The 63,289-nt window shown below is 47.9% G+C and overlaps 1 protein-coding gene across 1 annotated transcript; it reads right to left on the minus strand.

Moving 5' to 3' along the window:
* Positions 1 to 15,941: 15,941 nt before the first annotated feature.
* On the minus strand, positions 15,942 to 18,229 carry sike1 (suppressor of IKBKE 1). Its single transcript, XM_056274380.1, has 5 exons — positions 17,820 to 18,229; positions 17,598 to 17,703; positions 17,346 to 17,488; positions 17,072 to 17,185; positions 15,942 to 16,957 (listed from the first exon to the last, which is right to left on the minus strand). The coding sequence occupies exons 1-5, from the start codon at positions 18,057 to 18,059 to the stop codon at positions 16,832 to 16,834; spliced, it is 729 nt and encodes a 242-aa protein (XP_056130355.1). The 5' UTR covers positions 18,060 to 18,229; the 3' UTR covers positions 15,942 to 16,831.
* Between the last annotated feature and the right edge of the window lie 45,060 nt (positions 18,230 to 63,289).

The following is a 63,289-nucleotide window of genomic DNA, read 5'->3' on the forward strand; positions in this document are numbered from 1 at the left end:
AAGTTTTATTAATGGTTTATTTACTTTGATTGCATTTACACATCTACATTTCATATGCAACTCATGGTATTAATACGTCACTTTCAGTGTGATCTGTTTTAATGTTTATGCTCATAAGTGTTATTTGTTTTGTTTTGTTTTGTTTTGTTTTGTTTGGTCTGATGGCTGGGACGCCATCAATTAAAGAAGGGGTAGATGTAAGGTAGCAATGTAAATCCGCCACAGGGTGGCACTGTTACGCTGTATGTTCCCCTGGGAATGCCGCAAATGGCGATGTTTGTCCCTCTTGCAACACCGTACCCCTAAGTCTTGTCCCGGGCAAAAGGCTACGTTGATCACATGGTTTTTTGTTTGTCTGCCGGAAGCTGTGAGTATGATGAGGCCAGCGGCCAGCTGATTGATGAGAGGTGAAGTGTAAGCGAGTGCCAGTAAAGTGTCCAGGTCTCAGCCACGATCCCACGCCTCCGCCTCCTTACTTTTCCACGCAAACATCATACTACAACAAACACAACGCAGAGTCCCAGGGCGTGTAGGGAGACGACGGCCGAACGCAAAGTGCGGGTTCCACAACCATCAACATTATTCAGATTACATAGTGAGTTTCAGTGGAGGTTTAGACAGCCGTCCAACCCTTGTGTAAGTGTGTCCATCCAAACGCGGAGCGCCAGCAGGAATAGATGGCGCCTTGGGCATGGACCTGATGGGGCTCGGCTCGAACACAGCCTGAGGGGTCTCAATGACAGTTTCTGTAGCTGGATCCCCGTCCGGTGTGTGTGCCGCAGCGGGTTCAACAGGATCGTGCGCGGCTCGTGCAGCTGGCTCAGCCACTCTGAGATCGATCCTGTTACGACGGTACAGGGAGCCATCAATGTCCACAAGATAAGACTTCGGCGCAACCCTGCGGAGACAAGTTCCGACTCTCCAGCGGCCAGTGTTATCACCTGGCAGGGGCTTCATCCGTACGACTTCCCCAATTTCAAGTACCGGCAATTCACGGGCAGATCTGTCATAGAAGGATTTGGCGAGTTGCTTCCTGTGGCGCAGCTTTTCAGTGACGCCCACGACAACAGCTGGTTCCAGGAGATTGCTTGCCGCCGGGATGGACGTCTTCAACCGGCGGGACATGAGGCGTTGTGCTGGGCTGCTGCCCATGTTTTCCGTAGGTGTATTCCTCCAGTGAAGCACGGCTTTCCAGGGGTCTTCACCATCATGCGCGGCCTTACGCAGAAGATTTTTTACAATCTTCACGGCCGACTCGGCCTTGCCATTCGCTTTCGGGTGTCTGGGAGAGGAGGTCACGTGCTCAAATTCCCACTCAGAAGCGAACCGTGTGAACTGAGCTGTGAGCTGAGGGCCGTTGTCTGTAATAACCTTCTCTGGCTGACCATGCCGGGCGAACTGTGCCTTACATCGCTTGATGACTGTCTCTGCAGACATGTCGGGTAGAAGCTCAATCTCCCAAAAATCGGAATAGTGGTCGACTATTAGGAGATAGCCTTTCTGACTGAAGCTGAATAGGTCCATGCTCAAGACCTGCCATGGCCTGGTTGGTACTTCGTGAGAGAGCATGGTCTCCTTTTGCTGATTGTGGGCGTACACATTGCAGGTCGAGCAGCTGCTTACAAAGTCCTTTATCTCTGACTGCATGTTGGGCCAGTACAATGTCTCTTGAGCGTGTCGGTAGCATGCATCACCCCCTATGTGACTTGAGTGTATGCGCGTCAACATTTCTGGGCGGAGTGACTTTGGGATGATGACTTTTTGCCCCCGGAACAGAACTCCGTTCTGCACACTGACTTCATCCCTGAAGTGCCAGTACTCCCTAGCGATGAGGGGCGCTTCCTCCTTTACATCTGGCCAGCCCACGAGAACAGTGTTCTTCAGTGCCTGTAAGCATTCATCTCTGTCGGTGTGTCGTCTGATCTGTTCCAGCCGCTGGTTAGTCACATTCAGGTACTCTGCCTGGTTCACGTGCTGTATGTCTTCCTGCTCTTGTTGCAGAGAGCAGATAGCGTGTCGCTGATATGCAGTCCCTCTGCCGGAGCATCCAGCCGTAGCTCTGCTGTCGCTTATGAACATCTCTGGGCCTGGTTTGTAGATTACCCTCAGGTCGTAGTTCTGCAGAGTCATGAGCATGCTCTGGAGTCTCTTGGGCGCATTGAGAAGTGGCTTGCTGAAAATAGAGATCAGAGGCTTATGGTCCGTCTCTGCTGTGATTGGGTCGCGGCCATATAGGTAATGGTGAAACCTCTGGCAGGCGAAGACGATACTGAGACACTCCTTCTCAATTTGTGCATAGTTTTTTTCGGTGGGGGTAAGAGCCCTCGAGGCAAATGCGATGGGCTGACTGTAATGATCTGTGCCCTCTGGCTATGTTAACTTATAACATTAATAAAGCAAGGACGACTTCTCTCGTGCTGGGTGTTTATTCACCGACCGGATTCCGACTGCCGTTGTTACGTACATCACGTGACTTTGTTGTGGCGCTACGGAAAGCCGTAAGGGACATTAGCAAATCAAATATTACTAGCAAAATTACATCTCCCTTTTTCTGAAAAGTGCTGCTTTCTCTGCAGAGATACAGACCACGTTGAGCAAGTTTATAAGCGAATACAATCTTAATAAGAAAGAATGTGAAAGTGGAACTCTTATATAACTGGACTGCAACAAAGTAGTGTAAAACATTTCCTTCACTGTCTAAATGTGACACCGTAATAACATTTCATCTTTTTTTTTCATTTCATTACTGGTAACTGCAAACAGCAGGTAGGTACACAAGGTAAGTGAACGCTGTAAATATTTCTTTTCAAAACATAGCAGGTATAGTACAGGTTGGTGTAAAATTATCTCTTTTTTTAACATTCATAAGTCAAGGATTTGTCTTGGTTTGATCGTGCGACCTGACCTCGTGGTGTAACCAGGCTGTGTGTCTGGTTGTCGCTGATTGTTCGTGTCTGGAGGTTCAGCATGCTCTTGCTGATGGGCTTGTGTGTTGTTGTTAGCGCTGGTAACAGTCTGCTGTGAAGTGTGTGTGTGTGTGTGTAGTGTGAGTGTTCACTCTGCTTTGTCGCAGGTGTTGACGGTTGCGTCGGTAGATCTGACCTTCTTTGGTTTGGATGTGGTAGCTCCTGTCTGTGTTCGCTGGTCTTTCCACAGTTGCAGGTCTCCAGGATCCATCCTCCTGCCGGAAGCGGATTGGTGTGCCTACGGGCAGGTGGGGCAGAGGTTTGGCTGTTTGGTTGTAGTACGCCTGCTGGCGCTGTTGACATACCTCTCTCCTTTTGTGAACATCATCCTGACTGGCGATCTGTGGCTGCAGGTGTTTTGCTGTTGATGGGAGAATGGACCGCAGCCTCCGACTCATCAGTAGCTGTGCCGGTGATTTCAGGTTGTCCACCGGTGTGTTGCGATACTCCAGTAAGCTCATGTAGGGGTCTTTGTTCTCAGCTTTGGCTTTATCCAGGATGCGTTTGGCCGTCTGGACAGTCTTCTCGGAGAGGCCGTTGCTCTGTGGGTAGTGGGGGCTTGTGGTGGTGTGTGAGAAACCCCATGTCTGTGAGAAGTTGCGGAACTCACCAGAGCTGTAGCACGGACCGTTGTCGCTGATGATAGTCTCGGGGATTCCGTGTCGAGCCATTGCTGCTTTCAGCTTCATGATGACGGCAGATGAGGTGCAGCTGTAAAGTCTCTCTAGCTCGAAGAATCTGGAGTAGTAGTCCACAGTGACTATGAAGTCCTGTGAGTTCCATGTGAATAGGTCTGTGCCTATCACTTGCCATGGCTGCTCGGGTATGGCGTGCGACATCATTGGTTCCTTTGCATTTGCGCTGCGCCGTTCTTGGCATATGCTGCAGTCTGCTACCGCATCCTCGATCTGTTTCCCCATGCCAGGCCAGAACAGTAAGTCTCTTGCTCGGCATTTGCTTTTTTCCACGCCAAGGTGGCTGGCATGGATGCGCTGTATCATGTCCTTGCGAAGCTTTTGGGGGACAATGATTCTCTCACCTTTGAACAGGATACCGTCCATTTCTGAGATTTCTGCTCTGTGGTTCCAGTATTCCTGGATGCTGGGCGGGCACTTTTTCTTTGTGTCTGGCCAGACAGTGAGTGTGGCTCGTCTGAGTGCGGTGAGCTGTGGATCTTGCGCTGTTTCCTGCTTGATTTCTGTGAGTCTTGTGTCGCTCACAGGGATGTTGCTGAGGACTGTGTGCACTTGGGCCTCCGTCCCTTCCTGTAGGTCACTGTCGTGGTGTGCTATTGACTTGCGTGACAGTGTGTCGGCCACCGGTATGTCCTTACCGGGGCGGTGGATGATTTGGATGTCGTATTTTTGGAGCGCCAGGATCATCCGTTGCAGCCGGGGTGGTGCTGCTGCCAGTGGCTTTTTTAGTATTGCCTCCAGAGGCTTGTGGTCTGACTCCACAATCACTTTTCGTCCGTACATGTACTCGTGGAACCTCTTGCAGCCGAAGACCACAGCGTAGAGCTCCTTCTCTATCTGTGCGTAGTTTTCTTCAGTGCTGTTGAGTGACTTGGACGCATAGGCAATTGGTTTGCCATCTTGGAGCATGACAGCCCCAAGGCCACTTTTGGATGCATCCACTTGGAGTCGCAGCTCTTTCTGCGGGTCGAAATATGAGAGTACTGGACCTGGGTGCGGTGTAATGAGATTCTTCATCTCTTGGAACGCCTTGTCGTGGACTGCATCCCACACAAACTCACTGTCCTGTTTCAGAAGCTGTCTGAGGGGTGAGTTTATCTGTGAGAGGTGTGGAGCGAATCTGGCGAGGTAGTTGATCATGCCGAGGACTGTCTCCAGCTCTGCTTTGTTGCATGCTTTGTGGGGTTGCATGTCCTTGACCGCCTTCACCTTGTGTGGGTCTGGTTTGATGCCTTCGTGTGAGAGCGTGTGGCCGAAGTAGCTTACCTCGGACACGCATATGTGACACTTGTCGGGGTTGTGCCTCACCCCTCGCTCCCTTGTGCGCTTCAGCATCGCTCTGAGACGCTGGTCATGTTCCTCTTTAGTCTTGCCGAACACTAGTATGTCATCCACTATGGCCGTCACACCGTCCAATCCTTCATATGTTTCATCCACGCGGCTCTGGAACTCGTCTTGAGCGGACACGATTCCGAATGGCAGTCTGAGGAAACGATACCTGCCAAACACTGTGTTAAATGTCGTCAACATTGAGGATTCAGTGCTCAGTTTGATGGCCCAATATCCTGACCGCGCGTCTAACACGCTAAAGTACTCAGCTCCAGCGAGCTTTGTGGTGGCGTCCTCCAGCGTGGGGAGGGGGTAGTGAGGTCGTTGTATCACTTTGTTAAGAGCTCTGGGGTCTAAACACACTCTAAGTTTGCCTGTCTTTGGCTTCTCAACAATGACGAGTGCGTTCACCCATTCTGTGGGTTCTGTTACCTTACAGATTATGCCGCCTTTCTCCATGCTGTCAAGCTCGTCCCTCAGTTTGCTGCGTAGGGCGATGGGGATTCTGCGTGGCGGGCAGACGACCGGCGTTGCATCTGGTGTGACGCGGAAGGTGCACTCGCCTGGGAACTGTCCTATTCCCTGGAAAACATCTGCATACTCATCCATTATGCTCTGTGATGTAACATTGTTTTCCTCGCTCACAGCCATCATTATTTTTACCAAGTTTAGGTCACGGCATGTTTTCATTGCCATGACTGGTGGGGCGTTTGTGTCAATGACGTAAAAGTCCAGCATCATTGCATTGTCTCTGCACTTACATTTGAGTTTGCATGTGCCTTTCACGCTCAGCGCGCCTCCTCCATATTCAGTGAGTCTGTGTATTGCTGGTTTCAGTGTCACATTTTTGAACAGCGCCTGGAACAGGTTGGTGGGAATAGTATTGGCCTGTGCCCCAGTGTCTAGTTTAAACTTTACCTTCTGTGGAGGTGTGCCAATTCCAACCTCTACGTAAGCCTGCTCGTTGCTTTTTCCGTTGTTCTCTATTGAGATGCAGTCTATGTACAGCTCTGTCTGTTCTCCCACAGCTCTGTCTGTTCTCCCACAGCGGTGCTCTCCACTGTAATGTTGTCGAAGTACAGTTCTTCCTGCTCTCTGTCAGTGGTGTACGCTTCTGGGTTCTCTCCGACGGCATGTACTGTGCCGCGGTAGTACTTTGTCTGTCCCTGGGAGCTAGACTTGCATACTTTAGCAAAATGATTGAGCTTCTTGCATTTAATGCATTGTTTACCCTTAGCTGGGCAAGTGGCTTTAGCGCCGTGTAGCCCTCCACAATAGCTACACGCCCTGGCGGCGGTGCTAACGTTACCCTCCCTTTGTCTGAAGTTAGCGTTAGCTGCTTTGGGTGCGTTCGGTTTGTAAGTCTTTCTGCCTATTGCGTGCACCGTTTCATGTGTGCTGCCCTGGCCCATAAACTTTTGCTGTTGCTTTGCTAGCTCGTGTGAGCGGGCTACATCTATGGCTTTTTCTAGCGTTAGCTCAGCTCCCTGGCTAAGTAGCTTTTCTCTCACTCTGGGTGAGTTGGTGGCAAACACGATGCGGTCCCTGACCATCTCGTCGGCATTTGGGTAGCCACAGTCTTTGACTAGAAGCTTTAGCCCAGTTACAAATTGTTCGAAGGATTCACTCTCTCCCTGCATCTTTTCATGAAATTTATATCTGGCATAAATCGGGTTTGCTTTGGGGGTGATGTACTCAGTGTAAATATCGTAGTACGTGTCTAGCTTCTTGGCTTGTTCTCCGCTGAGTGTCCAAGTGTTGTGCACATCGCGCCCTTTTTCCCCTATCCAGAGCAGGAGGTAGCTGCATTTCTCCTCTTCGTTCTTCCCGCGCAGGGGGCCCTTGAACATTAGCTCCGTTGTTTGTCGAAATCGTCTCCATGCTTCAGGTAAGTTTGCCGATTCCCAGTCCATCCGTGGAGCTGGAACGCCGTACGAATCCATATTGGGTATTTAAACTCCGCTACTCTGACACCATGTAATGTTCTGTGCCCTCTGGCTATGTTAACTTATAACATTAATAAAGCAAGGACGACTTCTCTCGTGCTGGGTGTTTATTCACCGACCGGATTCCGACTGCCGTTGTTACGTACATCACGTGACTTTGTTGTGGCGCTACGGAAAGCCGTAAGGGACATTAGCAAATCAAATATTACTAGCAAATATTACACTGACCTTCCTGCATGAGACAACATCCGAGACCGCTCTGGCTGGCGTCGCTCTGGATTGCGATTGGCTTAGTTACATCATAGTAGCGCAGGACGGGCATGGCTGTCGCCAGCGCCTTAAGCTCATGAACCGCCGCCTCGTGCTTAGGCAGCCAGTGCCAGGGTGTGTCCTTGTCCAACAGGCGTCGCAACGGCTCGCAGACAGTAGATAGATGAGGCATGAACTTGGCTAAATAGTTAGCGAAGCCAATGAGACGCTGCACGCCCTTGGCATCTGTTGGGTTCGGCATGTCAATAATGGCTCTCACCTTCTCTGGATCGGGCTTCAGTCCAGCAGATGAGAGAATGTGGCCATGAAACTGCACCTCAGCCACCTTGAACTGCAACTTCTTCAGGCCGAGGCGAAGCTTGACCTCGCGGCAGCGTTCCATCAACGCCGCAAGCTTGACGTCGTGGTCGTCCCCAGCCTCCTTGTCTGTGTCCCCGCAGCCGACGACCAGGATATCGTCTGCAATGGGCTCAACGCCCTTCAGACCGGCGAGGAGCTCGTGCTGCTTGCGCTGATATACCTCGGGCGCCACCGATACTCCAAATGGTAACTTGAGCCACCGTTTCCTCCCCCAGGGGGTCCAGAACGTGGTCATGAGGCTACTCTCATAGTCCAGTTTGCATTGCAGGAATGCATCCCGAGCGTCCACTAACGTGAAGACTCTGGCCTTGGGCAATTTATACAAAATGTCCTCCAAGGTAGGCATGATGTAGTGAGAGCGCTTTAGGGCTTTGTTCAATGGTTTAGGGTCAATGCATATTCTCAGCTTCTCCGGTTTTTTAACAATCACCATGTTGCTGATCCAATCTGTAGGATCTGTGACAAGCGCAAGGTGGCCGTCAGCCTCGTACTTGTCCAGCTGGGCTTTGACTGCTGCTTTCATTGCGATTGGGACATTGCGAGGGGCACTCTGTACTGCAGCAACACTAGGATCAAGGTCAAAATGGACCTCCCCAGGCACGGATTCCACAGGGGAGTTGAACACGTCACTGTATCTGTTGATAAGCTGTTCTTTAGTTAGGGCTCCTGGTTGTGTGTGTTCCATTTTGAGCACATCCTCTGGAATTGTGAAATGCATGAGCCCTAAGCGTTCACAGTTGGAGCCTGACAGAAGAGGATGTTGGCTGGTCCTCACTATTTCGAATGAGAGCTTGTGTGTTTGGCCTCTCACAGTACAGTCAGTCTCAAAGGTGCCCATAGAGCTCAGTGTTTCCCCCGAATACAGCTTCAGTCTGGTGTCACTCGGGCGGAGAGGTGTGTTTGGGGCCAGCCTTTTCTTGTCTTGAAAGCCCATTACATTGCAGGTGGCTCCAGAGTCCAGCTGACATTGTTGTGGCTTGTCGTGGAGTTTCAGAGTCACAAACCACTTCTTTCCTTTGGTGTGCACTGCGCCGATTGACTCAAACATGTACAGATCATCTGCATCATTACTATGCTCTGGGGGTTCTTCTGTGTATTCCACACAGTTTACCTTGCCCTCAGCATGCCCCTTTTTGCTCTTTAAGCACACTTTAGAAAAGGGATTAAGTGTCCCACATTACCTACATTGTTTCCCGAAGGCCGGGCAATGCTCTCTGCCCCTTGAATGCGAGCTGCCACAATATTTGCAATTGCCTGCATCTCCTGCTGTTCTGGGTGGATTGCTCTGTTTCCATTGGTTTTGTCTGGGTTGCCTAGCAACGGCATGCAGTGCCTCCGGCTGCGGTGTTGTTGCAAACTCCATTGCTCTCATATGGATGTCAGTTTGCTCTGCTGCGCGACACATGTCAACAGCTGTGACCATGTTCAAATCCTTCTCTCTCAACAGCCTGCGCCTAACGGCCTCGCTTGCAACTCCCAGGACTATCTTATCACGGATCATTTCATCTTTCAACTGTCCATACTCACAGGTTGCTGCCCTCTCTCTCAGTCTCGTCACAAAGGTATCAAACGATTCTCCTTCCTCCTGCTTGCAACTCCCGAAAATGTACCTCTCGTATATTGTGTTTTTTGCTGGCTTGAAGTATTTCCCCAACTCTCTCAGTATGGCGTCAGGATCCCCTTGATCATCTTCTGAGAGGTTCAGATTGTGGCGGTAAATATGCCTGCATTCACTTCCCATCACACTCCTTAGAGTAGCCGCTTGTATTTTCTTGTCCTTGCCAAGTATGCCCGTGACGAGGACGTAGTCTTCATATTCGGCCCGAAAAATGTCCCAATTGACACTCCAATCGCCTGTGAAGCTCATCGGGGACGATGGTGGAATATTCACGTTAGCTGCCATTGTATGTGATGTTAGCTCCTCTGTGACAACGTCTTCAGCAGAAGTACTTTGATCTGAATCGGAATCCTCCGACATGTGACCTACTCAGGCCTACAAACTTAAACGTGCGAGCTAGTAAAATAAGAAATAAGTTCTCCGACTTCTGGCACCATGTTTCAGTAGGCTATCTTATAAAGAATGACACAAACACGAGTTGCTCAGTGCAGCCAAGTATAATCAAAAATGTTGTAACATGTTCCTGAGCGCGGGTCATGTGTATCTAAGGTAAACTAGTGGATAGCCGATGGCATCGATCTATCTAGACCCGTAACATTCTCCTCCAGGTGTCATCACACTACATCATCTACCCACCTCCTCACTGCCACTTCCTTAACCAAACACCCACCAGCCTGTACCTTTTAACAAAACTTTATTAAAATCCAATTCAAAAACGTTACAAAGACAAAATACACACACACACACACACACACACACACACACACACACACACACACACACACACATATATATATATATATATATATATATATATATATATATATATATATACATACGTGTGTATGTATGTGTGTATATATATATATATGTATATACAGTGCATCCGGAAAGTATTCACAGCACTTCACTTTCCCCACATGTTGTTATGTTACAGCCTTATTCCAAAATGGATTAAATTCCCTTTTTTTCTCATCAATCTACACACAATACCCCATAATGACAAAGTGAAAAAGGTTTTGTAGACATTTTTGCAAATTTATTAAAAATAAAAACTGAAATATTGCATGTACATAAGTATTCACACCCTTTGCTATGACACTCAAAATTGAGCTCAGGTTCATCCTGTTTCCACTGATGTTTCTACATCTTGATTGGAGTCCACCTGTAGTAAATTCAATTGATCGGACATGATTTGGAAAGGCACACACCTGTCTATATAAGGTCCCACTGTTGACAGTGCATGTTAGAGCAGAAACCAAGCCATGAAGTCAAAGGAATTGTCTGTGGACCTCCGAGACAGGATTGTATCGAGGCACAGATCTGGGGAAGGGTACAAAATAATTTCTACAGCTTTGAAGGTCCCGAAGAGCACAGTGGTCTCCATCATTCGTCAATGGAAGAAGTTTGGATCCACCAGGACTCTTCCTAGAGCTGGCCATCCAGCTAAACTGAGCAATCGGGGGAGAAGGGCCTTGGTCAGGGAGGTGACCAAGAACCCGATGGTCACTCTGACAGAGCTCCAGCGTTCCTCTGTGGAGATGGGAGAACCTTCCAGAAGGACAACCATCTCTGCAGCACTCCACCAATCAGGCCTTTATGGTAGAGTGGCCAGACGGAAGCCTCTGCTCAGTGAAAGGCACATGACAGCCCGCTTGGAGTTTGCCAGAAAGCACCTAAAGGACTCTCAGACCATGAGAAACAAGATTCTCTGGTCTGATGAAACCAAGATTGAACTCTTTGGCCTGAATGCCAAACGTCACGTCTGGAGGAAACCAGGCACCTCTCATCACCTTGCTAATACCATTCCTACAGTGAAGCATGGTGGTGGCAGCATCATGCTGTGGGGATGTTCTTCAGTGGCAGGAACTGGGAGACTAGTCAGGATCGAGGGAAAGATGAATGGAGCAAAGTACAGAGAGATCTTTGATGAAAACCTGCTCCAGAGCGCTCAGGACCTCAGACTGGGGCGAAGGTTTACCTTTCAACACCACAACGACCCTAAGCACACAGCCAAGACAACAAAGGAGTGGCTTCGGGACAAGTCTGTGAATGTCCTTGAGTGGCCCAGCCAGAGACCAGACTTGAACCCCATTGAACATCTCTGGAAAGACCTGAAAATAGCTGTGCAGCGACGCTCCCCATCTAACCTTACAGAGCTCGAGAGGATCTGCAGAGAAGAATGGGAGAAATACCCCAAATATAGGTGTGCCAAGCTTGTAGCTTCATACCCAAGAAGACTTGAGGCTGTAATCGCTGCCAAGGGTGCCTCAACCAAGTACTGAGTAAAGGGTGTGAATACTTATGTACATGCAATATTTCAGTTTTTTATTTTTAATAAATCTGCAAAAATTTCTACGAAACCTTTTTCACTTTGTCATTATGGGGTATTGTGTGTAGATTGATGAGGGAAAAAAGGAATTTAATCCATTTTGGGATAAGACTGTAACATAACAAAATGTGGGGAAAGTGAAGGGGTGTGAATACTTTCTGGATGCACTGTAGATACATACACACACACATACATAAACCAGTTATAAACAATACAGAACAATACAGCAGGGGACATGAAGAAAATAAATATAAGTTCAAAACAGCATATATTTTCAAAGTTTGAAGGTCACAACGAACTCCTTTTAGCTACGTGTAACACTTTCTTATATAATTAAAATTTCTTCAAGTGAAAATGGAAAAAGGCAGATAATCAATTAAATATGCAAAGTAAACAATTAACAAATATAAAGTATCTAAACATGATAAACATAAACAATAACCTAAATAAAGTCAATGAAACTTGATCAGAGGCTACAGAAAATAGTTCCTTATAACATGACAGTGTGCGTCCACTTGTTTTATTCGTCTTAAGGGCCGATGTGTGTAAATACATCCTGAACTCACCCAGGAAAGCACCAAGAGGTTTGGGAGGACCCAGAGAACCTCGCTTCATGTATGTGACATTTACCAAGCGCAATTATAAGATCCCTCATGTAACTTCAAGCTTTATTTTCCCATTCAAATGTACTAATAATGTCTGTAGGCATCATTATTATACACTGTCCAGTCTTGTTAAGTATACAGTCCTCTACGTCACCCCAAAACACCGATGAGGAGGGGCAGATGAGGAGGGGCAGATGAGGAGGGGCCGTGACAAAACAAATGCAGAACCGTTTCTGGCTCAGCACTGCAAAAGGCACAATGAAGATCTGTGTCAGGAAATCTGGATGTGAATGTGCTGCATGGACAGATGTTGTGTAAGAGTTTAAAATGGATTTCTCTCGTTTTATTTGAGATACAGAATTGAAATGGGCCCAACCAAGCCTCACACTATGTTATGTCGTCCAGTTGGGACTTCCAGAGAGGTATCCCTCTGGGGGACATCTTATTATAGACATAAAGCACTTCTCTTATATGTTTGTTGGTACATTTCATGTCTGTTAATTTTAATCCATTAACTTTTAAACAAGGTATTGGAAGATTAACATTTTGATATGCTAAGTGACATTTCACTAACTCAGTTATACCTGTGGGAACAGCCCTTATCACAGAAGTCAGTTCTTCATATTGGACTGGAAAAGATTTGGCTTGTAGGAAATGTTCATAACTATAAAGACTACCTTTATCATCAAACCAACCTGTAACACAGATTATACCGCTTTCAGTCCAGTTCTCTTTATTTAAATATACATTTCTTGTTAACAGTAATATTACAACTGTTCCAGGTGATATCCTTATGTGGGGAGAAGCTGTGAACATCACACAACTTCCAAGACAATAAAGCCTCCTGACAGAACCTTGAGAGTTTTATCGGCAATATAGAGACAGTGTAATTACACCCCATTAGAAACTTTAAGCCACCTAAATGTTTAAATAAATTGTGTGGTATAAAATTCCATAACGATTCTGGGAGCTCCAAACTATTTTTAAGCCATTTGATCTTGAAGGTGCAATTTAAATTGACAAAATCTAAGATTTCCAACCCTCCTTCAGCTCTCTCCCATCTGAGTATTTCTTTTTTAAGGTAATTGTGTCTGCTTTTCCATACAAATTTGATAAATTATTAACTTCTTTACAGAGCACATCATTAACATAAGAGTGACAAGGTAGGATAAACCAGTCTTGATACTCCTTCAGCCTTTGTCAGTAACACTCTTCCAAAAATGGAAAGATCTCTCTGAAGCCACATATTAAGAACTGGCCTGGTTTTCTATCATTCTGTATCATCATTGGTTTCCTATCATCCTGTATCATCATTGGTTTTCCATCATCCTGTATCATCATTGGTTTCCTATCATCCTGTATCATCATCGGTTTTCGATCATTCTGTATCATCATTGGCTTTCTATCATCCTGTATCATCATTGGTTTCCTATCATCCTGTATCATAATTGGTTTTCTATCATCCTGTATCATCATCGGTTTTCCATCATCCTGTATCATCATTGGTTTCCTATCATCCTGTATCATAATTGGTTTCCTATCATCCTGTATCATCATTGGCTTTCTATCATCCTGTATCATCATTGGTTTTCTATCATCCTGTATCATCATTGGTTTCCTATCATCCTGTATCATCATCGGTTTTCTATCATCCTGTATCACCATTGGCTTTCTATCATCCTGTATCATCATTGGTTTCCTATCATCCTGTATCATAATTGGTTTTCTATCATCCTGTATCATCATCGGTTTTCCATCATCCTGTATCATCATTGGTTTCCTATCATCCTGTATCATCATCGGTTTTCTATCATCCTGTATCATAACTGGTTTCCTATCATCCTGTATCATCATTGGTTTTCCATCATCCTGTATCGTGATCGGTTTTCTATCATCCTGTATCATCATCGGTTTTCTATCATCCTGTATAATAATTGGTTTTCTATCATCCTGTATCATAATTGGTTTTCTATCATCCTGTATCATCATCGGTTTTCTATCATCCTGAATAATAATTGGTTTTCTATCATCCTGTATCATCATCGGTTTTCTATCATCCTGTGTCATCATTGGTTTTCTGTCATTCTGTATCATCATTGGCTTTCTATCATCCTGTATCATCATTGGTTTTCTGTCATCCTGTATCATCATTGGCTTTCTATCATCCTGTATAATCATTGGTTTTCTATCATCCAGTATCATCATTGGTTTTCTATCATCCTGTATCATCATTGGTTTTCTGTCATCCTGTATCATCATTGGTTTTCTGTCATCCAGTATCATCATTGGTTTTCTATCATCCTGTATCATCATTGGTTTTCTATCATCCTGTATCATCATTGGTTTTCTGTCATCCTGTATCATCATTGGTTTTCTACCATCCTGAATAATCATTGGTTTTCTATCATCCTGTATCATCATCGGTTTTCTGTCATCCTGTGTCATCATTGGTTTTCTGTCATCCTGTATCATCATTGGCTTTCTATCATCCTGTATCATCATTGGTTTTCTGTCATCCTGTATCATCATTGGCTTTCTATCATCCTGTATAATCATTGGTTTTCTATCATCCAGTATCATCATCGGTTTTCTATCACCCTGTATCATCATTGGTTTTCTGTCATCCTGTATCATCATTGGTTTTCTGTCATCCAGTATCATCATCGGTTTTCTATCATCCTGTATCATCATTGGCTTTCTATCATCCTGTATCATCATTGGTTTTCTGTCATCCTGTATCATCATTGGCTTTCTATCATCCTGTATACTCATTGGTTTTGTATCATCCAGTATCATCATTGGCTTTCTATCATCCGGTATCATCATTGGTTTTCTATCATCCTGTATCATCATTGGTTTTCTGTCATCCTGTATCATCATTGGTTTTCTATCATCATGTATCATCAACGGTTTTCTAGCATCCAGTATCATCATCGGTTTTCTATCATCCTGTATCATCATTGGTTTTCTGTCATCCTGTATCATCATTGGCTTTCTATCATCCTGTATCATCATTGGTTTTCTGTCATCCTGTATCATCATTGGCTTTCTATTATCCTGTATAATCATTGGTTTTCTATCATCCAGTATCATCATCGGTTTTCTATCATCCTGTATCTTCATTGGTTTTCTGTCATCCTGTATCATCATTGGCTTTCTATCATCCTGTATAATCACTGGTTTTCTATCATCCTGTATAATCATCGGTTTTCTATCATCCTGTATAATCATTGGTTTTCTATCATCCTGTATCATCATTGGCTTTCTATCATCCCGACCGATCATCCCGTTCCTGCTACCGCTCACCACCCGCTGACGTCAGACGCACGTGAACGTGTTGAATCTCGCGAAATTGGGGGCGCCATGTCGCCGTCAACCATGTAGTTGTGGACGAATTACAAACTGCAATTTTTCTGGATTTTTAGGTGAATTGAACGAGTATGCCAAGACTCTGGGTCTTATAAATGATAAAAAGCCAGTAACACCGTGAAACATGTATGATGAATTATTTAAAGAGGGATAACTAGATAGTTTATGATACGAGATCTCTAATAATGTAGTTCATTATCCCAATGCTAATTTCTGTTCCTTCTTATGTATTTTTAATTTTATCCTTTTGTGAAGTTCTTACCCGTTTTTATAATTTTGTTGAACACATGTCTGAAACATCTGTAGACTGTTTGTCAAAAACCAAACACAAAACAAAACAAGCTACCAGGCACAAATGAAAGTAAAAACACTTGTTTACTCCCCGGTAGAATAAAAATCATGCAACAGACCGTTGTTTCAGTTGTATCTGAGCAAAACACGCAAAGGCTTTTGAATTTGACTTTATTTGACTTAAATTAACATACCATCATTAAATCTGTGGAGAATGGCATTGGACAACAACATTGACATAGTCTGAAGCTGCAGGTATCATAGCCTCAGTAAGACCATGTCATGAAGTCCCAGAAGGTGAATCAGTTCATGTGGTCCAGATGAACCGACTCACCTTTCTGGGACTTCCTTTCCTGGATTACTGAGCATGCATGAAGACATGTCCTGAATTGGAATTCTGATTAAGCTGCATCCAAATCTGAAAACTAGGGAAAATGTTGTGACACATATTCCTAAGCGCTCAACACAGGAAATGTATTTATGAATTGTACAAAATGAAGAAAATGTACCAAACACTATAACTGTAGTCAGTACTGTACAAATGATCCACTGTCACACTTCAACAGGCAGACAAGATGGACCGACGGATACATTGTTAATGCCCGAGATCTTAAGGCTTGCATTCAAGATGTCACAACTCTTTTTAAAATGAGTTGTCAGTGGACTTCTGTTGAACTCTCAGCAAGGGTGGTGTGTGACACCAAAGATTTTAAAATAGGTTCTTAAAATATAGGCCTTCTCTTCGGCCAAATATATACTATGACTCAAGTCATGTTCTATCTGGGCTTCACACCAACTCGTAATGCAGTATTAACACACATTCATATCAAAAACCTGAAACAACTATATATAAACAACAATAACCAGCACACGTTCATATAGTCTATATTGCAAAAACAAATGCAATACATTGGTGGTTGGACTAAATTCCAGCCTACGTATAAAAAATAACGAAGTAAACACAAGTGATGAAACAAACAACCTTCTCTCTTGGTCCTGATGGGAATTAGTTATTATGGCCCAAACTTCAGTACAGATACTGAACCAGTCCTAATCATTGCCTGGACCATGAGAGAGGGGTTGTTGTTGTGCTGCAGCAGACTGGCTTAACTCCCTCTGCGTCTTCACAGAACTCTTGCTGATGGCTAGCAGGTCTCGCAACTCTTTGTTCTCAATCTGAACATGAAACCACAAAATAAAAATAAATAAACAAACATTCGGTAATTATTCAAAGACTTTCTTGCTCCTTGGTTTAATGTAGAATGTCCTCTCCTTGACTTTATGGTTTACCTCTAGCTGAGCCAACCTCTCTTGTACACAGCAGAAGTGCTGGTCATCCACCTGGACTGCTCGTCTCATCACCTGGCCCATCTCACATATTCGCTCGACCTGACTCTGCACTTCCTGCACAATGGAAGAGTTTACTCAGCCAGACAACAGCAACATGTACATCTGATGCACTGCTCCAACGTGTGTTGGAGTTGCTGTACATTACATTTACAGCCATTATAATGTAATGGGAATAATCAATGGAATATTCCTAAATGGAAAAAACTCAGTGTACTTTGGCATGGTCCTTGTGGAGACTGAGCACAGGTTTGGTGTCCAACTCCTTCTTCTCCACCATGAGCTGGAGCATCTGCCGACGATACCGACCCATGATCAGCTCTAGAGCGTACTGATGTTCTTCGAGAGACAACCATAATTCTGTTGAAACAGTCACGAGGACGCCTTAAGAGAGTGGAAACTAAGACGATAAACTAACCGGTAACCAGTCAAAATGGGTAGACCAATACTTTCAAGTGTTCTTTTTTACCTTTATTCTCCTGCTGTAGTTCCTTAATTTGAGTGTTCTCCTGAGTAAGAAGGACATGGGGCTTGTATTTGGTCAGTTCCTGAATTTCTGAAGTTTCCTCCATGTGCTTTAAATAAAAGAGAAGTGACAGGTGGATGGCTGTCAGTCACTCGACCAAAAGCACAAAACGAAACAAAACAACCATATCTGCTATTACACAAGTTAGAGAGGCTTTTAAGTTACCTTTTCTGGGTAGCTATTTCCCACCTCTCTCAAGCTCTGAACTCTCTGACCCAGTACGCTGGACTGCTCTATCAGCCCCTCGGCGGCCGTGTCGTGCTCTTTCAGCCTCTCTACCAGGGTTCGAGCATCGCCCAGGACCTTCTCCAACGCGGAGGCCATGGCCCGGTCCGCGCTAACACAAGCCCACGGTGACGCCGACAGGCTAGCACACGCGCTAGCTCTCTCCGTGGCAACGCTCATTAACCTCGATCAAACGTTAACATGACTAGCCAGCCCCGGTTCTTATTTCAGCCAATAAAGATTTAAATTATGTGAGGACTTCAGAGTAATATGTTGTGTTTGTGGACTGAAATAAGATGCATAACACCGAAACGAGCTAACGCTAAATTGTGAACTCCATACTGCCGCAAGTTTCCATGAAGCACACGTTTGACGTCACTTCCCGTCTCTGCGAACGGGGTATGTTCAAGAGACGCAACATCAATGTACAACCCAAAGTAGCTCCCTTGCGCTCTCTCTCGGTCACACACGCGCCACACAGATACTACTACTAACTACTTCCACTTCCGGCTGCTCCCGCGGGGTTACCGTTTGGTGGGGGAGGGTTCCACAAACAGTGCTGGAGAAAAGTGGAAAAACGTTCAGCGGAGCAACGACCGGGACGGCTTGGAAAATAGGGCAATTGACTTGACTTGACTTAATAAGCCAAGTACAATTGGGGAGAAAAAGAGACCCCCCCCCAAAAAAATATATACATATGTGTGTGGTGGACACGTATTGGGGACAGAATTCAACCCAGGAACTAAGGGTTAAGTCATGGTTGCCCTGGCAGGTTAACGCAGGGTTAAGTTATGGTTGTCCAGCCAGTTTTCTGGTTATTCTTGCCACCTCCGCTCAGTCGAGCTGTGGGTTTTGTTTGTCTCGCTGATTTACCGTGGATTAAAGAAAGTTGCCTACACGGCTAAAGTGTGAACCTACGGTCTTCTCCGTTACTTCGGCTCTACACTGGTGACCCCGACGTCGGTTTTCGGATAAGTTTTCTGAAACCACACACATTATGGCTACGAACGCCGTTGCAATTAAACTGCCGGAGTTTTGGGAGTCTTCCGCGGCTACATGGTTCGCGCAGGCTGAGGCACAGTTCGCGCTCAGAGACATAACAGCAGACGAGACCAGGTACTACTACGTAGTGGCAGCGCTGGGGTGCGCTACGGCTTCCAGGATAAGCGGTTTCATAACCAACCCACCGGCCGATGGTAAATACGCCGCACTTAAACATCTCCTCCTTGAAACTTTTGAACTGTCAGCAACGGAGAGAGCACGTCGCCTCTTCGCAATTCAGGGCTTGGGAGATGGCAAACCATCGGAGCTAATGAGCAGGATGTTAAACCTACTGGGTCAAGAAAAGCCATGTTTCCTGTTTATGGAGCTGTTTCTGCGCAACATGCCGCCCCACGTCCAGACTGCGCTCGCTAACTCCACCATCACTGATCCCCGTGAGCTGGCAAAGGAGGCTGACCGATTCTTCGTCGCTACACAACGTTCCTCCCATGCCGAGGTGCTGGCTCCTACCTTCACTGGCCCCCCGCCGACATCGCGGGCGTGGCCCGACGGTGGCGCCACAGCGTCAGACCGCTACAAGCCCTCTGGACTCTGTATGTACCACGCTCGATTTGGTGCGAAAGCTAAACGGTGCCGTTCCCCCTGCAACTACAGGCCGACGGGAAACGAGAGGGCCAACACTCAGTAGTGGCCATGAGTGTTGGCGATACGAGCAGGCTACTCTTCATCCTCGACACCATCTCCGGTCGGCGATTTCTTTGTGACACGGGCGCACAGAGAAGCGTGCTCCCTGCTACTGACGTCGACATCATGGGCGGGGAGCGGGGCCCCCAGTTGGCGACGGCTGACGGCAGCCCTATCCACACCTACGGCGTGCGGTCTGTAGAACTGTGTTTTGGTGGACAACGTTTCACGTGGGAGTTCGTCATGGCCAATGTAACGCTTCCCCTCCTCGGAGCTGATTTTTTGTGCGCTTACGGTTTGCTAGTGGACATTCAGAACAGCCGTCTGGTCGATGCCTTAACCTTCTCCTCCTTCGCATGTACGCGGAGGGAAGCGGCCTATGCAGGTCTAGCCAACTCTCTCTCAGAGGCAGACAAGTTCACCCGCCTCCTCGCTGAGTTCCCTGACCTCACCCAGCCTACCTTCTCTGCACCCACCGCTAAGCATGGGGTGGAGCATCACATTGCTACGAAGGGGCCCCCGGTCTACGCCAGAGCCAGGCGTCTCGACCCCGCCAAACTCGCCATTGCCAAGTCTGAGTTCGAGCACCTGGAACGCATGGGGATCATCCGCCGCTCTGACAGCCCGTGGGCGTCCCCACTCCACATCGTCGCTAAGCCTGATGGAGGTTGGCGCCCATGCGGGGACTACCGCCGACTAAATGACGCCACCACGCCTGACCGCTATCCTGTCCCGCATATCCAGGACTTTTCTGCAAACCTGTCTGGCAAATGCGTCTTCTCAAAAGTCGACCTGGTCCGTGGTTATCATCAAGTTCCCGTGCACCCCTCAGACATCCCCAAGACAGCGGTGACAACCCCATTCGGCCTATTTGAATTCCTACGAATGCCATTTGGACTCAAAAACGCGGCCCAGTCCTTTCAGCGGCTGATGGATTCAGTGCTCCGTGGCCTTGATTTCATCTTCGTCTATTTGGACGACATACTCATCGCCAGCGCCTCCGAGGAAGACCACCTGTCCCATCTTCATGCCCTCTTCACACGCCTCAGCCAGCATGGGCTGATCGTCAACCCGGCGAAGTGCCGGTTCGGGCTGACAGCCATTGATTTCCTCGGGCACCGCATCACTGGGGACGGGGCAGTCCCCCTGCCCTCAAAGGTGGAAGCGGTGGCGGCCTTTCCGCGCCCCCAAACAGCTCGTGCGCTCAGGGAGTTCATCGGGATGGTGACATTCTACCACCGCTTCATTCCTCGAGCCGCCTTTATCATCCGGCCACTGTACGAGGCGCTGAAAGGCATGTCCCCCAACCAGGCGGTCGACTGGACAGCAGAGCGGGACCGTGCGTTCACCGAGACTAAAGCTGCGCTCTCCCAGGCTACCCTGCTAGCGCATCCTTCACCTACAGCGCCTATTTCCATAACCACGGATGCATCGGACTATGCTGTTGGTGCGGTTCACGAACAGTGGGTGGGGGGGGCTTGGCAGCCTTTGGCCTTTTTCAGTCGCCAGCTTACACCCCGAGAGCGCAAGTATAGTACTTTTGACAGGGAACTCCTCGGTCTCTGGCTCGCCGTCCGGCATTTCCGTTTCCTGCTAGAGGGCCGCGAGTTTACTGCATACGTGGACCACAAGCCCCTCACGTTTGCCATGTCCAAGACGGCCGAGCCATGGTCCGCTCGCCAGCAGCGACAACTCTCCTACATTTCGGAATTCACTACCGACATCCAGCACGTCGCTGGTAAGTCTAACCAGGTAGCTGACTGCCTGTCTAGGGCAGTGATTGGAGCGGTCCACCTAGGCCTTGACTATGCACAGATGGCTGCGGACCAGGCCACGGACCCGAGCATCCTCCGTCTCCGGGCCTCCGACACGGGGCTCCGCCTGCAGGACGTTCCTTTCAGCGACACAGGTGTCACCCTCCTGTGTGACGTCTCCACAGGACAGCCCAGGCCCATCGTCCCGCACAGCTGGAGACGCCCCGTATTTGAAGCTGTGCACGGCCTCTCTCATCCAGGCGGTAAGCCATCCGTGCGCCTGACCTCTGCTAAGTTTGTGTGGGAGGGACTTAAGAGAGACGTGAAAGCGTGGGCCGACTCGTGTGTTGCCTGTCAGCGGGCTAAGATACACCGCCACATTAAGGCGCCCCTGGAACGCTTCGCAGTGCCGGAGAGACGATTTGACCATGTCCACGTCGACCTGGTTGGTCCCCTACCCCCCTCCCATGGGTTCACCTACCTCTTCACTGTGGTGGACAGGACTACGCGCTGGCCTGAAGCTGTTCCCCTGGCATCCACGACGTCTGCTGATGTGGCCCGGGCTTTTATTGGGTCGTGGGTCTCACGTTTCGGTACGCCTTCCGACCTTTCATCTGACCGTGGGCCACAGTTTACCTCAGAGCTATGGAATGCTGTGGGTGAGGCTCTGGGCGTCAAGCTTCATCGCACTACCGCCTACCACCCTCAGGCGAACGGCCTATGTGAGCGCTTCCACCGGTCCATGAAGGCTGCGCTTCGGGCTACTCTCAAGGACTGCAACTGGGTTGACAAGCTCCCATGGGTCATGCTGGGCCTGCGGACCGCCCCGAAGGAAGACCTACAAGCCTCCTCTGCGGAGCTGGTGTACGGCACGCCGCTGCGAGTCCCAGGCGATTTCATGCCCAATGCAACGCGTCCCTGGTCAGCTGTGGACCAACGAGCCTCCTTGCTGGACGGGGTCAGAGCTTTCACACCCGTCCCTACCGCCCAACACGGCGCTCCGGTGTCCCAGGTGCCCGCAGGTCTGCAGTCAGCGGACTACGTGTTCATCCGTCACGACGCACACCGCCCCCCTCTGCAACCCCCTTATGACGGCCCCTTCCGCGTCCTGGAACGGGGAACTAAGCACCTGGTGGTGGATTTTGGGGGCACGGCCGAGCATGTTTCAGTGGACCGAGTTAAACCCGCACACCTGGACTTGACGCAGCCATTGGAGTTAGCCCAACCTCCTCGTCGCGGTCGTCCCCCGGCTCCGCCTCCTCCCCCCGTGGAGGCCCGAGCTGCCTCTTCTGCTCCTCAGGCCGACCTCCACAGGCCCGCGTCAATGCCTCCCACAGACACTCCGGCCCCTGTTATCCGGAGCCGCCGCGGACGGCCTGTCGTCCACCCTCGCCTGCCTGACTTCGATTACTAGGGCGAATTCTGGGGGGGCTCATGTGGTGGACACGTATTGGGGACAGAATTCAACCCAGGAACTAAGGGTTAAGTCATGGTTGCCCTGGCAGGTTAACGCAGGGTTAAGTTATGGTTGTCCAGCCAGTTTTCTGGTTATTCTTGCCACCTCCGCTCAGTCGAGCTGTGGGTTTTGTTTGTCTCGCTGATTTACCGTGGATTAAAGAAAGTTGCCTACACGGCTAAAGTGTGAACCTACGGTCTTCTCCGTTACTTCGGCTCTACATGTGTGCATATATACTATATATACATATACATATATATATATTGTAACGTGCATGGATAAGTAGACACGTTAGCCCTTAGCTAACGGGTCGGACCCTTTAGTGGAGCGGTTCGCGATACGGGTTCGTGTCCCGGCTGCGATGGTTCCTGTGATTGCCCCCCGAATGCGCAACCCAGAACCCGTCGCCACAGCCGGGACGCGAATCCGTCTTTCCCGCACCGCGGTTGACAACGTTAACCATTCGACTAAAGGGTCCGACCCGTTAGCTAAGGTGTCTACTTATTCGTTAGTTACACTACCCCCCCCCCCCTCTTTCGGCAAGCGCGTCCCCGCGCTTCAGCATATCAGCTCCCTGACGCCTCTGGGCGCACGCGCTTCCGATGACCTCACGGTCTCACCATCCCACTTCTGACACCAATGGAACGAATCGTGGCGGAGGCAGGGGTGGGGCAGCCCAGGAACCGTTGCTACTGCCGGGAGGCGAACCCGTGTGTTTCCCGCACCGCGGGCGACAACGTTAACCAGTCGACTAAAGGGTCCGACCCGTTAGCCTAACGGGTCTACTTATTCGTGTAACTTACTATATATACTATATATATGTGTGTGTGTGTGTGTGTGTGTGTGTGTGTGTGTGTGTGTGTGTGTGTGTGTTTAGCCGGGTGGGGATTGATTTCTAAAGTAAAAAACCACCAGAGGGCGCTGTGCCTTGTGGAACCTTCCCCAGCGCGAGCTAGAACAGCGGAGATTAAACCGGGAGTTCCGTTTTTTCGTTCCCTTCCTCAAGTACTCTGGGGTGATCGGCTGTGTTTTTAAGAGCTTGTAGAAGAGGTAACGTTCCATGTTAAAATGGTATCTAATGCAGAACATATGGAAAGATTCATGTTAATAATGCTGTGTTAGATGTAGATGTGTGAGACCTGTTGCCGATTGTAATGTTATACTGTGTGATGTTCACGGATTTATTGTTGGAGCGTTTCCATGTGTTAAGGATAGCCAAGCAGAGTTAGGCATCCATCACACTGTAGAGCCGAAGGAACGGAGAAGACCGTAGGTTCACACTTCAGCCGTGTAGGCAACTTTCTTTAATCCACGGTAAACCAGAGAGACAACCAAACCACAGCTCGACTGAGCGGAGGTGGCAAGAATAACCAGAAAACTGGCTGGACAACCATAACTTAACCCTGCGTTAACCTGCCAGGGCAACCATGACTTAACCCTTAGTTCCTGGGTTGAATTCTGTCCCCAATACGTGTCCACCACATGAGCCCCCCCAGAATTCGCCCTAGTAATCGAAGTCAGGCAGGCGCGGGGGGACGACAGGCCGTCCGCGGCGGCTCCGGATAACAGGGGCCGGAGTGTCTCTGGGAGGCATTGACGCGGGCCTGTGGAGGTCGGCCTGAGGAGCAGAAGAGGCAGCGCGGGCCTCCACGGGGGGAGGAGGCGGAGCCGGGGGACGACCGCGACGAGGAGGTTGGGCTAACTCCAACGGCTGCGTCAAGTCCAGGTGTGCGGGTTTAACTCGGTCCACTGAAACATGCTCGGCCGTGCCCCCAAAATCCACCACCAGGTGCTTAGTTCCCCGTTCCAGGACGCGGAAGGGGCCGTCATAAGGGGGTTGCAGAGGGGGGCGGTGTGCGTCGTGACGGATGAACACGTAGTCCGCTGACTGCAGACCTGGGGGCACCTGGGACACCGGAGCGCCGTGTTGGGCGGTAGGGACGGGTGTGAAAGCTCTGACCCCGTCCAGCAAGGAGGCTCGTTGGTCCACAGCTGACCAGGGACGCGTTGCATTGGGCATGAAATCGCCTGGGACTCGCAGCGGCGTGCCGTACACCAGCTCCGCAGAGGAGGGTTGTAGGTCTTCCTTCGGGGCGGTCCGCAGGCCCAGCATGACCCATGGGAGCTTGTCGACCCAGTTGCAGTCCTTGAGAGTAGCCCGAAGCGCAGCCTTCATGGACCGGTGGAAGCGCTCACATAGGCCGTTCGCCTGAGGGTGGTAGGCGGTAGTGCGATGAAGCTTGACGCCCAGAGCCTCACCCACAGCATTCCATAGCTCTGAGGTAAACTGTGGCCCGCGGTCAGATGAAAGGTCGGAAGGCGTACCGAAACGTGAGACCCACGACCCAATAAAAGCCCGGGCCACATCAGCAGACGTCGTGGATGCCAGGGGAACAGCTTCAGGCCAGCGCGTAGTCCTGTCCACCACAGTGAAGAGGTAGGTGAACCCATGGGAGGGGGGTAGGGGACCAACCAGGTCGACGTGGACATGGTCAAATCGTCTCTCCGGCACTGCGAAGCGTTCCAGCGGTGCCTTAATGTGGCGGTGTATCTTAGCCCGCTGACAGGCAACACACGAGTCGGCCCACGCTTTCACGTCTCTCTTAAGTCCCTCCCACACAAACTTAGCAGAGGTCAGGCGCACGGATGGCTTACCGCCTGGATGAGAGAGGCCGTGCACAGCTTCAAATACGGGGCGTCTCCAGCTGTGCGGGACGATGGGCCTGGGCTGTCCTGTGGAGACGTCACACAGGAGGGTAACCCGTGTCGCTGGAAGGAACGTCCTGCAGGCGGAGCCCCGTGTCGGAGGCCCGGAGACGGAGGATGCTCGGGTCCGTGGCCTGGTCAGCAGCCATCTGTGCATAGTCCAGGCCTAGGTGGACTGCTCCAATCACTGCCCTAGAGAGGCAGTCAGCTACCTGGTTAGACTTACCAGCGACGTGCTGGATGTCGGTAGTGAATTCCGAAATGTAGGAGAGTTGTCGCTGCTGGAGAAAAGTGGAAAAACGTTCAGCGGAGCAACGACCGGGACGGCTTGGAAAATAGGGCAATTGACTTGACTTGACTTAATAAGCCAAGTACAATTGGGGAGAAAAAGAGACCCCCCCGGACCATGGCTCGGCCGTCTTAGACATGGCAAACGTGAGGGGCTTGTGGTCCACGTACGCAGTAAACTCACGGCCCTCTAGCAGGAAACGGAAATGCCGGACGGCGAGCCAGAGACCGAGGAGTTCCCTGTCAAAAGTACTATACTTGCGCTCTCGGGGTGTAAGCTGGCGACTGAAAAAGTCCAAAGGCTGCCAAGCCCCCCCAACCCACTGTTCGTGAACCGCACCAACAGCATAGTCCGATGCATCCGTGGTTATGGAAATAGGCGCTGTAGGTGAAGGATGCGCTAGCAGGGTAGCCTGGGAGAGCGCAGCTTTAGTCTCGGTGAACACACGGTCCCGCTCTGCTGTCCAGTCGACCGCCTGGTTGGGGGACATGCCTTTCAGCGCCTCGTACAGTGGCCGGATGATAAAGGCGGCTCGGGGAATGAAGCGGTGGTAGAATGTCACCATCCCGATGAACTCCCTGAGCGCACGAGCTGTTTGGGGGCGCGGAAAGGCCGCCACCGCTTCCACCTTTGAGGGCAGGGGGACTGCCCCGTCCCCAGTGATGCGGTGCCCGAGGAAATCAATGGCTGTCAGCCCGAACCGGCACTTCGCCGGGTTGACGATCAGCCCATGCTGGCTGAGGCGTGTGAAGAGGGCATGAAGATGGGACAGGTGTTCTTCCTCGGAGGCGCTGGCGATGAGTATGTCGTCCAAATAGACGAAGATGAAAGGAAGGCCACGGAGCACTGAATCCATCAGCCGCTGAAAGGACTGGGCCGCGTTTTTGAGTCCAAATGGCATTCGTAGGAATTCAAATAGGCCGAATGGGGTAGTCACCGCTGTCTTGGGGATGTCCGAGGGGTGCACGGGAACTTGATGATAACCACGGACCAGGTCGACTTTTGAGAAGACGCGTTTGCCAGACAGGTTTGCAGAAAAGTCCTGGATATGCGGGACAGGATAGCGGTCGGGCGTGGTGGCGTCATTTAGTCGGCGGTAGTCCCCGCATGGGCGCCAACCTCCATCAGGCTTAGCGACGATGTGGAGTGGGGACGCCCACGGGCTGTCAGAGCGGCGGATGATCCCCATGCGTTCCAGGTGCTCGAACTCAGACTTGGCAATGGCGAGTTTGGCGGGGTCGAGACGCCTGGCTCTGGCGTAGACCGGGGGCCCCTTCGTAGCAATGTGATGCTCCACCCCATGCTTAGCGGTGGGTGCAGAGAAGGTAGGCTGGGTGAGGTCAGGGAACTCAGCGAGGAGGCGGTTGAACTTGTCTGCCTCTGAGAGAGAGTTGGCTAGACCTGCATAGGCCGCTTCCCTCCGCGTACATGCGAAGGAGGAGAAGGTTAAGGCATCGACCAGACGGCTGTTCTGAATGTCCACTAGCAAACCGTAAGCGCACAAAAAATCAGCTCCGAGGAGGGGAAGCGTTACATTGGCCATGACGAACTCCCACGTGAAACGTTGTCCACCAAAACACAGTTCTACAGACCGCACGCCGTAGGTGTGGATAGGGCTGCCGTCAGCCGTCGCCAACTGGGGGCCCCGCTCCCCGCCCATGATGTCGACGTCAGTAGCAGGGAGCACGCTTCTCTGTGCGCCCGTGTCACAGAGAAATCGCCGACCGGAGATGGTGTCGAGGATGAAGAGTAGCCTGCTCGTATCGCCAACACTCATGGCCACTACTGAGTGTTGGCCCTCTCGTTTCCCGTCGGCCTGTAGTTGCAGGGGGAACGGCACCGTTTAGCTTTCGCACCAAATCGAGCGTGGTACATACAGAGTCCAGAGGGCTTGTAGCGGTCTGATGCTGTGGCGCCACCGTCGGGCCACGCCCGCGATATCGGCGGGGGGCCAGTGACGGTAGGAGCCAGCACCCCGGCATGGGAGGAACGTTGTGTAGCGACGAAGAATCGGTCAGCCTCCTTGCCAGCTCACGGGGATCAGTGATGGTGGAGTTAGCGAGCGCAGTCTGGACGTGGGGCGGCATGTTGCGCAGAAACAGCTCCATAAACAGGAAACATGGCTTTTCTTGACCCAGTAGGTTTAACATCCTGCTCATTAGCTCCGATGGTTTGCCATCTCCCAAGCCCTGAATTGCGAAGAGGCGACGTGCTCTCTCCGTTGTTGACAGTTCAAAAGTTTCAAGGAGGAGATGTTTAAGTGTGGCGTATTGACCATCGGCCGGTGGGTTGGTTATGAAACCGCTTATCCTGGAAGCCGTAGCGCACCCCAGCGCTGCCACTACGTAGTAGTACCTGGTCTCGTCTGCTGTTATGTCTCTGAGCGCGAACTGTGCCTCAGCCTGCGCGAACCATGTAGCCGCGGAAGACTCCCAAAACTCCGGCAGTTTAATTGCAACGGCGTTCGTAGCCATAATGTGTGTGGTTTCAGAAAACTTATCCGAAAACCGACGTCGGGGTCACCAGTGTAGAGCCGAAGGAACGGAGAAGACCGTAGGTTCACACTTCAGCCGTGTAGGCAACTTTCTTTAATCCACGGTAAACCAGAGAGACAACCAAACCACAGCTCGACTGAGCGGAGGTGGCAAGAATAACCAGAAAACTGGCTGGACAACCATAACTTAACCCTGCGTTAACCTGCCAGGGCAACCATGACTTAACCCTTAGTTCCTGGGTTGAATTCTGTCCCCAATACATGTCCACCACAACACCATGTGGGGGAGGACCATGTTAAACGCTATACTTGTGAGTGTTAGCTAGGCCAATCACATTTATTAGCTACAGATGTTGTGTTTGGTGGCAACTAACTTTGTGCTTTTCATTTATTTTATTTATTTGCGTGTAACAGGGAGGACCCTGCAGTTGTTTATTGTGCAGTTATTGTAAAAATTGTATAAGGTGATAGGTAGCCTACTCGTGACTCTCTGACTGGTAGTAAGTCGATGTCACCGTGGGGCATCGGTAAGAATGCACAGAGAGAGATGGTCTTCCTTTTATGACTTTTAATAAATCTTCACGCACTGAACAGTTGTCTCATTGTACATAGTTTGTATAATGAGTTGTATGTATATGTGGGGTACTTGGGATTTAGTAGCCCCCCATCTATTTTTTATTTTATATACTTACCTTCTATTTCATATACTTACCTTCATTGACCACTCACTACTAGTAAAGAGGAGAATTGTCTGCTGTGTTGTTGTGATAGCCGGTTCTCGCCACAGGAGGGCACTGCAGGTTAATTTCTTCTAACCTGTGTGTCGTAGTGCTGGCTCTTGTGGTGCACTCTGGGGCATTCGGGTAGAATCGTCAGATGAGTGTTGCCGTTCGTATAGTGAGCCATGCTCTGAAAACGTGTCCTCTGTAATGTCTATTTGACAGGTAAGCAGACTAGTTAGACATATGGAATTAGGATGGTGATTAAATATGATGTGTAGGGATATGGATGCCTATTAGAAATACCCACGAAGGGACTTTCATATTTATTTTGATAACGTCATATCACTGGCTAACGTTAGCTAGATTGCTAGCGAGTTGCTAACGTTAGCATAGCCATAGCTCCCGCGGTCTGAACCCATTGTTCTGTAGCTTGGCTTTGACATTGTCTGTATGTGTGATTAGTCTCCCTTTACTATGTTTAGTGTCTCCACACTGTGTAAATATGAAGGTAGGCCTATGTGTGTTGCTATTTTTATCCCCCCCATGTTCCGTAACGTTATATACTGTTTAGCTTTGCTAGCGGTAGGCTAGACTAATGTGAATTTATGGATGAATATTATTTGGTGCTCTTATTGTGTATAAATTGTAGATGAGTGTTGCCGTTCGTATAGTGAGCCATGCTCTGAAAACATGTCCTCTGTAATGTCTATTTGACAGATGGAGTAAAACAACAAAAACACCAGCCCTTGTAAGTGTCATTCTTATCAAGTGTGCTACATATATTTGTGTTATGAGTTGTGTGGTTCTGGAATAACAGAAATAAACAATATTATTCACATTACAGTAGTTACACTATGAAATACACTACTACAGCAACAGAACATAAATAATTAGATCCTTGTAAGTAAATCACCAAATTTAGTTAGGCTACAACCAATCATTCATCTTACATTACAGGCTATATAGCAATCAAATAACATTAGCCACTCCTACACATTAGTCTAACAGTAGCTAACAAATGTGTTCTCTGAACTCTAACAAAATATAAACTAATCTAGTTTAACTCTACCTAACTGCACATGTTCTTCATGGGAAGCCATTGTTATCCCCACGCAGGTCCAATAACTGTAGCTAGCATTAGCTTATTTTAGCTAGATTCATTCACGTCTACATCGCACAAATCAACAGAAATACTACGGTACTTGCCTCTCAATGGACGCACACTTCGACAAACGATGTCCAAACAAACGCTCATTCACTATTTCTCATTACTAATTCTTAGCTAGTTGTAGAACTTTGGGCTAATAACCACTGGTCGGCACTCGTGTGTCTTCTCCAAACTTCACCGGAGCAACTGAGGACATGACCTGACATGTTAGCTACAGGGGATGATTGACAACCTAGCTAACCAATAGGAAACAGGCTACTTCAGCATTAACCAATAGAAACATAGACTAGGCGGGAATTTAGGAATGAACATGAAATATAGGCCTATTCTAAACTAAAATATTACTCGTAATATCTAAAAGATATTAATAAACTAAAACAAAGAGAAGGATATGGAATCTTCTTAACAGCCGCCCCCAAATATGGCGTGCCGTATTTGTCTCTGACGGAGAAGATTCACACAGTGTCCTCATCTGGAATGGCAGGGAGCTTGATGAGGCGGGCAACTGGTCTCATGTAGGTCTTGCCTTCAATGTTGACTTCAGCAGCACGGATTTGTCCGTCTGCTCCTGGGAGAACCCTGCTCACTTTCCGTATTGGCCAAGATGCCCTTGGCAGCTGTGGGTCGACGATCATGACAACCGTATCGGACTGGCGGTTCTCTGAGTCGTTCCACCACTTGGAGCGGGTCTGGAGAGCAGGCAGGTAATACCTCACGAAGTGTCTCCAAAACTGGTCAGCCAACACTTGGCAGTGTCTCCACCGGCGGCGACTCAGAAGCTCTGACTCCTGTAAACAGCTTGGGGCATGGTTGGGTCCAGCCGCCCCATGAGAAGCAAGTTTGGGGTCTCGGGTTCTGGGTCTGCCACATCAGTCGACACGTACCCCAAGGGTTTGGAGTTCAAGATGCCCTCCACTTCAATGAGAACGGTGTTGAGCACTTCCTCAGTGACGGTCTGTGCTTTCACAGTGGCGGTGAGGGCGGTCTTGATAGATCTTATCTCACGTTCCCAGACACCCCCGAAATGAGGGGCACTTGGTGGGTTGAACTGGAACTTGATCTGAGTCTTCGCCAGCCGTGCTTGAAGAGTGTGATGCAGAGCTCCAAAGGCCTCCTGTAGCTCTCGCTCTCCACCCTTGAAGTTGGTGCCCTGGTCAGACAGAAGCTCCATAGGTTTCCCTCTCCGAGCGATGAATCTCCTCAATGCCATAAGAAAGGAATCTGAGTCGAGGCTGGTCAGGAGTTCTATGTGGACTGCCCTAGTCGTCATGCACTTAAACAGCACTCCCCACCTCTTCTCGTTCCGTCTGCCCACTTTCACCTGAAGAAGCCCGAAGCAGTCGACCCTGGTGGAGGTGAACGCCGGCTTGTCCAGACGCAGACGAGCCTCAGGAAGGTCCGACATCTTCGGAACAGTGGGTTTGGCCCTCCATCGTTGGCAGTCCACGCAGATCCGCTGTTGTTTCTTAATGGCTTCTCTCCCCTTGAGAATCCAATATCTCCGGCGGAGTTCTGCGTACAGCCGCTCCGATCCAGGATGTCGTAGCTCATTATCAGTGTCCTGGATGACCAACTTGGTCACTGGGTGGGTGCGCAGGGTCCAAGATGGTAGGATGCACGGTGTAAGGCTCTAACTGATGACTACGTCGTAGTCTTCCACCCACCCGGATAAGCTTCATGCTCTCATCATATTCCGGATCCAAGGTCAGCAGGCGACTCGTGGACGACACAGGTTTGCTTTCTCTCAAGTTCTTGAGCTCTTCTGGGAAGTACTGTTCTTCAGCCTGTCTCAAAACTTCTCTCTCTGCTTCCATGTAAGCTTCAGCAGAAGGGCTCCCTTGCAAGCCTGCCGCCCCATGACAAGATAACGCTGTTGCTTCGATCAGCTCTTTGAAGCTGCTGAACTGACCTTGATCAGGTAGTGTAGGGTCAGTGGATGCGATGGACAGAGCGCAGAAGGTTGGCTTCCTCACCTCAGTGGGATCATCTGGTACCTCAGTAGCAGGTTTGGCTGGCCAGTGGTCAGGTGACTGTCGCAGGAAGACTGGGCCCTGACACCATCGACTGTCTGTCGAGGCAAGCTCCTGCAAGGCCAGGCCACGGGTCAGATCATCTGCTGTATTATTGGCAGAGTCCACATAGTGCCAGGCTTGAGCATCAGTCAGGTCTTGGATCCCAGCTACTCTGGTGCCAACAAATACTTTGTAGCGGCACGAGTCTGACTGAAGCCAGGTCAAGACTGTCATGGAGTCTGACCACAAGACAATTCTGCACAGGGGCAAAGTGAGCTCCCTCTTCAGCAGAGCGGCCATCTGAGCTCCTGTGACGGCAGCACAGAGCTCCAATCGCGGTATGGACTGTTGGCGCTTTGGGGCCACTCACCATCGGGCGGTCAGAAATGCGTCTTGGACCTGCCCCTGTGGATCTTCTGTGCGTAGATAAGCCACGGACCCATAGGCACACTCGGAGTCGTCACAGAATATGTGTACATCTCTGACACTGTCTGGCAGAGCCATCTCGGCCCTCACATAGCAGCGGGGAAAGGAGATCAGGTGCAGGTGTCTCAGTTCCTCTTCCCAGGTTTCCCAGGACCGGAGAAGCTCGCCGGGCAGCAAGGGATCGTCCCACTCTCTCTGTTTGTCCCACAGCCGTCGCACCAGTACCTTAGCCCTTGTGGTGTAAGGCACAATGAACCCCAATGGATCATATTGGCTTGCGAGCACACGGTAGATGTTTCTCATTGTGGGAGTGGGGGTTTCTGACAGCCGACACTTGTAGCCCAGGGTATCTGACTGACATGACCAAAGCAGCCCAAGGGTCTGTTCCTGAGGGTCCGCGCCCGCTGGATCTTGACTGAGCCAGAGCTCACTGCTTTCTGCTCGGGCTTCTTTGGGTAGGTGACTGATCACCTCGGGAATGTTGCTGGCCCACTGCCTCAGCTCCATGCCACCGGTAGCTCGGAGCGCCTTCAGTTTGTCCACCAGCTGCTTTGCCTCATCCACCGAAGGCACACTCTGGAGATGGTTGTCCACGTAGAAGCTCCTCTCTACAGCTTCACGGACATCCTCTCCGGGCAGGCTGTGGTATGACATGCTTCTGTAGCGCGTATGTGGCGCAGCATGGGCTACATGTTGTCCCGAAGGGAAGGACCTGCCATTCATACACTCTCGGAGCAGCCTCCCTCTTGAGGTCTCGCCAAAGAAAGCGGAGCAGTGGCTTGTCTTCGGCCAGAAGTCGCACCTGGTGGAACATCGCCTTTATGTCGCTACTGACCACGACAGAATGTTCCCGGAAGCGCAGGAGTACGCCGAGCAGGGAGGAGCCCAAGGTAAGTCCTGGCAGGAGGAGCTCATTGAGATTGTTATCCCGATACCTGAATGAACAGTTGAAAACTAACCTGTTCTTGCCATTGTGCTGGACCAGGTGATGGGGGATGTACCAGGTTTCTCCCTGGTCCATCTCTGACGAGGGAAATTCCACAATGTAGCCAGCCTGCTCCAACTTCTGTATCTCCGCCCTGTATACTGCTGCTTTCTCTGAGTCCTTGGCAAGGCGTTTCTCCACACTGCGCAGGTTTGCCAACACTGCCTCTTTTTGGGAGCCTGTAGTCGGGGCATATCCTTCACCCTCAGCAGGGGGTAGCGTACCTTTCAACTCCATGGGTGTTCACTCTGACGGTCTTGGTGTCCAGCGGGTTCACTGCCTTCTGATCCTGTCTTGACCTGGTGACAAGCTTTTCACTCCGGTAAGGCAGCGTGTCCAGCTGCCAGAGTCTCTCCACGTGCCTGTACAGTTCTTCTGCTGGGGAGAGTGTGGACACCAGAAAGCACTGTGATGAGGGGATGCATCCTTTCACAAACTTTGTTGGACTCTGGAGAGTCCATCCCAGCTTGGTGTTGACTGCTGCTGGCCCACCCGGCGGACCTATACGAACTGGTTCGATCGGCGTGATCAGCTCCGGGTAATCGGAGCCTATCAGCAGAAGGGGAGCGAACCCTGTCCAGTGAGTGGGGCGGCAGTCCCTTAAGATGCTTGTACTTGCGTTGCAGAGCTGCCACTGACCGAGTATGTTCTTGCCAGCCCCAGTTCCTCTGCAGTGAATGCATCCTTGATCTTATGTCTGTGATGCGGCTGCTTGGCAGGGGAAATGGTAAACGAGACGGCTGAAATATGGACAGCTCTGACGCCTTGTCGGACTATTCTCAGTGCTAACTGTTCTGGTGTTCCTTTTAGACCCAGCTGTTTGGTCGCGGCTTGGAAAAGAATGGTCCTCTCGGACCCGTCGTCCAGTATCGCATAGGTCTCCAACAGCACCTGACTGCAACCCGACCGGCGATCCAGACAGAGGATTTCATTCAGTGCACCTACATGAGAAGCGTCCTGCTCTCCCACTGGCTTCCTGTTAAGGTCGTGCAGTACTTCAATATGCTTCCCTTTGCATATCTTACAAGTCACTCTTAGATGACACTGTTTCGCTTGGTGGCCACGTCCACACCTCCAACATTTCTTGCTGGACTTCACCCAATTTCCCTTCTGCTCATTAGTCAGTTGACTGAAATCGGAGCACTGGGACAGGTAATGCTCTGTGTTCTTGCAGTATGGGCAATACACTTTCGGACTATCTTGAGACGTGTTGGGGGACGTGGCATGCTCTGTAACGGTGGCGACAGTTGGTTCCGCACCATGTAAGACACTGATTGTCTTGCGTCCCTTGTTGTCTTTGCGTCGATCTTTCTTCGACTCTATGGCTTCCTTCCCTTTGCCGTGGCCAAGCTTGAGTCCGGTGTGTTGGATTTCCAGCTCGTACTCCAACCAGTCAGCAAAGTTCAGGAGGGTTGGGACTTTGATCTTTAGCGGATGAATGTATCTCTTGAAATTGGCACGCAGGTCATGTGGTAACCTGGCTGCAAGTCTCGCAACATGTGAACCACACTGAAGCTCAATATTACCCTCTTCACCCAACTGGTCTAGCATTCCTACCAGAGCTCTCACATGCAAAGCAAACTTCTTAAAGCTCGATGTATCACCACTGCGAATGGTAGGTCCATCCACCACCTCCGCGATTCGCTGTAAGGCCAGATGATGTGGCTGTCCGTAGTGGGAGATAAGGGAGGCCATGGTGTCGCGGTATGGATAGCAGGAGTTGCTATAGGAGTCTGCTATTAGCAACGCCTCTTCGAATTTCAAGTGATCTGTAAGCACCTGATATTTGAATCTCTCGGTTGCGTCTTCAGGCAGAATATTCTCCAAAGCCATCTTAAGTCTTGCAAACTCCCTCGGATCCTCTTTAGTGAACTTCGGTATCGTGGGTTTCGGTCCACGGTAGGTCTTCTCCTGCTGAAAAGATGTAGAGGAGTGCTGAGGACGAGTCAAGACCTGCCTTGGTGCTAAATGTTCGTGGCGTAGAGGTCGAGGGACAGTTGCTCCACCATACTGTCTGTCAGACTCCTCTATCGACTCAGCTGACACCTGTGAACCATGGTCAGGTTCCCAATACTCGGGGCTCGGTGTCTGTGGCGGCTCCCGTTTCATCAAGCGGAGTCTGAATGCCAGCTCATCCACCAGCTCCTCCCCTAATGGCGGGGGAGGTGGCGGCCAATCCTCCTCTTCCTCCTCTTGCCTAACCAGGACATTACCAGTATTAGCTGCTGGCCCGAGTAAACCGCTGGGCGGTGTCAACTGTTCTGGCTGCGAGAAGGACCGGATCGGTGGTATAGGGACTGACTGACGAGGCTGAGGGAGCGGTTGTGGAGCGCTGTGGTCTATACGACATCTCATATCTGACATAGCCATTTGTCACCGTTGGTTCTCCTCTTGGAGCTGCCGAATTGCTCTCATAACCTCTGATGAGGCCGCGGGGGAAGGATGGGGAACCCACGGTGGCATGCTGTAGGGGGCTTCCACATTGCTCCTCCATCCAGGGTTCAGTGGTGCTTCAGCGCCAAAGGAACGCTGTTGTTTTGGCCCATTGTTCTGCCAATGAGCGAGAGGCGTCATCTGGGCGTATCCCTCCAGATCATGGCTGAATAGTGAGTATTCTTCAACTGCTCGCTGCTGTTCAGTGCGACTTGCATTCGCTTGAGGACGTTGCCTCCAACTAGGGAGGTTGACTTCATATTCATCCATCCAGGCTGGAGGCCGTACAGCGCGCTTAGGTAGCACATCTGGGTTCTCTTCTGAAGCCACCTTCAATCCACAGAAACCATCACCATCTGGCTCGAAGGCCCATGTAAAAATTGTATAAGGTGATAGGTAGCCTACTCGTGACTCTCTGACTGGTAGTAAGTCGATGTCACCGTGGGGCATCGGTAAGAATGCACAGAGAGAGATGGTCTTCCTTTTATGACTTTTAATAAATCTTCACGCACTGAACAGTTGTCTCGTTGTACATAGTTTGTATAATGAGTTGTATGTATATTTGTGTTATGAGTTGTGTGGTTCTGGAATAACAGAAATAAACAATATTATTCACATTACAGTAGTTACACTATGAAATACACTACTACAGCAACAGAACATAAATAATTAGATCCTTGTACGTAAATCACCAAATTTAGTTAGGCTACAACCAATCATTCATCTTACATTACAGGCTATATAGCAATCAAATAACATTAGCCACTCCTACACATTAGTCTAACTGTAGCTAACAAATGTGTTCTCTGAACTCTAACAAAATATAAACTAATCTAGTTTAACTCTACCTAACTGCAAATGTTCTTCATGGGAAGCCATTGTTATCCCCACGCAGGTCCAATAACTGTAGCTAGCATTAGCTTATTTTAGCTAGATTCATTCACGTCTACATCGCACAAATCAACCGAAATACTACGGTACTTGCCTCTCGATGGACGCGCACTTCGACAAACGATGTCCAAACAAACGCTCATTCACTATTTCTCGTTACTAATTCTTAGCTAGTTGTAGAACTTTGGGCTAATAACCACTGGTCGGCACTCGTGTGTCTTCTCCAAACTTCACCGGAGCAACTGAGGACATGACGTGACATGTTAGCTACAGGGGATGATTGACAACTTAGCTAACCAATAGGAAACAGGCTACTTCACCATTAACCAATAGAAACATAGACTAGGCGGGACTTTAGGAATGAACATGAAATATAGGCCTATTCTAAACTAAAATACTACTCGTAATATCTAGAGATATTAATAAACTAAAACAAAGAGAAGGATATGGAATCTTCTTAACAGTTATTTTATTTGGTTATTTTCTTTCATTTGATTAGGACTTTGAACTTTAGGCCAGTTGTTTGTGTGTACTGGTGACAATGTTTTGTCTTACCTTACAGGTCTAGTTATATAGCCTGAGCTGGGATTTTGCCTGGTGTTCTGTGGTGTTATTGTTGTACTGTGTGTAGGGGGGGGGGTCTTTCTTTTGGGAAAAAAGGGGTGACGCCAGTATTGGTTGTGGTTGCTATAGTTACCAAGCCCCCCTTCCGGTCTGCCTGTGTTGCAGGCTCTGTTGTTCTTCCTGTTTTAACTAAATGGCTGCTGCCGCACGTTACCATCTGCGTTGTGTGATTCATTGATGTCGTCTCTCATTACTGGCGGTGATTATCCTAACAGTGACGAGGTGGTCAGGGACAGAATTGTGTTCGCCACAAACTCAACAAGAATGAGAGAAAAGCTTCTCTGTGTAGGTCCAGAGCTAACACTGGAAAGGGCTATTGACATAGCACAATCACACAAACGATCACAGCAGCAATTAAAAACAATGGATTCCCCAACAGCAGGCGTAATCAACCAGTCTGTAGATGCAGTTACCAAGAAGCCGTTCAGAAGAGGACAGGCACGTCACGACCGCAAAACTGTAAACAAAACTGACGCAAACAGTGACATGCAAAACAAAGGATGTGGAGAGCACAGCCGCACTGAGGAATGTCCAGCAAAGGGAGGCCAGTGTAACAAATGCAAAAAACTCAATCACTATGCTAGGGTGTGTAGGACACCACCACAGCACCGTCAAGCACAATATAAAGCAAAGAAAGTGCATGTTATTGCAGAGAGTGCTGAAAAGCAATCAGCAGATGAATTGTACATTGACACTATAACTAAACAGCATGAAAACACAACTAAGGAACATGCCTTTGCAGAATTGGAAATAGGCAAACAGAGGCACAAATTAAAGTTTAAAATAGACACAGTTGCCCAGGCCAACATAATACCAGCAAACACATTCCACCAACTGTTTGGAAATGTAGTGCTAGGCCCACCGTCCAGGCTTTCAGGATATGGTGGGAACACACTCAGTGTGAAAGGTGCCCGTAAGTTAACCTGCAGGTACAAAAAGAAAACAGTAATGCTATATTTTGACATAGTCTGTGCAGAAAGCGCTCCCCCTGTCCTCGGCATGAGAGCATGTCTAACCCTGAACATTATCAAAATAGTGCATATGGTCAATGCGCAGCCAGAGCCACACATGAGCCCGATGGATGAGTATGCGGATGTGTTTCAAGGCACTGGGCTGTTTCCTGGGGAGTGTAGTCTTCGCCTGAAACCTGAAGTAACACCAGTGGTGCGCCCGCCTCGCCGCATTCCATACGCTTTACACAGCTGACTCAAAGACGAGTCAGATGAAATAGAGAAAATGGGCATAATCCAAAAGGTCACTGAACCAACAGAATGGGTTAACGCACTGGTGGTAGTGGAAAAGCCCAAAACAGGAAACCTCAGGATTTGTTTAGATCCCCGCCCCCTAAACAAAGCCATCCAGAGACTCCACTATCCACTCCCTACTCTAGATGACATTACGGCAAGACTGGCAGGGGCACAGTACTTTAGCATATTAGAAGCCAGGTCTGGTTACTGGAACATAAATCTCAGCGAAGAGTCATCCATGCTAACTACATTTAACACTATCTATGGCAGATACACATTCAAGAGACTCCCGTTCGGAATCATATCTGCACAAGATGAGTTCCAGAGATGGGTGGATGAGGCCTATGAAGGACTCCACAATGTCGCTTCCATTATCGATGACATCATTGTATATGGCCACACCAAAGAGGGGCATGATGCCAGTCTGTGTGCCATGCTGCAGAGAACCAAAGAGAAAGGAATAAAATTGAACAAAGACAAGAACATCATCTGTGTGCCCAAGGTGAGCTATTTTGGACACATACTGACATGAGAGGGCATCCGGCCTGACCCCAACAAAGTCAAAGCAATCAAAGACAGAGCAAGCCGAAGCTAGACACAATATTGGGCATGATCACTTACCTGTCTAAGTTTGCCCCCAGACTCTCAGAGGCAACAGCCCCACTCCGAGAACTGTTGAAAGAGAGCAGTGGTTTGTATGGGACTCGAACCAGGATGCTACATTCCAGCAAGTGAAAAGCCTCTTAACACAAGAGCCCGGTCCCATACTAGCCTTCTTTGACCCCACTAAGGATGTGAAGCTGCAGGTGGATGCGTCCAAACATGGCTTAGGAGCAGTCTTGCTGCAGGATGAGAAACCAATTGCATATGTGTAACCTGCATGACAGGGGAATGGGCCTATGCTTGCGCAGGGACAGTTTACAGTCTAATGTCTAAGTTCAGTGGAGATTGGTGTAGGTTTTTTTCTAGACCAGATTCTAGTACTCACCCCAAAGACAACACACACACTCGTGGGTATAGTTTACGATAAAAAAACAATTTATTTCAACAGTTCAAAGTCAAGTTATTTCAATATCAATACTAAATTAGATGTGTTATATATATATATATATATATATATTACTCTATTATACTTTTTAAAAGTTCTTCCTAATATTCTATTTATTGTCTATATCTATCTATATTCTATTTTATAACCTTCTAATATATTACTTATGCAGCCATATTGTACACTAACAAATTAAACAAAATAATCCAAAATAAAGTATGAGTGCACTCAAAGAAAATAACAAAGAAAAGAAAAGGGGCAATGATTCAGTCTTCCAATTTGTGCAAGGTGCAATGTCCAGATCCTTCCACAATCACAGGGGCAAGTTAATGTAAAGGGCGATGATGATGAATCTAAATCCAGGGCGATGATGGGGGCAATCCAAAGGGGGTATCCAAGGGTTCCAAAAGGTGTAGCAAGGGGGGATTGTTCAGGGTACTAAAAAAAAACAGTCTGCACAAAATTGTCCAGATTCCTTATTAATTGCAATCTCTATCAAACAATTACAAACAAAATAAAAATACCCAAATCTAGAGTCAATTCTCAGAATTAAATCATTTCCTACATATAAATAATATGCGGTTGAATGACAACAGCCCATTGCTGTAAGAACAGTTAAAACAATGTCATCGCAGCCAGGCTGCATGACGGTCAGACGGCACTATCAACGTGAATTCACGTCTAGCTGGCTGCTATGGTTTATATGGATACCATGTAGCCCGAGTTGGCTCGGTGGCTAGTGGCAACCGGAGCTTACAGTTTTTTTTTAACAACAAGCATATTATTATATTAAAATGTCTAACATTCCTACATCAAATAAACCCTATGGATCGGGTGTCCTGACTGGTTTTAAAGCTCTGAATCATATGGGAAACTGCTAAGGATCATAGATATACGTTTTAGCTGGGTTAGCTTAGCTTAGCAACCAATCGAAAATTGTCAGTCTTTAGATTTCAAGATTTTAAACTCTTAGCTCACCAGGATTCCAGCAGCGTACAAAACACAAGAGACAAGAATCTTCCTTCTTCCTTCAACAGGAGATCATCTGTCTTTGGATAAAATCAAGATATCCTACGTAAATGGCTATGATTACATGGAACACAGAAAGCTGTTTACTTTTAGCTTTGGCTAGCGACTCACCAAGGAAGCTTCGTGGGAGGGATCTTTATGTCGTAGTTCAAATGTCCTGTAGTTCAAATATCCATAGTTCAAATATCAATAATTCAAGTATCCATAGTCAAAGTTGTCCGTATTTCAAAATATCCGTATTTCTCTTCTCTTCCAGTCTTTCTCTCGTCAGATTCATTCTCTCTTCTCTGTTGTTGACGGTTGTTTGTTATGGTTTAAACTCTGTAGCTCGTGTGCCTCCTAGAGGCTACTAGTGGAACTTACACATGTCACAGGGTACATGTAATCATGTGGGTTACATTCTCCCCCTCTAAACCGCATCAGTCTCTGCATGCGTCTAAACACTGTATGGTCTTGCAGAGGGCACTCTAGAAGAATCAGGGACATTTCTGGCCAAACTTTCAAAAAATGAGGCCATGGCTAAGACTAAAGGCCTTCCTAGTTCACCATAACAGAGTCTCTCAGGGGGATGTCTTTCTCTGATAGATCTTCTGATCGGTTCACTCTCAGACGGGTTTCCGTCAGATGGGTCAGCCTGGCCTGTCACACCAGTGGGCGGTGCACTCTCGGGTTCAAGTGGGTTGTTTTCAGGTGAACGTCCTTCAGTGGGTCCAAATTGAGGTACAACAGCAGTAGATGACGCGGGGTCTCCCTCAGGTAAGTGTCTTCGAACAGGTTCAGAGAATTCATCTGTGACTACTTCTGTCTCACACCCAATTGGTTTCTTTTCAAGTAACTGATTGTGAACAGACTCAGGGGTATGGGGTACTTCACTAATGACTGGACTACCAGATTGGGAGAAGTCCGATGGACTTGGATTCAACCCGACTGGGTTCAACAGTTCCGTGGCACGTGCTAGAGGGGTGGCCTGTGTGGTTGTCCTAATGCTTTGGGGAAACCTTGTGGAGATCTGTGGATAGCAATCCTCATCCTCGTCACTGCTGGGCATATCTGGGTCAACAATATTTTCGTGCCTGGTCTGCTGCGAGACTGCTTCCCTGTGTCTCAGCCTCCTTGTTGGTAAGTTTGTTTCAGGTTCCGAGACTTTATCTGTAACAGGTAGAAAGCCGCAGAGCAGAAGAAGGTCTCTGTGAGGGGTACGGTGTGGACCTTCACCCTGTTCTTGCTTGACGACATACACTGGGCCATCTCCCATCCTCTTCACCACAGTATGGACTTCCTTTTCCCATCTGTCCGCAAGTTTATGTTTTCCTCTTAAATTGACATTCTTCACCAGGACTCTATCTCCAGGAACAAGTTCTGCGGCTCTGATGTTTTTATCAAACCTGGCTTTATTCTTCTCTCCCATCTTCTTAGAGCTTTCAGAAGCAAGTGCATAGCTGTCTTGGAGGCGCTGTCGAAGATGTTTAACATACTTCGAATGCGACTTGAATCCAATTTGGTCTCGTGTAAGGCCTAGAACCAGATCAATGGGTAGTCTTGGCTGTCTACCAAACAACAATTCATATGGAGAGTAGCCTGTGGTGTCATTTTTCGTGCAATTGTATGCATGGACTAGCGGTTTGACAAAGTCCCTCCAATGATATTTATCCTTGTCTTCTAGTGTCCCAAGCTGAGAGGGGTCCTGTTAAATCTCTCGACAGGGTTTCCACGTGGATGGTATGGCGTGGTTCTGATCTTTTCGGTTCCAATCAGAGAGCACAACTCCTTGATTGTGTGGGATTCAAAATCTCTCCCCTGGTCACTGAGAAGGCGACTTGGAAAACCATACTGTACAATGAAGTTTTCCCACAGTGTTTTGGCAACCGTATTCGCCTTTTGGTCTTTCATGGGGATGGCAACGGCAAACTTGGTGAAGTGATCCGTGATGACGAGGATGTTTCTAGTGTTCTTACTATCAGGCTCAATACAGAGGTAATCCATACACACCAGTTCAAGGGGATAACTGGTCTGTATATTCTCCATATGAGCAGCATGCTGGGAATTGGCTTTCCGCCTCACGCATCTTTCACAAGTCCTACACTTCTGTTCAACAGACTGAAACATCTTTGGCCAGAAAAATCTGGAACGAACAAGATGAAGGACATGCTCAGCGCCAAGATGACCGACTTCATCATGAAGGCCTTTCAATGCTCTTTCTCTGTGGCTACTAGGCAGCACCAGCTGCTAGATCTGATTCCCACGATCGAGACATTTCCTGAACAGTACTCCATCTATAAGCTCTAGTCTATTCCATTCTCTAAGGAGCAGCTTGACTTCTGACAGTTCAGAGGACATCTCTTTAAAAGTTGGTTTTCGGTTTCCTTGAATGAAACTGATCACACGTCTGATGGATGGATCCTGTCTTTGAGACTGATACCAGTCATTGTGAGTCATTCCAGGGAGGGTGTCTTGTCCCGAGAACACAAAGTCATCAGGGATGGCAGAAGCATCTAAAGCTAAGGATTCAGCGAGAATGGGGAGTTCTGGCTGCAAATAGGCAGCCTGTCACGTATCAGGAAAGAACCCAAAAGCAGACGGGACAACCAGGTAAGGGAAGAAATCAAGTCTTTATTGAAGTGACCGATCTCAGGGGTAGAGCAGGAGTTGGCTCAGTGGCAGGTAGACTGGCAGGCAGAAGTCCATGCTGACGTTCCAGCGAAGAGTGGTCCACAGTGGAGGCTTTTTAAGGGGGATGGCGATTGCTTTGATGTCAAGGGAGAGAGGCGATTGCTTTGATGGCCAGCTGGTGTACCGGGGTGAAGGGGGGGTCAGCAGGTGTCAAGGGTGATTGCTTTGATGTCAAGGGAGAGAGGGCGATTGCTTTGATGTCAAGGGAGAGGGGGCAATTGCTTTGATGTCAAGGGAGAGGGGGCGATTGCTTTGATGTCAAGGGAGAGAGGCTGTGACCAGCTGGTGTACCGGGGTGAAGGGGGGGGTCAGCAGGTGTCAAGGGTGATTGCTTTGATGTCAAGGGAGAGGGGGCGATTGTTTTGATGTCAAGGGAGAGAGGCTGTGACAGTACCCCCCTTCCGAGGGGAGCCACCGGCCGACCTACCAGGCCCGTTAGGGTGCGTCCTGTGGAAGTCCCGGATGAGGTTCGCGTCCAGGACAAGGCGACGAGGGACCCAACACCTCTCCTCCGGGCCATATCCGTCCCAGTCAACGAGATACTGCATGCCGCGACCGCGGCGACGAGAATCCAGGAGACGACGAACAGTGTAAGCAGGATGATCGTTGATCATACGATGAGGTGGGGGCGGGGGGGCGGGGGAACTAGAGGGCTGGTAGAGACAGGTTTGAGGTAGGACACATGGAAGGATGGGTGAACCCGGAGAGTGCGGGGCAGCTTCAGACGGACCACAGAGGGGTTAATGACTTTGACAATGGAAAAGGGACCAATATACCTGGGGGACAGTTTTTTAGCGTCCGATTTCAAGGGTCGGTCCTTGGTAGAGAGCCATACCTGGTCACCGGGGGAGTAGTCCGGAGAGGGGGTGCGACGACGATGGTAACGGCCGGAGGCCCTGAGCAGTGCAGCACGGGCTCGCCGCCACATCCGACGGCACCGACGGACATGGGCCTGGACCGACGGAACCGGAATGTCTACCTCTTGAGAAGGAAAAAGGGGGGGCTGATAGCCGTAAAGGCATTGAAAAGGGGACAACCCAGTAGCAGACGATGGCAAGGTGTTATGGGCATACTCTACCCAGGGAAGTTGTGAGGACCAAGAGGATGGGTTGGCAGACACCAGACAGCGGAGAACAGTCTCCAATGCCTGGTTGGTCCTCTCGGCCTGGCCGTTGGTCTGAGGATGGAACCCTGATGACAGGCTGACTGTGGCACCGATGGCAGAGCAGAAAGCCTTCCAGACAGCAGAAGTGAACTGGGGGCCACGGTCAGACACTATATCACGGGGAAGACCGTGGACCCGGAAAAACTCCCTGACCAGCAGATCCGCAGTCTCTCGAGCCGAAGTCAGTTTAGACAAGGGCAAAAAATGAACAAATTTACTGAAGCGATCAACAACAGTCAGTACAACGGTGTTACCGTCGGAGGCGGGCAGACCAGAGACGAAATCCAAGGACAGATGCGACCAGGGACGGTGTGGAACAGGCAGGGGGCGCAGCAGACCGGCACTGGCCCGAGTGGAGGGCTTATTCTGGGCACAAACAGGACAGGCAGAAACAAAAGACCCAGTATCTTCCGTCATGGAAGGCCACCAGAACCGCCTACGGAGGAAGGCTAGGGTACGGGTTACTCCAGGATGGCAGGTAAGTTTGGAAGAGTGAGCCCACTGCAACACACTAGATTTAACAGCATCTGGAACAAACAAGCGCCCAGGGGGACCGTTACTGGGTCAGGCTGATTCTGTTGTGCTGCCATGACCTCCCTTTCAATGTTCCAGGTGACAGCCGCGGCCGCAACCACACAGGTAGAGGGAACGATGGTGTCAGGTTGGAGCTTGGGCTCAGATTCCTACCCATGCACACGAGACAGAGCATCGGGCTTGGCATTCCTGGAGCCAGGTCTGTACGTCAAAGAAAAATTAAAACGACCAAAAAAGAGCGCCCACCTGGCTTGGCGCGCGGTGAGTCGCTTTGCTGACTGGATGTATTCCAGGTTCTTATCGTCAGTCCACACTATAAAAGGAAGCTCAGACCCCTCCAGAAAATGTCGCCATTCCTCCAGTGCCAATTTCACCGCCAGGAGCTCACGATTCCCCACATCATAGTTCCTTTCAGTTGGGGAGAGACAGCGAGACAGGAAGGCACAGGGGTGTTTCTTGCCATCCTCACTGTAGCGCTGAGAAAGGACCGTCCCCACCCCAATCTCAGAGGCGTCCACTTCTACAACGAACTGCTTGGTTGGGTCTGGCTGGATGAGGATAGGAGCTGTGGTGAAGCGGTGCCTGAGGGCTTGGAAAACTGCCCCTACTACAGGGGTCCACAGGAACTGTCTGGAGGTGGAGGTAAGAGCGGTTAGTGGGGCCGCAACGCGGCTGTAATTGCGGATGAACCGTCTGTAGAAGTTGGCAAAACCGAGGAACCTCTGAAGCTGCTTACGGCTGGTCGGGCTTGGCCACTCAAGAACCGCTCTGACCTTGGCGGGGTCCATTCTCACCTGCCCATCGGCCACGATGTAGCCCAGGAAGGTGACTGAAGGGGCATGGAATTCGCACTTCTCTGCTTTTACGAAAAGGCGGTTCTCCAGAAGCCGTTGAAGGACTTGGCGGATGTGCATGACATGCTCTGACAGGTCTCTGGAAAAAATCAGGATATCATCCAGGTAAACAAAAACGAAACGATCCAACATGTCACGTAGGACGTCATTGACAAGACTCTGGAAGACAGCTGGGGCATTGTGAGACCAAACGGCATCACCAGATGTTCAAAATGCCCCAGGGGGGTGTTGAAGGCAGTGTTCCATTCATCTCCGTCTCGAACCCGGACCAGGTGGTAAGCATTGCGGAGGTCTAGTTTAGTGAACACTATGGCTCCCTGGAGAGAATCAAAAGCAGAAGTCATGAGGGGCAGAGGATACTTATTCTTGACTGTGATGTTGTTGAGGCCTCTATAGTCAATACACGGCCGGAGGGTTTTGTCCTTCTTGGCCACAAAAAAGAACCCCGCACCAAGGGGTGACGATGAAGGGCGAATAAGACCAGCCGCCAAGGAGTCCTTGATGTACCTCTCCATGGACTCCCGCTCAGGCTTGGAGAGGCTATATAGACGACTGCTGGGGAGGGGAGTGCCCGGCAGCAGGTCAATAGCGCAATCATAGGGGCGATGAGGAGGCAGGGAGAGAGCTTGCTGCTTGTTGAACACGGCTTGGAGGTCATGGTACTCAGGAGGCACCAGTGACAGGTCAGAGGTCTCAGAGCGTGACACCTGACAGGGGACAGACTGAGGCAGAGCAGACTGGAGGCATGTGGCATGACAGACGGGACTCCAACTTGAAATTCTGGCCGATGACCAATCAATATGGGGACTATGCTTAACCAGCCAGGGATGACCAAGTATAATGGGAACAAATAGAGAATTGATAACAAAAAAACTTAACTCCGGGCCAGGAGACGCCCATCCGGGGCATTAGCTTCAAGAGGCTGGTCCAGACTCACAGTGGCAAGACCTAGCTGCTTCACAACACTTGCATCCAAAAAGCTTTCATCAGCTCCAGAGTCAATTAAAGCCAAAAGTTTAGTGGACTGACCTTTAAAACTGATGGTAGCTTGCAACTGGGTACGTGGACGAGGAGACAGCGGGCAGACAGTTGGGCTCACGAGGATCCTCCTCCTCCCTCGTGAGCCTGCTAGTTTGACGGACGGTGAGGGCAGGAGGCGAGAAAGTGACCAGGCTGACCACAATACAAGCAGCTGTTCTCGGTGATGCGGCGTTGACGCTCCTCCGGGTTGAGCCGGAAGCGGCCGAGTTGCATCGGCTCCGAAGCTGGGGAAGAGTCACGCCTCGGGCTTTCTCGGAGGACGGCAACCTCAGTCGAGCGAGCTCGGCCCCCAGAGTTTCGAGGTGTGACCCGTGGAAAGTTGTTGTGTGTTGTGTTGTCCACACGAATGGCCAGGGTAACCAATTCCTCCAACCCTCCAGGCTCGGGGTAGGAAACCAATTCGTCCTTTATGGATTCGCTTAGACCGTTGGAAAACCCGGCCTGGAGGGACTCGTTGTTCCATCCGCTCTCCGCTGATCGCGTACGGAACTCAACTGAGTAGTCAGCGACGCTGACTACTCTGGCGGAGAGAGATCCGTCTTTTTGACGCATCCTTTCCCCGCACGGGATGATCAAAAACCTGGCGAAAAGCAGTGGTGAACTCAGCGTAGGATGAGGAAGTGGTGGCCTGCATCTCCCACACCGCTGTAGCCCAATCCAGAGCGCTTCCCCGGAGAAGACCCATGATGTAAGCGACTTTGGCTCCATCCGTGGAATATGACTGGGGCTGCTGGTTAAACACCATCTCACACTGCATCAAAAAAGGGCGACAAAGTCCAAAATCTCCATCATACTTATCGGGCGGGGCAACCCATGGTTCCTTAGCCGAAGTTGATGGCGCTGAGGGTGGCGGAGCTGGAGGGGCGGGTCCCGGGCTAGCGGAGGCACTAAGTTGGGTCTGGATTCCGGAGATCTTTGAGCCGAGCTCACGGAGGGCGTCAGCCATCTCCTGTAGCATCTGGCTGTGCTGGCCGAGGACCGTTTCCTGGTTGGCTACAGCCTGGCAGACCGTGTCCAGGTCTGTGGTGGAATGGTCTGCTGGGTCCATAGTGGCTGGAACGTACTGTCACGTATCAGGAAAGAACCCAAAAGTAGACGGGACAACCAGGTAAGGGAAGAAATCAAGTCTTTATTGAAGTGACCGATCTCAGGGGTAGAGCAGGAGTTGGCTCAGTGACAGGTAGACTGGCAGGCAGAAGTCCATGAATGGCGACGTTCCAGCCAAGACTGGTCCACAGTGGAGGCTTTTTAAGGGTGATGGCGATTGCGTTGATGTCAAGGGAGAGAGGCGATTGCTTTGATGGCCAGCTGGTGTACCGGGGTGAAGGGGGGGGTCAGCAGGTGTCAAGGGCGATTGCTTTGATGTCAAGGGAGAGAGGGCGATTGCTTTGATGTCAAGGGAGAGGGGGCGATTGCTTTGACGTCAAGGGAGAGAGGCCATTGCTTTGATGGCCAGTTGGTGTACCGGGGTGAAGGGGGTGTCAGCAGGTGTCAAGGGCGATTGCTTTGATGTCAAGGGAGAGGGGGCGATTGCTTTGATGTCAAGGGAGAGAGGCTGTGACACAGCCAAAGTGGTCACAGAGTGGCGTTGACATAATGCAGACAGCATGTCACCAGAAACAGTTTCGCTTTCTCCATCCAAAACCCTTTGCTTCAGCTCTTCTATCCTCGCTTTCTCCTGCTTGAACTCCTCATCTTCTTCTGACGGACTCTGAGGTCTTCTGGACAACCCATCGGCATCTTGATTGCTGATCCCAGCCCTATACTTTATGGTGAATCTGTAGGTTGACAGAGCGGCTAACCAGCGATGTCCTGCTGCATCAAGCTTTGCTGTGGTCAACACATAAGTTAGGGGTTATTGTCTGTTAAAACCTGAAATTTTGTTCCATAGAGGTAATCATGGAATTTCTCACAGATGGCCCATTTCAAGGCGAGGTAGTTTTGTTCACTTCTGGATAGCGCTCTGCTGGCATAAGCTACAACCCTCAGCTTCCCATCGTGTTCCTGATAGAGCGCAGCACCGAGACCATCGCGGCTGGCATCAGTATGCAGGACATAAGGAAGATTGGGATTGGCGAAGGCAAGAACAGGGGCCGAAGTCAGTTTATCTATGAGAGTTCTAAAAGCAACATCACACTCTTCAGTCCACTCATTTCCAAAAGGTAAGGTGGGATTGATGGAAGTCTTGACCCTGTCCTTCTTGTAAATCTTCCCTCTTTTCCTTGGAGCAACATAGCCAGCAGTTAGAGCATTCAATGGCTTTGCTATTTTAGAGTACCCTTCCACAAAACGTCGGTAATATCCAGCAAATCCTAGGAAGCATTTGAGCTCTTTTCTGTTGGTTTCTGTGGGTTGAGGCCATTCTCTCAAAGCAGATTTTGCTTGGATCTGTGTGGACTCCATTGGCATCTACAACATGACCAAGGTATTTAACAGAAGTCTGGAAAAAAATTGCATTTTTCAGGGGTCAACTTTAGGCCATAGTCTTTGAGCCGGTTCAACACTTTCATCAATCTGGCCTCGTGCTCTTCTAGTGTGCCAGAGAAGACAATCAGGTCATCCAGAAATACTAGTACTTCATTGAGATGAAGGTCTCCAACACATTTCTCCATCAGTCTCTGAAAGGTGCTTGGTGCATTTGTCACACCTTGGGGCATACGATTAAACTCATAGAAGCCTAGAGGGCAGACAAAAGCGGTCTTGTGCTTATCTTCCTCTGCAACTTCTACTTGATAGTAGCCTGACTTCAGATCCATGACAGAAAACCATTTGGCTCCACTAAGAGCAGAGAAGGTGTCTTCGTAGTTGGGGGGAGCATAGGCGTCTTTGATTGTTCTCATGTTCAGCTTCCTGAAATCTATGCAGAGTCTTATTGCACCATTCTTCTTCTTGACAACTACAATGGGGGAAGCAAATGGAGACTCTGACTCGCGAATAATTCCAGCGTCTAGCAGCTCTCTTAGGTGTTGTTTGACAGCTTCTCTGTCAGAGGGATGAATGGGTCTGGGTCGCTCTCTAAAAGGGGCCTCATCCCGGAGTCAGATGCGATGTTTTACTGCAGTCGTATGACCATGGGACAAGTCATCAACAGCAAACACCTCTGGCATGCTGTTCAGCTGGTGTGTGATCCGTTTTTTCCACTCTTCTGGAATGGGGGAATCTTCCAAATCAAAGTTGGTGGTGTTACTCTGAGACTGAGGGATGTCAGGCACAGTCCTATTTTGGGATTCAGACGGCATCACATACTGTGCTACCATCATTTCAGCTATCACCTGCCTTGGATGCAGTGTGACACTACGATCAGTCACATTTCTGAGAATGACAGTAATCTTGTTTAAAGATCGAAGTGGAGTTTCTATCAAGGAATTTTCAACGAACACTCCACCAGGTAAGGACACGCTTTCAGGGGATTCGACCACGAAAAGGGAACGTGGGGAATGTTTCTTCACTCTGACATCTCCAAAGACAGAGACTTTTCTTCCTGGTGGGATGGTGACAGAATGGCGTCCATGCAACTTAACATGATTGGCTGAAATCTCTTCCTGATGACTTAGGGCAACATGCTGGAACAGCAAGGTACAGTCACTATTGATATTGGGCCTTTGTAAGAATTCTCTTCCATGCTTTTCTATGCCACCTTCATATAATCTGTCAAGGACATTGGTTCCAATCAATAGAGGAATCTGAGTGTTAAAATGGCAATTTGGCACAATGAGAACTAATGAAGAGACCTGTTCAGCTACGCCAGTGATGCTGCTGGGGAAGGAGATGAGGGCTTGGATATAACCCTGGTAAGGAACATGTTGGCCACCTGCACCTTCTATCTGGAAAAGAGTCTGAATGGGCTGGATGGGGAGGAACGATAAGTGGTTCAAGTAGAATGTCTCTGAAATGGTTGTTACTTGGGAACCGGTGTCAAGGATTGATTCACATTCTATTCCTTCAATGGAGACAGATGCAGTGCAGCGTGGATTGGCTATTTTTTGTATCTTTGTCTGTATCTATTTTTTCTTGTCTGGGTTCTATTCATAATATCATTAATGGGTTTGGGACTCGTATGCTGGTACTTAGCTCATGAACGTCCCGAAACAGGAGCTGCTACTAGTTTAAAGGCATGGAGGTGAGGGTATGCATATTCCTGTGAGCTTCACGTTTTTGTCTCAGCTCGGTGTTCTTTTGATGGACAAGAACGGGGTTGGGGGCACTCACACTGTGGGCAGCAATGTGACCATCTTCACCACATTTAAAGCAGAACCATGGCTTGGGAAAACGAGGCGTGTAAATTCGAGGTGTGGAGGCATTCGTGACCATGCAGCTGGTTTCAATCTGAGTTCTGTTTGGCTGTGGTTCTTCCTTGATGGACAGGGTTGGAATTTGTTTCTTTAACTCAGCTACCTCATTGCGGAGTTTCTGTGTGTCTTCATTTTTGTTTTCGGCTGGGGCTTCGATTCCATAAACAGTGTGGGCATGCACTGAAGCTTTTGAGCTCCCTAGATGTTTCTTCATCCTATCTAGTTTAGCTGAACGACGGCCTTCTTCTGTCCTAAGCTGATGAAGCAATTCAGGAAATGAGGGTGGGCTATTTTTTTTCTGTTCAAGCTGAAGACCTAAAATCAATGAGTGGTCCCAGCATCCTCTGTAGAACTGTCTTATTAAGTGTTTTTCTGAATCTACAAGTGAAGCTTCCCCTCTAGAGATGACTTTAGTGAGGAGGGTCTGAAGTCTGAACAAATAATCAGATGGCTTCTCTCCAGAATTCTGGTTTGCACTCAAGAATGCAGCAAAAAGCTCTTCTCCATCTTCTACGACTCCAAAGGCTGATTCGATGTGGTTTACGTACGCAACAGGGTTTGCACTGACACCAAGTGGTTTCACCATGTCAGAAGCTGGACCAACCAAACTCTCTAGAACCTTTCTGATTTTTTGTGAATCGGTGACATAGGTGTCACTTAGAAGCAGCTCAACTTGAGTTCTCCAAGCTTCATAATCTACTTCCCCATTTGGCTTTGGAAGTCTACCTGAGAAGGTTCGAGTTTTACTTGGGCTACTGTATGGTTGTGCTGACTCATTCTTAACATGTTCTACTACTACGCTCTGGATGCTCGGGGGATTAATGATGTCTTCTTCAAGGCTCATTGAATTACGCACGGATGAGTGTGTGGTTGGAGCACGGTGAATGTCAGATATAGATGGCCGTCTGTTACATTCTTGGGTCATGCTAGGCGTGTGTTCAACATCAATGCTAGGCTGAGTGTCCTGCATAGGGCTGTGTTCCAGTAAAGGCGTGTTGTCAGTTTTCTGTGATGCTGTAGACCGAATGCGTCTCAGTTCATTTTCTAAGATGGAGGCATAGCCTGACATGGCACTACCACCAATAGCGCTGAGTTCTTCGAGATATTGCTGGGCTAAGTCTTTGCCTATTTCCTCTTGACATATTTGTCTAATTGTTCTGACATTCCATAGAGTAGTTGTGGGTTACATATGCATCAAAGGCACTGAATGAGATGAAAGTCAACTATGCTCAGATCAAAAAGGAGCTGTACGCCGTGCTCTTTGGATGCAAACAATTCCACCAATACCTGTATGGACGTCAGGTGACCATGGAGTCAGATCACAAGCCGCTTGAGTCAATCATGTGAAAGCCCTTGGCATCTGCACTGCCGCGGCTCCGGCAGTTGCAAAGATACAGTGTCAACATTGTTCACAAGCCCGGAAAGCAAATACCAGTTGCGGACACGCTGTCTAGGAAGCCGATTGAATACAGTGACAACTCCCTGAGTGAAGGCATGGATTCCCAAATACACACAGTGATCAGCAGTGCTCCGGTGAGTGACCAGAAAATGGCAAAAATCAGGTCTGCCACAGTCAAGGATGAGCAACTCTCAGCCTTGAGACAGGTTATCCAATCAGGATGGCCTGAGACAGTCGAACAATGTTCTGCTGTTGCTGAATATTGGAATCACAGGGATGAAATATCCGAAACAGATGGCATTCTGTTAAAAGGAGAAAAAATCATTGTGCCAAAATCACTCAGAGCAGACATGCTTGTGCGCATACACACAGGCCCTCTTGGCATGGAGAAGTGTAAGCAGCGTGCGAGAGAGATTCTATTCTGGCCAGGGATGGTGAACAAATAGAGATACTAGTTGGATCTTGTAGCATTTGCCTATAGCGACGCCACCCCGTCCCCAAAGAGCCAATGCTGCCACACCCCATTCCTGAACGACCTTGGCAGGTCATAGCCACCGACCTATTCAAATGGAACAACACTGACTATATAGTTGCGGTTGACTATTATAGCAGGTACTTTGAGGTAGAGAAAATCGCAAATCTCACTTCCCCAACTGTCATCCGGAAGCTGAAGGCCATGTTTGCAAGATTTGGAATACCCCAGTCTGTAGTGAGTGATAATGGCCCTTGCTACAGCTCACAGGATTTCAAGAGCTTTGCACAGGCATGGGACTTTGAGCATGTCACGAGCAGCTCCCTGTACCCACAGAGCAACGGGTTGGCTGAGAAGACAGTGCAAACAGCCAAAGCCCTCATGGACAAAGCACACATACAGAGGTCAGACCCGTACCTCAGCTTATTGGAATACAGGAACACACCAGTGGATGGACTCAACTGCCCAGCACAGCTGTTAATGAGCAGAGCCTTATGCTCAGTCCTTCCGACCACTGCAAAACAGCTACAACCAGAACTCGCTTGTCGCAGCGCAGTCCATGGCAGGAGAGAACTGTGACAAAAACGACAAAAACAGTGCTATGATAGAAATGCCAAAATGCTACCTGCACTGCCGACAGGAGCCACAGTCCGAGTCCAACGGCCAACTGGAACGTGGAAACCCGCTACAGTTGTCGGACCAGCTGAGACCCAAAGATCTTACAACATCATCACAGATGAAGGTCAAGCGCTTCGACACAATCGACAACACCTTCTACAGACCAACGAATGTGATACAGGTCAGGAAGTTAACACACACGGCCAACAGGCGGAGCCCCAGACCACTGAGTGTAAGACTGTACAGCAAAGTGTGTCAGGTTCCCCAAGAGTGTCTCCACAACATGTCACTAGCAGGTCAGGATGTGTTTAAGCCAAAAGTTATCTTTGACCTGTGGCTGTTTGAAATCAACCTAAAAAAAAAAGTAGAAAGGTTGCTATTGTGTTGCAAAAAAAATTTTGTTGAAAATGTGAATTGATGTTGCACTGAAATATGTGTATTGTTCATGATGTTCCGGAATGTTAATTGAGCTACTCAGGGCCATTGAAGAGTCATTTGCAGATTTATTTCATTGGTGCAATAATTGAAATGTCTGTTTTGTTATTGATAGATTTATGTTGACATTATAGCTCACTGCACTTGCATACCACCAAGTATTTTTTCTCCTTTAAAAGAAGGGAAACGTAATATCCATAGGTCAGGATATAATGGTATGATCCAGTAATGGTCTGGTCCAGCACGACACTAGGCGATGACGTCACTGACCTATCCTGGAGATTCAGGAAATGTAGGAGACGGAAGGGTTTGTGTTTGCATGGTAGACCACAGTAAACACGGAACACCAAACGTTTTTTAATGTGTGGACATTGATTCATTCGAGACACTGTAGAGTGACCGTTAGGAGGAAACCCTTTGAAATATTACAAATGGTTTTACAGAGTTCAAAGGAAAGTGGGAGAAATGAGGTGTGCAGGAAGGAACAGGAGAGATGAGACAATAATGTCAAGCCTCAGATTTGGACACACTGGACTAAACAGTACACTTCCCAAAATAGGCAAACACAATACAGGCAGATGTGACCACTGTGGGCAAGAAGAAACAATAGAGCATGGTATGATATATTGTCAGAAATATGAGGCAGAAAGAAGGTGTATGACTCAAAATCTCAGAAAAATAAAAATACAATTTGATTTAGTAGATATTCTACCGAATAATTAAACTGAGTGTTACAAAAGCTTGCTTCAGTTTCTTAGAGTAACTAATTTAATTAAGAAGATTTGAGATATTTTGGGGGGGGGTGGATAGCGTAAATAATAGACATTCTGATCCACACTCCATACTAGCTGGTGGCGGTAATGCACCATTTCGTTGTTTGCCAACCGCCAATAAACACCAGGAAGAAGAGGAAGAAGAAGAAGAAGAAGAAGAAAATCGCGCGCTTTTTGTGGCATACTTGCGAGAGGTCAGCGACGCTGCTTTTCTGTAAGTTATTTGCTAGCGTAAACCTGCTGTGTCGCATCATGCTAACATATTCCTGTGTCATTTAATTTGTGTAGGGGCTGACGAGTATTTCACTACTGACCGGAGGATTTTGATTCTTTTTAACTTTGTCAGGTATGTTTTATATATTTTAATGTATTGACTGCAACATTAGGGGCTTTTGTGTTATACATGCGAGAGGGGCTGAAGAGCACGTCACTATTAACCGGAGGATTTTGATTCTTGCTATTTTGTAAATATATTTTATTGATTTTCAAATGTTTTATCCCACAAGAATTACAAAACATGTATAACGTATAACATCAAATCAGCTACTCATCCCCAGATACAAAGTATTATTCATCACATGTATTAACAAATTGAAAACCCCATTCCCATCACTACCCACCCACCCACTCATAGGATCACAGATTACAGAATACATTTAGGTAAGGAAGGGAAAACACAAGATACTCAAATAATTGCATTAATTATTCAAACAAAAGGAAGAAAAGTTGAAGGGGGAAAGGAAAAAACCCAAAATAAACATAAAAAACAAAACAAACCCAAACAAAAAACCGGAAAAAAACGGGAGGGGGGGAATGCTCATTACTGTAATAGGGCATTTATGGCGTCTACCCTAACTCTATCAAGGGGTTCCTGTAGAGTCATAGAAACCCAGTAAGGGCCTCAATATCTTAGCAAAGGTTCCAGATTACCCTTTTAGTGTGTATTTTATTTTCTCTAAATTTAAGAAATGCATAAAATCTTTGACCCAGTGAGAACAGGATGGAGGAGTGTGTTGTTTCCATTTTAAGAGGATCAAATGTCTTGCAAGCAATATGGTAAAAGCTATGATCACATGGGCTTTATTTGGTAAGAGAGCACGAGATTGCTGTGATGTTAAACCAAAGAGAGCACAGATTGGGTCAGGGTCAAATTGGATTTCAAACATCTCACTAAAGGCTTTGAAAAATTTTATCCAAAAGGTGGAGAGATTCGCACACCGCCAAAACATGTGCATTAAATCTGCCGGCTGGCCTCTATATCGAGGGCATAAAGCTTCAATGTTTGGATAAATCTTTGCCAATCTAGCATTAGTAAAATGTACTCTGTTTACACCTTTCAGTTGTATTAAGCCACGTTTAGCAGACGTAGACAATGTGTGTATCAAATCTAAAATAGAGTCCCATTGGTCATCTCTTAAAGCTATTCCAAGATCAGAGTTCTAGGCCAGTTTTAAATTTTCCATGGAATGTGGATTGATGTTGTTAATGAACGCATAAATCTGGGACGTCAATCCTCTATGGTCTAAATTCAAGTCCAGGATATGGTCGACATGTGATTTTATAGGTTTGTTTGGAAATTAGTTAAATGTCTTTTGTACAAAACTCCTGATCTGTAAATAATGAAAGAAGTGGTTCTTAGGTAAGTCATAGACTTTGGATAATTGAGGAAAAGATGCAAATATGTCTTCTATGTATAGATTATGGATTGATCTAATCCCTTTGTTAAACCATAAAGTAAATGCAGGGTCTGTACAGGAGGGAATGAACGTGTGATTTGACTTAATGGGGCGGAGGATAGAAGTTCCTTGCAGCCCAAAATGCCTTCTAAACTGAGCCCATATTCTTACTGAGTGATTGACTATTGTATTTGAACTCGGGTTATTGCTAAGAAGGGGCAAGGCTGCACCAACCACTGATCCCAAATGGTGTTGGCATGATGAGAACTCTAATCATACCCAGTCTGCCTTTCCTGCAATTGGTTTGTCTTGAAACCAGTGAATTATTTTCTGAATATTGCATGCCCAATAATAAAAAAGGAAATTAGGCAAAGCCAGGCCTCCTGAGTGCTTTGGTCTTTGGAGATAGGTTTTCCTGACTCAGCTAGACTTATTCCCCCATATGAACGAGATGACACTTTTATCAAGGGTTTTAAAAAATATATTTTTTTAATCAGGATGGGGATGTTTTTGAAGAGATATAAAAACTTTGGTAATACTATCATTTTAATTAGGTTAATGCGCCCTATTAATGATAATGGTAAAGAGGACCAGCAATTCATATCCTGTTTACACATTATAAAAAGAGCAGTGAAGTTTTTTGTAAAAGTAGCTGGAAAGGAGCAATTGAACTCAATTCCCAAGTGTTTAAAATCATCTTGGACTCTTGTAAAGGCGAAACGGCTAAGAGGACGTGCATCTGCTTCAGCGTTTAAAAGGAAGAGTTCACTTTTTTGCAAATTTATCTTATACCCTGAGATTTTTCCAAATTGATTCAGGGTGTCTAGAATGCAAGGGAGTGATAAAGCTGGATCAGAGGCATACAGAAGCAGATCATCAGCATAGAGAGAAATGTTAAACTCTAGCCTGCCTCGGTGTATGCCTTTAAAGTCCTTACAGTGTCGCAGTGCTTTTGCTAGGGGCTCAATTGCTAATGCAAACAATAGAGGGGAGAGTGGGCACCCTGTCTTGTCCCCCTTCCAAGGGGAAAGTAATCAGACTGAGTGTTATTAGAGATTACGGCTGCAAGGGGAAAGGAATAAAGCAATTTGATCCAGGCAATGTATTCGTCTTTAAAAACAAATTTTTGGAGGATGAAATAGATATTTCCACTCGATCCAGTCAAAGGCCTTCTCAGCATCAAGTGAAATCATGACTTCTGCGCATTTTGAACGGTCCGAGTAGACAACATTGAATAGTTTTCTTAGATCTGAGTAAGAGTGCCGGCCTTGAATAAGTCCTGTTTGATCAGGTGAAATGATATTTGGAATTACACGCTCAGGCACTTAGCTAAGACCTTAGACAGTACCTTAAAATCTACATTTAGCAAAGAAATAGGACGATATGATGCACATAATGATGGATCTTTATCTTTCTTTGCCATCAGAGCTATAGAGGCCTGTCTCAAAGTCATAGGAAGAATGCCTGAGGAGAGTGCCTCTATAAACATAGCTTGAAGAATTGGTGCCAATCGGAGGGAATTTTTTTTTATAAAATTCAGCCATAAACCCATCAGGACCAGATGACTTGTTATTTTGCATAGATTTAATGGCCGTAATTATTTCAGAGATCGAAATTTCCGCACACATATTGGTATTTTGTTCTTTTGATACAGTGGGAAGGTCAAGTTTTCAAAGGAGGCATGTAGGGGAGCAAGGTCATCACTACATTCTGATGCATAGAGGCTAGAGTAAAATTGCAAAAAAAGCTTTGTTTATGTCATCATGATCTGTCAGCAGCTCTCCTGTATGTGACTGGATCTTTGTGATTGAGCAGGTAGCAGCTGCTTGACAGGCTTGCAAAGCCAATAATCTACTCGCTTTATCTCCAAATTCAAAGACGTTGTGTCTGGATTTCAAAATGAGACATGCTGCCTCATCAGTGGATAAAAGGTTAAATTCAATGTGCAGTTTCAAACGTTCCTTATATAGATCTGGGGTCGGGGATTGACCATATTTTGAGTCAATATTCAGGATTTATTGAGAAATCTCCTTTAATTTTGAGTTTTTCTTTTTAATTGTAGAAGAATAAGCTATGATTTGCCCTCGGAGGTACACTTTAAGAGTCGCCCATAGTGTGGCTTGTGAGATATCTAGGGAAGTGTTTGTCTCTAGGAAAAGTTGTATTTGTGCTGAAATGAAGTCCACAAATTTGTCGTTCAACAATAGAAGAGGGTTAAGTCTCCAGATTCTATTTGGGGGAGGACGATTTGGAAGATCCAAATCAAATATGATGGCACTATGATCAGATATAATAATACTATTATATGGGCAAGTTTTAACCTCAGGCAGCAGTCTGTTATCGAATAGTCTATGCGGGTATAGCGTCGGCTAAATGGATAAAAGTGTCGGCTAAATGACTGTAATGTAATGTAAATGTAATGCATGGTACACGTTAGAAAAAAAAGGAATAAGCTCTGGTGTGGGGAAACTTAAACCTCCAAATATCTGAAAGACCACATTGATTCATGATGTCACTCACAACTCCAGCTGACCTAGAGAGATTCTGGGGAGTGTTTGATGACCTATCTAAGGTTACATCTAGTACAAGATTGAAATCACCTCCCACTATGAGAAATCCACTGTCAAGCTTAGGTATTGTCAAAAATATTTTCTCAAAAGAATTATTGTCATGGCAGTTAGGGGCATATAAGTTCACTAGTTGCCCAACAACAATAATATATTGCCCATTTGGATCAGTAATTACCTTTTTTGAACGAATAGAAATGTTTTTGTTTATTAATATGGCTGCCTCTCTGGCTTTTGCAGTAAATTTGGAATGGTATACTTGACCAACCCAATTTCGATTAAGACCAGAAATATTGGCCTTACAAAGGTGAGTTTCTTGTAAAAAATGCTACATCTACCTTCAATTGCGGCAAATGAGACATAACTCTTTGTCTTTTCACTGGGTTATTGAACCCTTTTACATTCCAGGATATGATCTTAGTAGGGTTATCAGTCACCTTATTGGATTGACCTACAATGACAGTCAAAGAAAAGAAATAAAAAGAGTCAAGCAAACCACATTTGGTAGCCCAAAGGCGATGTCCTGTTTGAAAGAGCACACGAATGGGGAAAAGAAGGTAATAAGAAAGCAAAGAGAAGGGGGGGAGGAAAAAAACACAAAAAAGGGGGGGTATACTCAAATCCCATGTACCTGTAAACCTGTCTACCCTTTCCCTTTTACTGCTATTCACTTTGTGCTTAAATCCTGCACTTCAAGCTCTGTCTTTATGGAAAACTGAGAAGAACAAAGAAAAATGAAGTTAAACTTGGTATCCCGCTACTTATGTATCTAAGCAATGATATAGCGAAAACGAACTTCCAACCACTGTCTCTATCAACAGTTCTGCATCTCAACAAGATAAAGAAAAGAAAAGAAAAAAATAAAATAAAATAAAAATTAGACATTTAAACCTATAATCGGGAATTGTTGGTTCTAAGTCAAAGTAAGAGCCCTAAAACATTCAAGTTAGACCGCTAGTTTTCTATTAAAAAAAAAGAAATGTTCTGAGCAGTAAAGTTGTGGACATTGGCAAAGAAGGTATTGTAGCGAATTCGGGGGCAGTCTGGGAGACCGTCGCCAAAGCCAGGACGCGAATCCGTGTCTCCCACTCCGCAAGCGACAACGTTAACCAGTCGACTAAATGGTCCGACCAACGTGTCTACTTATCCGTGCACGTTACAATATTCTACAAAGTGTTTGACGCAACCTCCGAATACGTGCAACAAACAACAGAGGGCAGCAACACACCACTGCAGCCTTTGGTCTGCCCAGTCCAAAAAAGAAGAAAAGAAGACGCAACGTCACGTCCGTTTCTGTTCTACCTGGCCAGATTCACGTCAATGACATAGCGAGGTGTTAGAAAAATACAGAAAATAAATAAAAACCCTTGTGCTGCATGGCTATGCACACAGTCAAGGCACACACTTAACACGCCTTACCAGTCAGACCGAGTTCATCTGCTGAGCTTTAAACCAAATAAAAGGCTGTTATGTACTCGGCTAGTACTGATAGCATGTGGTTCACCGTGAGAGCTAATGGCTTAGCATGAGAGGCTTAGCATGAGAGGCCTAGAGTTAGCAACCACTGAACAACTGAACAGCGTTATGCAAACACCCCCCCCCCCATGATGAACTGCTCACAACGCAGACCCCCCCCCCCCATATAAACACCCACACATAGACTAACAGCATAAGGGAGACGTTCTTCAGTTTTCAAGTGTTGGTCAACTAAGCTAGCCAGCAATTTTATTCACTCACCGGACAGTCCAACCAACCCAATCTCGGAGAATGTGACAGCCCCGGAACACGTCCCCTGGCCATGCTCACTGAGGGGTGTTATGTTGTTGATCGTCGGCTCTCCAGAAAAGCAGCTGCTTCAGCCGGAGTGTTGACCTCATGCCTGGTACCAACTGCAACACACGGAGCTTAGCAGGAAGAAGGAGGAGGCTAAAGCGGAGCCTCGCTTTTCTCAGTTTGGTCTTGACAGGAGTGAAGACGGCTCTCTTTCTGGCTGCCTCAGCACTATAATCTGGATAGATGTGGATCTCCGCGCCCCTGTAAAACAGAGGACCTTCTCACATGCAAGCTGCATTATTTTTTGCTTCATCTGGAAGTGGTGTATACAAGCTATGAAGGGACGAGGTGTGCTGTCCTGTCTCCTCTGGATGGCTACCCTATGCGCCCTGTCTACGGTTACAGGGCGGGAGAAATCATCGGCACTGTTAAGTGTTATTATTTGATGGCGCCCTTACTCATTGTATTACGGTCCATTCGGATGTGACGTCGCCACGTTCTCAGTGTGCGACAGTGTGTGTTGTAAGAGTCGGTAGTAGAGAGCTAAGACCTGCTGTTTTTGCCTCAGTAAATATGCCTGACGTTAAGGCTAAAGAGAAAACAGTCAAGCTTTGCTTATCCTCCATACGCAAGGAGAAGATTGCGCACCCCAGCTCAACAGGTTATGGGCCCAGGCAGAGTTGGACACAAGCTAGCATTCCGGAAGAAGTTTTAACGTGAAGTATTACACGGAACTTCTACAGGCTATGTGGACCAGCTTGGAGATAAGTGAGCATTTATATCATAGAGTTTCTTAATCTGTGTTTATATTCTCGGAAGAAGTTTTACGCGACATATTATGCGTTAGCCAATGAAGCTAACAAGCTAGCTTGGCAAAGAAAAATTGTAGCACGCTAGTAGGCCACGGTAAAATTAGCACCTTAGCAAAATGGCAAGCAGAGCAACAGGAGTCTTGGCACCACAGCTTTTGTTCGACGGATCCGAAGATAAGTATGACCTTTGGGAAACAAGATTCATAGGCTGCTTACATACTCTGAAGCTAAAAGAGACTATTCTACATGAGCCCACCGGCACTAGCGAAGAACAGTTAGCTGAAGATAGGAGGAAGAATGCTGACTGCTATGCTGAGCTAATAAGACTGATAGATGATAAAAGCCTATCGCTGATAAGACATGAAGCCGATGATGATGGCAGGAAGGCTCTGAGAATACTGAAAGAACATTAATCCGGAAAAAGCAAGCCGCCGATAATACATTTATACACGTCGTTGACCAAGCTACGCATGGCGGACAACGAGAGTGTTACCGACTGCATAATAAGGGCGGAGAACCTCATTACGGTTCTGAGAGATGCAGGCGAGACCATGAGTGATGGACTGATCGAAGATGACATGTGCAAGGCAAGGCCGAGGCCCCACCAAGACGCACGCTAGCAACAGAAAAGATGAAGATGCCAACGTGACGTGTTATATGTCTGGAATAAAAGGGCACAAGACAAGAAAATGTTTTCGAAAAGTGTGGCGCAATTACTGCAAAAATAATACACATCAAGAATCTCTGTGCAAGAAAAAGGGGGAACAAGATGGTGTCAGAAAAGTCGCGGAGGAACAAAATAGCGACCAAGACCATCTCTTCAAGGCCAAGCACACAAAGAACGAGAGACCACCAGACAACGTGAAGATGAAAGGCATCATGGTGGATGCAGGAGCAACATCTCACATTGTGAACGACATCAGAAAGTTAGCCGATGGGACCAAGTGCAGTGGAATAGCACAACGAAGAGGAACGGTGATGATATGTCTACTAGACAGCGCCGGACGACAGCACAGAGCACAGCTACGGGATACACTGTACATGCCTTCATATCCACATGACATCTTTTCGGTGGCAAGAGCAACAAACGGAGGGGTGACAATCACTTTCAAGAAAGGGAACTGTGGCATGGTTACCAAGGACGGTAGCAGGTTTGACATCCATGAGAGTGGAAATTTGTATTACTTGCCAACTGTTGAGAATGTTGACCAATGTAAAGGGTGTCACGACATACAAACTTGGCATGAAATTTTGGGTCATTGTAACTACGAAGATGTACAAAAGATACAAGGTGTAGTGAAAGGTATGGAGATAAAAGGAAGTGCAGTTAGACCACATCAGTTATGTGAAGTGTGTACA

Source organism: Lampris incognitus, chromosome 2, assembly GCF_029633865.1.
Source record: "Lampris incognitus isolate fLamInc1 chromosome 2, fLamInc1.hap2, whole genome shotgun sequence".
Lineage (NCBI taxonomy): Eukaryota > Metazoa > Chordata > Actinopteri > Lampriformes > Lampridae > Lampris > Lampris incognitus.

What these genes read in the sequence shown, in the direction of transcription:
- sike1 (XM_056274380.1), bottom strand. Translation starts at nt 18,059, where the DNA reads ATGAGCGTTGCCACGGAGAGAGCTAGCGCGTGTGCTAGCCTGTCGGCG. An exon ending in ACTACAGCAGGAGAATAAAG is followed by an intron (nt 17,489 to 17,597) that starts GTAAAAAAGAAC and finishes CTGTTTCAACAG; the next exon opens with AATTATGGTTGTCTCTCGAA. An exon ending in TCCACAAGGACCATGCCAAA is followed by an intron (nt 17,186 to 17,345) that starts GTACACTGAGTT and finishes TCCATTGTGCAG; the next exon opens with GAAGTGCAGAGTCAGGTCGA.